Source organism: Macrotis lagotis, chromosome 1 (genome assembly GCF_037893015.1).
Source record: "Macrotis lagotis isolate mMagLag1 chromosome 1, bilby.v1.9.chrom.fasta, whole genome shotgun sequence".
Lineage (NCBI taxonomy): Eukaryota > Metazoa > Chordata > Mammalia > Peramelemorphia > Peramelidae > Macrotis > Macrotis lagotis.
Genome location: NC_133658.1, coordinates 534956849 through 535028937, shown reverse-complemented (window position 1 = coordinate 535028937; position 72089 = coordinate 534956849). Strand labels below are relative to the sequence as shown.

Genomic DNA, 72089 nt, shown 5'->3' with positions numbered 1-72089 from the left:
ACTGTGAAGTCTTTTAGAACAGAGACTGCTTTCATCTTTATTTGTATTCCTAGAGCTTAACACTAAAATAGTAGGTACTTTAAAAATGCTAAATGCTAAATCTGGCTCCTGTATCCTGGTAGAGGGGTGGAAGGGGTGGAAGCTGGTGGTAACATAAACACTTTATCCTGCTGATTATTGGATGTTTTTTCAACAATGTTGAATATCATCATCCTGAATGATGTCCCAATTTATGTAACAGATTAATATATGGCTTTTCATTATTTTATTCAGTATTGTAATTATTACAGGACCCATTAGAATTGAAGTTGGACTGTGTAGGACAGAAGCAAGTTTTAGAGAAGAAAAGAGTCAGCAGTAACTTTTCTAAATGGGATACTATAAGAAGAAATATTGTTTGTAAGTCTGAAAACACACACACACACAATTGCAAGATGAGTGTATAGCAGGGCATGGTAAAATTTAAACCATAGTGCAGTATTTTACAGCCAGGATACCTTCTTCTCCCAACAAAGGCTGATAAAATACAAATGCCATTTAGGCATTGGATTTACAGTTACTTCAGTGTATGCCCTGAAAACACACTTATCATCAGGGGATAGTATAGTTCACGGAGAAAACAAGTTAGCGCTGAGAAGTTCAATTACTCTCCTAAAATATCAATAATGTAGCTGTAAGAAAGCAAAAACAACAGGCCCTTTCCTATATTAGATGTAGTCTCAAGACATCTATAAAGTCTTGCTACAAACAGCTAGAAAGTAATAGCTATAAATGGAGCTCAGTGGGAAAATAGTAATAGGGACTCCCCTGACCCCTTCACCAGTTTGGCAATTTTCCTGATACCCCACCACCTCTTGGCATGAACTTTGCCACTGTATACTTGTATTTTCTTTCCTTTTTATTACTACTCTTTTTACTGGGCATAGACAACAATCATTTATGAGAACCCAAGATCATTTTCATAGGAATTGACTTCTGCTTTTTTCTGGTTCCTCCAATGATTTGACTAAATTCATTTTATAATCCCTTTTCTGATTATAGACTTAGTTTCAAGCATATGCAGCCTTGCCAGTTGATGACTGAAGCATGTGTGTGTGTGTGTGTGTGTGTGTGTGTGTGTGTGTGTGTGTGTGTGTGTGTGTGTGTGTGTGTGTGTGTGTGTGTGTGTGTGTTTATATTTACAGTTTTCATCACAGAGGCACAGAATCATGAAGTTTGAAAGTTGGAGGCAACATCAGCAGCCACCTAATTCAATCTGTACATGAGGGAATTCTCACTATTACCTAATTGACAAGTATTTTTCCAGGTTCTGCTTGATTCCCTCCAAGGAAGGGTAACTCAGTACCTTTTGAGATAGTCATTCAATTCTTAGCTCACTCACATTGGTAGGAAGTCCCCATCCCCCAATAACCAGTCATACCTTTGCATCTTTGCAGCTTCCATCCATTGTTTTTGGCTCTGACTACAAGGAATAGACTTGTACTGGAGTGCTGAGTCTTCTCATTTCCAAGCTAAACAGACCTAGTTCCTTCAATCAATTCTCCCTCATGGTAAGCTGAAGTACACTAGCCCTGGAGTCAGAAAGACCTGAGTTCAAATGTGGCCTCAGACACTTAAAGTTATGTAACCCTGGGCAAGCCACTTCACCCCAATTACCTCTAAAAGAAAAAAAATTAAATTAAAATAAACTGAAGGTCTTTCACTGTAATTATTATCTTCCTCTAAATACTCTCCAACTTACCAATGTACACTTTAAGTTATTTAATGAATAGATTTTTCAGCTATTTCAATTCTATGAAGGTGCTTTGTTTCTTTGCTAGGGAACTTTATTACAAAATCAGAGAGTATTGAGACTATATAGAAGTCTTAAATATCTGTAGAATTAGATAGAAGCTCACTTCAAGCTCTTAGAACACAATTTTTGAAATACTTTGAATCTCTCTTTGGTTATTAAATGTGGTTGATGCCTTCAGGTAAGAGAAATAGATTTATAAGAAGCTACTTTTATACTTGAAAATGGATAAAACAGTGAAAGGCAGGCTAAACCTTCCTTGCATTTGATATTTGATGACATTAGACTCTAAAATTTAATAGAAAACCTCAAGCCAATGGGAACATTTTCTTTTAATGGTAACTCCATTCTATACTATACCTAATGGAAATATTAATGTATTAAATTGTAATGTATATCAATCAATTGTAGTACAGTTTGAGGCTGTTCTTCTCCCTTTAGAAGCTTATGGATTATATGGCACCTTGAGTTTAAAGATGTTTTAAAAGGAAAGAATGCGCTGAATCCTTGAAAAGGATTGAGGCAAAAGTACTTCAATAAATGAGACTTTGTATTTTTCTTCTCTGGTTCTTTAGATGGGACTGAAATCTTCAGGTCTCCTATTCCCTAAAAAGAAAAATTCCCTTTCCTCAGACTCACTTTTATAAAAAGAAAGTTAAGATGAACAACTAACTAAATGCACCTGATCCCTCTGTTAACTACCTTTCCCGATTTCCCCCCTCCCCAACTTGTGAGAGTAAGGAAAAGAGATGTGATCTCCTAATGGAGCATCACTTCCAGATTTAATCTGCCTGGTGCTTTCCTGTGTGCTTAAGTCATGTTATCTTATAGAGAGACAGAAACCAGTCTGAGTACCATGTGTTTTTGAATCAGACCAACTAATTGGACATTGACCCTCTGCGAGATTTTGCCACAAGTAGGGAAAATTCCATGGTGGGTACCTTTGTAAATATTCAAGGGAGCAGCTGGCAGGAGGAACCGAACTTCTAGGTTTGGGGTTTGCCTGTTGCAAATAGGGTGATTGCCTGATCTTGAGAGAATTAATAAGTAAGGTAGTTCTCTGAGTCCTTTAATTTTGGTGCCATTCAATTCTAATATTTTAATTAAAGAATCATATGTGATCACATCTTATTAAATTATCTCAATTGAAGCACAAGCCGAGGGATCTTATTTACCCAAGTAGGTGGGAGTATTGGAAGCTAAGAAACAAATTGTATAAACCTGTAGACTAAAAGAAAGAATATGAGTCAAAGGATGAATCCTGAGACTACAGCAGAGGTCCAAAGAAACCCTCGGACCTATGTTTGATATCTCAGAGTTCCCTTTGGTGATTCAGGTACCAAAAATTTCTTAAAAGATATACTCTTCCCCATACTTTCTCTCCCCTAAATCCAGTTTTAGTTTTTGTTTCCCCAATTAAATTTCAAGTTTTTTGTAGATAGGATTGTATGTTGGACTTCTGTTACCAAGCACACTACTGAGCATATAAGTAGGCTTTCATTTTATATGCTCAGTAGTGTGCTTGGTAACAGAAGTCCAACATACAATCCTATCTACAAAAAACTTGAAATTTAATTGGGGAAACAAAAACTAGGAATAGAAATTGAAAAACAATTAAAGGCTAATCTTGGTGGTACTGATTAAAAGTCCAAATAATTGCTACAGAGATGTCTCAAAATAGGGAGAATTAGGAAGAATTTGGATGGAGTGAAGGAAGAGGGAAGGTGTTCTAAGTGGACATGATGTAACATGAGCAAAGACAATAGAAGTGGGCATGCATCTATTATAATATGAAGCCCTAGAGGGCAGGAACTGTCTTTTGCCTTTTTTTTTTTAAATAGATTTCCCAGTGCTTAGCAGTGTCTGGAATAAAGGAAGTACTTAATAAATGTTTACTTAATGAGCACAGGATATGTAAGGAATGAGTGAGTGTGATTTTGGAAAGTAACATGTTGAAAAATGGTGGGAAATAATTTTGTATTATTAAAATTCTAAGACAGAGGGGTTTAGATTTGAGGTCACAGTCAATTGAGAACAGTGGATTTCTGAATAGAAAATTATATGATAAAAGTAGTGTTTTAGGAGTATCTATCGGCCAGTTGTATGGAAAAATACATTAGAGTAAGTGAAGTTCCTTAAAAAATCCAGGACATGAGTGATAAGGACCTAGAATAGGATAATGGACTAGATATCTACATTGACATTTTCTATTTTGAAGTATGCTTAGAACAGTGTCTGGCATATAGTGGTTCCTTAATAAAGATTTACTGAGTGGTTGATTCATTTGATTTCAGTTTTAATGTACTATCTGTGTGTTAAGATAGTAAAAATATAATATATTTTGGGGCCAGTTTTACAAATTTTTAAAGTACAACTTGTTTCTGAAGTCCTTTGATAATGCAGTTGGAAGATGCAAGCTGTCATCTCCTATAATTTTTCTATATTTTGATATGTCAAAGAGTCAAGAAAGATTGTAAGACTCAGGATTATTGTATTTTTTATTTTTATTTTTTTTCAGGTACACACAAAGATACATTCATCCTTTGGCAAGCTTTTGAATTTCACATTTTTTACCATTTCCCTCCTTTCCCCACTCCCTAGGACAGCATGCACACTTATATAGATTATACATATATTATTATGTTTGACATTTCATATTAGTCATGTGAAAGAGGAAATAGAACTAATGGTGAAAATAACCATGAGAAAGAAAGAAAAACCACAAAAGTAGTTTTAAAAAGTGAGCATTTTATGCTTTGCCCTACGTTTAGACTCCTTAGTTTTTTCCCCTAGATGTGGATGACATTTTACGTTACCAGTCTTTCAGTATTGTCCTTGATCATTGAACTACTGAGAGGAACTGACCATCTCATAATGTTGCTGATAATCTGTACCATGTTTTCCTGGTTCTGCTCATTTCACTCAACATCAGTTCATGCAAGTCTTCTCAGGATTTTCTAGTCTGGTCGCTCATGATTTCTTATAGAATAATAGTTCTTTATAATATTCATATACCATAACTTAATCAACCATTGCATGATTGATGGCATCCCCTCAATTTGCAATTCTTTGCCACTATTCAAATAGCTGCTATTAATATTTTGAGCATGTGAGTCTTTTCCCTTTTTATGATTTCTTTGGGATATAGACATTATAGTGATTTTGCTGAATCACAGGATATGCACAGTTTCCTTACCCTTAGTTCCAAATTGCTTTCTAGAATGTTTGGATCAGTTCACAACTCCATCTATAATTCATTAGTGTCCCAGTTTTCCCAAATTCTCTCCAACATTAATCATTTTCTTTTTTTTTAAGCCAATCTGATAGATGTGAGGTGATACCTTAGAGTTGCTTTAATTTAATCAATGATTGGAGTATTTTTTTCGTATGACTATAAATAGCTTTAATTTCTTTATCTGAAAACTTTCTGTTCATATCCTTTGATCATTTTCAAGTAGAGAATGATTTATATTCTTGTAAATTTGACTCATTTTCTATATAGTTTAGAAATGAGTCCTTTATTAGAAAGACTAACTGTGAAAATTGTTTCCTAGTTTTCTGCCTTTCTTCTAATCTTGGATTCATTGGTTTTTAGTTGTGCAAAACCTTTTTAATTTAATGTAATCAAAATTTCAATGTTACTGTAAAGGACAATTAGGAGAGATACTAGAGTCATATATAGCACAGGTTTTCAAATGGATAGTTCTATAGTTTTGGTAATTTCTTTGGACCTGCACCCTTATTGGTCAGTGTTATATTGTATGGGTAATGATGATGATTGCCTTTTAGACTAGGGAGATATCAATGAGACTAGTATTGAGAATGGGAGTAGTTAAGAGTTTTCTGTCTTATATAAAGGTAGGATATCCCTGAAATTTTCCACCTTATTTTGTCATGCTGTGTCATACATTTATATCCAGACTTGAAGGACTTCTGGGATGAGTGCCCCCAGATGAAGGCTGAGTCTCCCCTAAGGATCAGGTTTTAATTGTGGCTCTTTGAGGTGACATTTTGCCTGAGTCATAGTAGCTAGAAAGGGGATCATGACAAATATAGATGGGCAAGTAGAAACCAGCAACAAGGTCACATTTACTAGGTGACCCTCAGATATTCTGTAGAACAATCCAAGTTTCCTTCAGGAGATTTTGAAGAAGACTACTGTGGGAAGGATCGTCTTTGCTTAGGTGGTTGGCTAGTTGTCTTTGCTTAGTTGTGATGGCTAATTAGGATGAGTGTATTTTGAGAAAAGATAAATTCTTGGGATTCAGTACCTTTAATGGCACTTGTGGCAACTTCTATGATAGCTCTTCCAGGATGGAGTAAGACCAAATCCTGAAGGAAACTTGGTTTGTTCTCATGTAGTTAATATTGACATGAGATCCCTGGGTGCAGGGGGAGGAGCAGTGAAACACTTTTTCTCCTTTGTGATCTAGATTATTTCATTTATAAACTCTTCTGTTTGTGGTCAATGAAGAGAATTATAGAGAGCTTAATAAAATTGTCATGCCAATTGCTCTAGTTGGCTCTGAATTTATCAGTATGATAGACTAGGGAACCTAGAACCAAGGTGAGTGGTTTGAGATTGTTTTTTGTCTTTTTTCTGTATTCCTGTTGATGAGATGTAAGGTATAGTTTTGTTTTTACCTAGAAGAACTTCAGTATAATTTCATTATCCTTCCTTAGAATTACCTGAATTCTTCTTTATATCAATACAGTTGGTGGGTATAAACCTGTGTGAGGTCCTATTTCCTGACAAACCTGATTTCCTGATTTCCATCTCCAGAATTATTATGTAATATGACTTGATTGAATGAGGTCAAAATGGCAGTGACTCTAGATTAGATGGTAGCTAATAAGATAGAAAATGGATTAAAGATATTAAACTTAAGAAAATTCAGGGTCTTACCTGCTCAGTTTATTTTTATTTTTTTGTTCTTAATTCTTTTTTGAAATTCTTTTTCAAGTGGGGCCCAGAATAGGTTACATCCTAGGACATTTAAACATCTCTCACCTTGGGTCTTTATGACTTGATGAAGTTTATATTTTTGAATTCTGGTTTATAAGAACCAAGTTGAATGATGCCTTTGGCAGGAGCCAGTTTAAATTAAACCAATATTAAATAATTATTAGACTTCTGGAGTGCTAAGCTTCCCAAAGTGAACCTTTATTATACCATTTATGAAAATCCTTTGCTCACTAAGTTCTGGACTTTAGCTGCTATTGAATGGATGATGCAGAGCAATGTCACCAGTTTTTTGGTTCGGAATTTCCCAGTATGTGTTTATTTGATATAAACTTCTCCAACTAGATAGGCAGAGTATAGGAGGCTCAAATTATTAAATGAAAATGCCATAATCAAGAAATACTTGTTTAGGTCCCTTGAATATTTGGGCAGTTAGGAATATATGGTGAGTAAAAGGAAGCAAAAGTTTGAGCTTTCAAGCACATCAATTTATTAAGCATACATGGCAATTACCCAATACCCAGGTCTCTTACTCAGCTTAGAGCTGAGATAGGAGAGCATTAATACAAAAGAAAACAGATTTTTATACATGAAAAATTATTAATCAATTGAGGTCAATTAATTAAGAGGAAAAATACAATATTAAGTTAATCTGATTTCTAGTTAGATGAAATATTAGGGACTTTCCAAGTTGGAAGGGGGGAAGAGTAAATGGGTACTATCCCCTGAATTCAGAAAAAGGAGTGTCCTACTCCCTCCCCCCAAGGATAATCAAACAAACATGGAACAATAACTGATTCATCAGTGATTGATCAGTATGGGGCAAGTTTCCAGATAAGACATATGAATTACTTGAGATATACAACTGTGAGAAATTCCTTGTATCAGACTTTGGATTTGACTGAGTTTTGGATCACTGTAACCTGGGTCCTTGGTTAAGGATCTCTATGTAGCAGATAAAGGTGGTCCAGTTTCTTAGTCATGTAAGACTAGGTTGATAAATAAAGCTTTCTCTCAATTCCCCCAATTGAATAAAGTTTTCTCCCAAAATGGAATTAGGACTAAACCATAATTTAAATAGAAAAAGGAACTCAGTTAGTTCCAGAATTGAGTCACAAGATGGAGTCAGTGTGATTTACTCAGTTCCCACAGTTAATCATCTGCTGCCCTGAATCCCTCAATTTTCTCAACTAGGGTCCCCATCTACAGGTACTTTCTGTATTAGAGATGCATACACTATTGGATCTTGGTGGTCACTAATCTGACAATAGTGAATACCCTGAAAAATTGGGGTCCTGGCAATTCTTTCAAGTAAGGCAGTCTTCAAGACTTGTGACTGGTAAGTGAGAGAAGTTTAAGGGACAGGGCAGTTAAATTAATCTATAATTATTCCTGGACAGTGGCCATGGGTTTGACAGAGTGGCCTGAGATCCAGAGAAAACAGACTTGGATGATCAGAGGTTCTCATATTTGTGGTTGGGACAAATGGCAGAATTTTACTGATTCTTTCTGCTGCTTACTGATAAGTGTAAAACTCCATCAAAGATATCATATACCCTAAGTTGAGCTTATTAATTAAACTGATTACAAGAACAACAGAGAATGAGGACTAGGTCCATCAGCAACCTGGACATGGGACTATGATGAGATTATGTTGTTATAGGAACCCTTGAATTAAAGAGGAGACAGTTGAACTTTTGTTCAACAATGTTTCTGGTGTCAATTCAAGTGTTCATTTTTGAGAAATAACTATGACAGGTTCCTATGTGAATGTAGACACTGTTTTCATTTATTTATTTATTTATTTGTTTGTTTGTTTGTTTGTCTATTTATCTTTAGACTGTCAGGATTAAGTGACTTGCCCAGGATCACAAAACTCTTAAGTGTCCAGGCTGAATTTGAACTAAAATCCTCTTGACTCCAGGTCTGTTGTTCTTTTCATTATATCCTCTTACTACTCAATGGACTTTCTTCTGACTGATAAGTTTTCTCTTATTTAATTGATTCTTATTAAGGATATGACATTGTAATGTAAAGCAAAAATGTCACCATGGTAATAACAACCTATGCTCTTCTACAACATATCTTTTATTTTTAATATGTCATTATATAATTTACCTCTGATCAGGTCATACATTTTAATGTGAAGGAATCCCAAGACTGGTTTTTCTATCTTCTTTTTGATTCTTAGGAAACTTGTACTTTTGAATTCTGAAGTGGACTCTTAAAACAATATTTTTGATAGCCTACCCCTGATTATCAGCATTTGGTGTCCCATCTCCAAGAAGTTGTGGCTGTGAAAAATAAATGTTACCTAGGATGTAGGAAGGCTCTCCAATCTGAGTTTCTTTGAGTTGATCTCCAGGAAGACTTAACTGATAAGGAGAGACTTTTTTTTAGACTTTGTCTTGGTTTACTTTCTCCATCTTTTTTTAATTTCATATGCATCTCAGACACTATCTCTTCCTCAATGCCTTTGCTGTTCTTCTCAATTACTAGCACTCTTTACCTTTTAAAATAACCATGTCACTTTTTAATATTCTTTGCATTTATTTACTTGTGAACATATCAGTTCTCCAGTAGATTATAAGACTCTTAGAACAAAGACTTTTCATGTTTATCTGTTTCCAGAAACTAGCAATGTATCTTGCATAAAACAGATACCTATTAATTGTTTGTTGAGTTGAATTGGAAGCAAAATGGTAGTACTGAAGAAATATGATTTTGCATTTTAAACTACATGACTATTTTCTGTTTTTTTAATTTAAAAAATTCCAAAGCTGATTGAAAGATTTGAATATCCGTTGGGTGCCAGTTTTTAGCTTCTCAGTCATTGATTTGTCAAAGATTTGGTAAACAAATTTCAAAACATTGTCCTGAGCTTATTCAGTAATGGAAAAACTTAATGTAGTGCCCATGAAGGCTATTGTCTATAGTGTTACAACGATCTCAGTATGATTTTTTTAACTTTTAGTCTTGACATCTGTAACTGAGAAAGAAATGCTATTGATCATTGTCACACTGGAGTATCTGAAAGTAGCAATATCTACTTTCCCTGGTGAGCAGACTTGGCATTCAGATTCCCTTGGAAACATATTCCAAATGTCAAATTGAAATGCTGAGATGTTCTTGTAAGTTAATTCATTTTTCACAGGTAATGTGTCCTTCAACAATAAGGCAAAAACACATTTAACTAAAACTCAGCCCTCCTTACTTTATTCCTTGCAAGATGTTTATGATTAGAGGTTATGAATAGGGTTGTGTTTTATATATATAAATTTTGAATGCTTTTGATTTTACTGAAAAAGAGCCCTGAAGGCAGCATTTTATCCTATTGAAACAAGTGCTTTTTCAGATTCAACAAGCTACAAGTACAATGGAATTTTATATTCCCAACATTTTTTTAGTGAACTGGAATTTCCTTTTCCTTTTAAAAACAATGCCATTGATTCTTGACAAATGATAGGTGAGTAGACATATTAAAAAAAGAATGTATCACTGACTTCACATAATAAAAGTATGAAGGAACGTTTAAATGTAAAGAGTTAGTTGTTAAGCACAGGGCAAGCATTAGTTATTAAAAACTGAACCAGTTGATAGTTGCATTCAGGATACAGTATCTACTATCCCTTAATAGCAAAGTTTAATCGACATCCCAGTCACTGCAACCAAAATGAGGTGAGGGGTGCAGTAGGAAAGTGAATCTGACTGAGATGGATCTTCTGGGGCGATCTCTCTGAGATAATTTTTAACTTTAGATACAAGATGCTGTACCAGTTTAGGAATGACTTGAATAGCTAACATAAGTATATACATGACTTGAGGTTTTGTCCCCTCCCCAGTTTTACAACTCTGATGATCCAGGTGAGTAATCCTCATTCTTTTTTGATCTTAAGACAATCACTTTACACACTTGGAAAATTAGAGTAGTTCAAAAAATTTTTGATTATGTGAGCTATATCTATAGTTATTTACATATTAGAAATTAAAGTTGATAATCTTAAAAATATTTTAATTCATTAAAATAACAATGGTTTATACCCATTATATATCCTAAGATGAATAACATTTTATGAAAAATACCAAACTTTCTGAAACAAAAACGAATGAGAAGACTGCAATTGTTTTATCTACTTTATTTTGCAGATCTCTTCCATGTTTGATTTATTGAATTTAGTGATTCTAAACACAAGGCTCCTCCCTTGACTTGTTATGATGTCACTGGACACAATAGAATGGGTAGCTGGGTTTGGCCCCAGAAGATCCAGGTTTGATTTTGATTGTAATGCTATTTAGATGTATGGCCATGGGCAAGTCCTTGACCCCTCAGAACATTTCCTTATCTACAAAAAGTCTTTTATTTTGTATTTCAAGGCTTTACAAAGCACTGTCCTTAAACTGACTCTTTGAGAATGATGGCTCAGATATCCTTAGTCCCATTTTACAGATGGGAACTGTCAAGCTATGACTAGACACAGTGCTTTCTGTTTAGTGTCCTAACTCCTAAATTCTTATTCCATCACTTCACTAGTCACTGTGTGCAGAACCCTATGCTCTGTGAAGTAACAAAAATTATGCTGATATTTCATACTAGCCTATTACTTTAACTGCCTTTTTTTCTCCCTGAAAACCTTTTCACTCTTATCTCAGCAGAAATCAGGAGCCATTTAGTGAATTTCTAGAAATTTCATTGAAGAACAGACACAGAATAGTTGCTATCAATAGGGAAAACAACCTTTTAGCTGTTAATTCCTGCTATAGTAACTCCATGAAGTATTCTATGAGAAAGAGGTCATAGTAAGAAACCTTACTTTCTAGTGCTCTTTGACTAATGGCTTCTGTATGCAAAAACTTTCTGCCGTGATTGACGTAGAAATATCATCTTGGACTAACAGACTAGTTGGCAGACTTTGAAAAGATAAGATAAAAGTATGGAAAGGATGAGAACCCCTCATAGATAGGGCATGACTATTTTTGGATGCCTGTGGGCATGTGGGTAACAGCAGAGTTCTCTTATGTGGTTTGTCCTTGCTCAATGCTTGAAGGAAATTCCTGAAAAAGCCCTCTCTTCCTTATCCCCCTCTTGATTTTTTAGAAATTGGATCAGTGAATTAAGGAGGATTCCCTTGGTATGCCTTTTTAGCCCAGGATAATGACTGATCTAATCTAACCAACATTTATTAAGTTCTTATTTTGTTCTGGTAGAATTCAGAGAGGTAGAAGGGTATATGCCATTGGAGTCATGAAAATTTGGATTCAAATTCTGAATCTGAGAAGTATTAACAATGAGAAATAGAGTAAACCACAACTTCTCGGTGTACCAGGACACTTCATAAAATGATGCTATGAACATTTACTTGTCTATATTGGTGGAGAGAATTGTTTAGACCAATAAAATCACTGCTCTCCCTCCAACTTCAAATAGAAGAGAGCTTCAGTATCAGAGTTATGATGATAAAATGAAAAAAAATGTTCCTTGATATTAAGAAGGTTGGGAGGGAATACAAAGGTTAAGTCAAGTCAACTGGAGTAAAGTTATTTATGTAAAACACTACAATTTGAAATAGGTAGTTTGTAAATCCCAAAATGGAATAAGTATTTAAAATGGCTTTGAGATGCATGTGCACGAACTGGAATAGGGATAAGACCCAGGAAAGAGTGCATTCAAAAATCTTTGAAAAATGATACCTTAGAATAGGAGGAAATAGATTAGCAGTGAAATCACATGGACAAGTCTCAGAGTTCTTGATCTAGATTGCATGACTTGTCTGTCAGATGGGAGTAGTTTGCCTTGAAAGTAATGTGATAACTCTTTGGCCCCTCTTAATAGTTACTTTTGCTCCAGTCTAAATGAAAGATTGACTTTTCTGGAGACTGCAGCACAATATCTGTAAGTCTTTTATGTTTAAAATGATATTTCTTTTTTATGAGTAGATTTTTATTGAAATCTTTGTTTTCAAGTTGCCTAGATTTTTCTATTTGATTTCAAAAAACATTCCTTATAAGGAAGCAATTTTTAAAAAAAGAAAAAAGAGGGAAAAGAAAAAAACAAATTCAATAAACATTTAAAAATTTTGATATTATAAAAATATTTTGCATCTTCTGAATCCCTCCACCTTTACAAAATATGTGGGGAGAGGCATCTTTTCTTTGGGGTCAACCTAATTCTTTGTAATTTCTAAATATTAATTTTTTATTTGTTTTGTAAATGTTCTTTCTTCTTGACTTGTTGTAGGTATTGTATACATTATTTTACTGGTTCCAGTTATTTTACTTTATATGAATTCATGCAAGTCTTTCTAGGTTTCTCATTTTATCATGCTAATCCTTTCTTTGCTAAAAACTGAAAATTTTAAATCGTGAACCTGACCATATCTCCTGTCTCTAGAAAGTTCGGTGGTTATCATATTGTCTTTAGGATAAAAAAATGAAAATTTTTGTTGATATATTTTCATTGATATATTTTGTCATTCTATCATTTATATTTCCTGATGTACTTTCCACTCTCCCCTTCCAAGAAAACATCTTTAAAAAAACATCTTTTATAACAAAGAATAACATAGAAAAATCAGCAAAATTAATGACTACTTAAGGGAAATATGGAATTATAGACAGTATTTCAAAACCATGGTCCTTCATCTTTGCAAAGAAGTTATCATAATAACCCTTTGTAGTCAAGTTTCATCCTATTTTTGAAAAGTAAAGGCTTTCATATTCTGTATCCAACCTCTATTTCCAATCTGGTTACATATCTTAGTCAAATTGGAATACTTGATATTTCCGGAATAAGGTACTTCATATCTTTTGCTTGTGTCTGCCTGAAATAAATGCTTCTCCTTTTCTTTGACTCTCAGCATTCCTACTTTCCTTTGAGACTTGGTGTTAACTACAATCTTCTTTAAGAAACTGGTCCTGATTCCTAAAATGTTTGCTATCTTTCTTTTAAAAAAAGTGTTATTTTATATTGTTATTAATTTTCTTTTATTTTGTATGTATATCATGAATGAACATGCAGTTTTCAAAAGAAGAGATCAAGCTATCGAATTTATGAAAATGTCTTAAATTACTAGTGATTAGAGAAATTCAAATTAAAACAACTCTGAGGTTCTACCTTACACCCATTTTATTGTTTAGATCAGCACAAAAAATATCAATTTTAGGAAGCCTGTGAGAAAAATGGGCACTGTGATATACCATTCTATTACTATGAATATTGTTAAAATAGCTACTCTGGAAATCAAATGGAAACTATGCCTTAAATTTCACTAAGCAATATCTACCATATGACTTAGCTCTGCTAGGCTTAAATTGTAAGGAGATGAAAGCAAGCGGAAAAGAAGCCATATATATATATATATATATATATATATATATATATATATATATATATATATATATATATATATATACTTATAGCAGTTCTTTCTATAGTGACAAAGAATTAGAAACTAAGACAATGTCTATCAGTTGGAGAAGTGTTAAAAATTGTAGTATATTAATATAATGCAGTATAAAAATGGTGAAAAAGATCATTTCAGGGAAACCCTGTGAATGATATAAAGTGAAGTGAGCAGAAGCAGGAGAATAATTCATACCCAATATTATAATAAAATCAACTTTGAAAGAGTACAGAATCTAGTGTACTAGCAAATTACAATTACAGAAGACTGATGATGAAGCATGTCACTTATCTTTTGATAAAGAGGTGAGAAATTTAAGGTACAGAATGGAGTATACATTTTATATGTAGCCAATTGAATTTGTTTGACTTGACTATGTATATTTGTCATAAGGGTTTGGTTTTTATTTTTCCAAGGGTGCTATAGGAAAAAAAATAGGCTTGTTGGGGGGGGGGGACCCACAACAACAAAATCGAATCTAAGAGATTAAGAAAAAGAAAAGGAAAAAATAATAAGGCATTGACCTAGTAAAAAAACTAAGCAAAACATATTATCATAGTAAAAATGTCTAATACATTGTGATTATTTATATTACTTCAAAGTTTTCTATTACTTCATAGTACTTCAAAAACAGCTATATTTTCCCTTTTGTTTTTAATCTCTTGATATTATACAAAGGTAATTTTTCTTCTATATTCTGCACTTTTATCTTCACAAAGAGTGGTCTACTTGGGATGTGACAGTGAAGTTTCTAAGAGAGAAGGGTAAAACTTTTCTTTGGCATTGATTCCTTTATGTATAATGTAAATGTTTTACTGTCTTTCATAAATGTTCGAATATACTGAAATTGACTCCATATTTCTTTCTCCGGATGTGAATAACATTTTCCATCACAAGTCTTTTAGAATTGTTTTTGATCACTGTATTGCTGAGAAGAGCTATGTTTATTAAAGTTGATCATCATACAATATTGTTGTTTTTGTTACAATGTTCTCCTGGTTCATATATCTTAATAGTGTACCTGGCACTGTGAATAATCCCCAAATATTTGCTGGTGGATGGAATTAACTTCTCTTTTCCTTCTTGCAGTTTTTAAAGCATGCTTCATGAACTCCATCCATCTTCCTTATCATCTTCAAGGTCTTTCTACTTGGATTCTGTCCCTGTAACCCATATCATCAGTGAGCTTTGCCTAGGCTTTCACATCTTGGGTCATTTTCAAAGCACCTCTCTGTGTGAGTACCTACCTCTACCTCATCCTTCCCTAGGTCCACTTAGGTATTATTTTTTTCCCCTATTAGAATGTAAGCTTGTTGCATGAAATAGCACCTACTTAATAAACACTATTTCATCCATTCATTGATGTATCCATTCATTCATTCTCCCCATTTTTCTCTTACAATAAACTCATTTTTGGTATAAATAATTTCATTCCTAGTTGTATGTGTTGAAGGGTTAATTCCCTCTGAGTGGTATCAATGATGCTGTAATATAAGATTAAAATGTTAGCAAGAGTCTGAAAAACTTTGAGCAGTAATTATGAATTTTTCTGTTATTGTGATTGAGAGAAGAAATTATTTAAATGGGTTCTTAAGGCTTTGAGATGTATAGTTGGTGTCTAATAATCAGATGTACATATGATTTTATGCAGAACTAACTTCAGCATGCCAGTTTCTGTGTTTGTCACTTCCTCCTCCCCTTGTTAGTGGTCCTTACCCATACTGTTCACATCTTGGGGAAAAGAAATATTGAAAGACATATGGTTGGATTCACATACTGATTTAGTAAAGTTAGATGAAAACTCAAATGAATGTTTCTATGCTGTTAGTCTTTTAGGGTTGCCAAGCCATCTGCCTCATTCAGCACTGGTCTCATTATTTTTTGAGTCTATTCGGCATTTTGCTGAGAGGTTGGTTTTGATGGATTTTTTTTAAAGGAGTTGTTTTCCAGTCTCTCTTTTTAAAAAAAAAACATGCCATACAATATAGAAAACATTCTGTGATGGTTGCTCCTTTCTTCTGCTGATGTTAGTGGGGAATTAGATCAGTTGGGAGAAGGATATGGGGGAATTCTGATGGGGAAATTTTAGGTAGAGTAACTTTTTTAAGGAAGAAGTTTGATTCTTTGTTGAGTTAAGAAATTATTATTTTTTTCTTAAATAGCCATACCAGAACTGAAAATAGTTTCCTGAGAATCTCTATCTATTTAACTCTGGTGAATATTCTATTAGCTGGGAAGTTCCATTCTACAAAAGACATTGTTTACTTATAGTAGTATATTAATTTTTTTTCAGGTCCTGGTTCCTCTTGTGGTATAAGAATAAATATAACAGTCAAAATTATTAGTTTCCTCCCTCTTGAGTGTTAGAATCAGGACTAAGACTTAAAGTAGTATACTTTAAAAACTTGGAATTTTTTTTTAAATCATTGAACCCAAAGTATAAGGGGAATATAGTTTTGGCTAGATGGCGTGTATCCATGGATAGAGCATAAGGACTGAAGTTGACATGTGTTAACTGAATTTCATAAACAAGGAACTTTAAATACAAAATAGTGTTATGAAATTAATACCTTTATTGAAAAATCTTCACAATTTAGGGAAAGGATATGAGATATAGGTGGTTGGAATGAAGGACCAAGAAAGTGGCAGGATAACTCCAAAGAGAACTTTCACCATTTTTTAGTTTTCTCTTTCATTCAGGATGCTGGTGAGGAAATGTTTTTTTTGGTAAGGGGATCTTAGAGGCAGGGAAGTCCTTCTTCCCAGAGCTTAATTGTCTTTACCTGGAATGATAAGGTACTGCTAAATCCTATATTCATTACATACTTACATCCTTCAGGGATTTAGAATTTAGAATTTTTAATGAAAATATACCTTGGGAAGGCAAGATAGTCCAAACAATGAATTATTTGGTTACTTTTATCAAATGGTTCATAATAGTCATTTTGAGAGGGAAATGAACTAATGAATCAATTAGACAAGCATCTAATAAACAATAGACAAATAAATACCCACTCTGGAACAGCCACAGCACATGGGAATCAAAGATAAAAATGAAAAAATTTCCTGCTTTTTAAGATTTTAAGTTCTAATTGTATTACAATGTAAATACAAATGAATTTTGTGAGGACAGTGGGGATGTGGTATCAGAAAGACACGTTTACAAAATATCGACTGAAGGAAGTTAGAGATGCTAAAAGGATATGTTAGAGAGAATTCATGGGGGACAGTCATTGTAAAGACCCAAAGTTGGGAGATTGAATGTTGTAAATGAAGAATGACAATTAGGTCAGTTTGATTGTAACAGAACATGTGAAGAGAAAATATAAAATAAGTTCATAGGGCAGATCAGAGCCAGGTTGTAGTGTTTGTATTTTATCCTGAAATCAGTAGGGAACCACTGGAGCTTTTTGAGCAGTGGGTGGTGTAATAAGAACTGTGCTTTAGGAAATATCTTTGACTTGTAGGGATTGGAGTGGAGAGAAGAGAGACTTTGAGTAGGGAAAACAATTAGGAGGGTAATTGTAATTGTTCAGGAGAAAGGTGATAAATACCTGATCTAGGGTATGGCAACTTTAATGGAGAGGAGGAAATAGATGGCAGAGATATAAGGATATAACTGAAATACTTGTCAACTGAATGAATATATGAGATGGAGGGAAGTGAGAGATGATAGAGGATAAACTCAGGGTTATAGACCTGGATGACTAGAAATATGAGGGTCTCCTCAACAGAAATAGGGAAATGTGAAAGAAAGGTGACTTTGGGTAGAAAGATAGTGAATTCTCCTTTTGGACATGCTGAATTTGAGATTATGAATCCAGTCTGAAATATCTAAGAATCAGGAGAAAAGTAAGAGCAGGATATATAGATCTGAGACTTTGGCATTAAGAGAGATGATATGGAGTAAAAGAGAACCCAGGACTTAGCCTTGGGCTATATTCACAGTATGGGGATGGGAAATAGATGATAATTCAACAGAGAATAAAGGAGACTCAGGAACACAGACTGGTAGGAGGAGCATTGAAAGAAATCAGTACCACAGAGCTTAGAAGAGAGAGATGCTCAATTTCAGATTCTACTGAGATATCAAGCAAGTTGAGGAATGAGGAAAAGACATTGAATGATGTAATTCTGGAAGAAAAGGAAAAGGTCATTTAGAGGAAGGGCAATCCACAGGGAAACCATAGAGGAGAGTTTTTGATATTTAGAGGGAAGTATAAGAATCATGAGTGCCTGGGAAAGATAACATTTTTAGTTACTTTCCAATTTTGTCCAAGATACTGGTGATTTACCAAACCCACTGAAACATAGCTCTCTAAAGTCTTTGAAATATTATAAATTGTCAATCTTGGTCCATTTGTGTCAAGGGTGGATTTTTGGCCATATATATATATATATATATATATATATATATATATATATATTTCAGGAAACAATTCTATATATATATATATATATATATATATATATATATATATATATATATATATATATATATATATATATACAGGAAACAATTCCAAATCCTGTAAGTAGGGATCTAACTTATCTGCTTGGAATAGGGATAAAAAAATCCCTGAACAGGAATGATCTTAAATAATCTGCATGTACATGTTCTCTTTCCTACTTCTTGATTTTGGAGTCTAAATTGACCTGCCTAATGTATTTCTGTTTCTAACATTATTCTTCCAAAATAACATCTCAACTTCTAATGGATGAAGAATTGCTGTTAATGTTTGTCTTAAAATGAATAGCATAAGCCATTTTGGCCTTTTCTGCTATATACCACTTAATTCTTCCTAAGAAATATTCCAATGTACTCTGAGCCCTGAAAACATTCAGTGTGGGAAGCAGCTGTATTTTTGTCTTGTTAGTCGGCAACATTAGGACTGCTTTCAGTGTAGTTTTATATAGTTATAAGCACAACAGGTGTAAAGTTGCTTAAGGCGGTGCTTTTTGGCCTTCTTCAATTCTGTTTTTCTGTCTTGAGTATTACTGAATGATTTTCATCTTGATTGCTTTTGGAAAAAGATACAGAGACAAGATATTCTAAATTATAAGAAAATGATAAAATGAGTTACTTGGTGGTTATTGGAGAAAAAAGCAAAAGTAAACTAAACAAAACCAATCACTTAACTGAAAAGACCTAAGCAATCCCCTGAGGTCATGTAGGAGCATGTGACTATCATTCTCTAAGTCACTCAGTTTAAAAATAATAGCAATTATATAGTGCTTTAAGTTTTGCAAAGTCTTGTTTTATAAATAGTTTATCCTCATAACAGACATGGGGAAAGGGTGTTATTATTGCTCCCATTTTTCAGATGGAAAAACTGAGACTGAGAGGTTAGTTGTCCAGGGTCTTAGAGCTAGTAAGTATCTGAGGTTGTATTTGTACTTTTGACTTCTTGATTCTAAATCTAACACTCTATTGTAACATCTAGCTGCTAATCTACAACATAATTTGAATTATAAAACTTGTATTTTCTTCCACCTAAGTGAATAGACAAATGTCAGAATATAAACCAGACTCTGAGGCCAACTGACTACTCAGTTGGGAGAGAAAAAAACCAACAAACTTCCAGTGTATATTACATGGATTTCTGGGAATTGTAGTTCAAATATATAAGTTTATCCTACCTATGAGCTTCAGGAATGAAAAGCTCACTGTAGCAAATTTAAAGAGGTAACTTAAGAGAGGATGGAAAGCTGAATGGTGCAGTAGACAGAGAAACAGGGCTGAAATCAGGAGGACTCATTTTCCTGCGTTCAAATCCAGCCTTAGACACTTATTAGGTTCTGTATCTAGAAAATGAATTGGAAGAGGAAATGACAAATTACTCCAATATCTTTACTAGAGTTGACCTCTAATAACAAAAGTGAATCTCTTCACTGTATCGATGTTAACTGCATGGCACTAACATTCTGCAGGGAAAAGATTCACATTCTTTATGAAGGTTTTTAGCATAATTAATAAGGACTCTCCTTTTAATGGAATGGCTGATTAACAGAGCTCTCTTGCCCCATCCTTAGTTCAGGGCTACTCTCTCATTGTATAAGCCAGGAGTAGTTTTTTTTTTTTTTAGCTCCTACCTTCCAGTATTGGAATTGTATAAGAACCTCTCTCCAAAATTCTTGGTGGTCTGATTTTCTAACTGGGCTCCCCATGCATGCTTGAATAATTAGCAAGCTTAGAGTAATTTTAATAAATGTGTATGTTGACCTAATTCTGGTTTGTTCTTTCTTGAGACTAAACTCAGGAGGCTGATGATTGTCCATTATAGGACAAAATCTAAAAGCTGACTCCATGTTTAATTTAATTCTTTACTAAATGGATAACTCATGGAGGTTTCACCAGGCAAACCTCAAATGGGGATCACCAAGAGTTAGACATAGTTGAAAGAATTGAAGAGTATTAACTATAAAATTTAGAGATGATGGTGCTGAAAGCTGTTGGGTTGCTGGGGGAGGGACCCAGAAATGTTCTAAGGAACCCTCCCTCCTTGTTAGAAGATGATTTTCAGGGAACTAAAGTAGACAGGAATGTTTATTGTTCAAGCTTTTATTTTCCTGAAAGCATGTGAGTCAAGCAGTTTGAATCAGAACTAGTTGAGTGACTTTTGGGCAAATGGGAGAGATTTTTAAAGAGACATCTTAAACCTCAGTCAAGTACCCATAGGCTAGGGAATTTTCCATTTGGAAAGTTCCTAAGACAGAGTTCTTAGGAAGTGAAGGGGGAGCAGGATCATATACAAAATGCTCTATTGGGCATTCAAAACTTTTTAGAAATAAGGTCATTGCTCCTTTTCTGGTCTTCTTACACCTGACTCCCTGACATATCCTCTTAAATTCAATGACACTGGACTCCTGGTTATTCCATATGTTAAAGGAAAAATATTGAAGAAATATAAACTAAGCAACCTATCCCCCTACCCCTATATCATTGGTCTGACTCTTACTTAGCCTTTCAGGATGTATGTCTGATTCCAGTAATGTCCATATAGGTCACTCCTCCCCACCCCACTCCTCCCAGCACAGGTGGTGGGCTAGGTTTCCTATAAGAATTCTGCCCCCCCCCCCCCGCCCCCATGCTGGATCCACAACTCTCTAAGCCCAGCTACTTGTTTGTTGACAGTTGACTTTTTCCCTTTCTTTATTGGTTCTGCTGTTCTTCCCATTCTAAGTTGTAGATGTCTTCTTTGCATAAACTTATCTTCTTAAAAACTCACCTTCTCTACCCTGTTAAAGAACTTAACGTGTGATTTTTTTATAGGAACTTTTGAACTTTTAGTATTATCCTGTGAATTAAAATGTAAGCTTTTTAATTACCCTTCTGAGTCAGTCTGGTGATTTCATCACCTGAACCAAAAACAAATCGATCCTTAAAATCTTCCCTGCATCCTCCCCATCTTTCTAGCATAACAAGGATCACTGAATACTCTATTCATACTGGATATTCCTGGATACTCCATCTCTCAGCTCTGAGCATTCTCTCTGGCTGTTTTCCATATTAGTGAAGTTTTTCCAACTACTGTGCCTACCTTTCTTAAAGTCCTAACCAAAATTCCTTCTATAAGATTTACATCATCTACAGGAAACCTTTTATAATCCTTCTTATTTCTAGTAGCTTTCCTCTGTTGATTATTTAGTATTTATTCTATAAATAGCTTGCTTTGTATATATATATATATATATATATATATATATATATATATATAATTAGTTTGCATGGTGTCTTTTCCATTAGATTGCAAGTTTCTTGAGGACAGGGATTACCATTTACCTATTTTTGCTTCCCCAATGTTTAGCATGGTACATAGTAGATGCTTAACAGTTATTTATTGATTGATAATTTTGGAGATTTCAAAGAGAATTTTCTTTTGTTAAAGATCTTGAAAGATACCATGAAATGTCCATGGATACTTTAATAGGTAATATTGAATTGAATCAGATTAAAGAAAGAAATTCAAATTATAAGAATAAAATATTTTATGGGACAATAGGAATTATCAAATTTATAAAGTACTTTGCACGTATTATAGCATTTGATTCTAATGACTCTATAAAGTGGGCACCTGAAGTTGAGAGGTTCAGTAATGTCCAGGGTCATCCAGTTGGTATACACATAAAGCAAGATTTAAACTCAGATATTCTTTATTCCAGATCAGGAACTGAATTAGACTGTCTAGTTGCTACTGTCTCAAGACTAGGACTTTTCCATTCAATATAATTCCATTCTCTCTAAGAAAGAGAGTTCAAATTCCTGGAAGTTCTGTTCCTGCAAAAGCATTTTCATTCATACACTTAGAACCATTTAAATGACATTATTTATGAATATAGGAACCACAGGACTCCCTGTGTCTCTCTTAAAAGTCACAGTTGACCCCAGCTGGGAAGTAGGAGAGTTGACTCTGTTTCTCCACTGCACTATCAGCAACTTCACTTTCCCCTCATTTGGCTGGAGATCAAATGGTGTATTGATTTAATTGATTAGTAGAGGAAAATAGTATTATTTGGTTTTCATCATAATCATTCCAAAGGCATACAGAGGATGAGTAATTGGCTTCTGCCTGATATCACATTGCTAACATTACTTATCTTCTCTGTCATTGATACTTCTCCACTGTTTAGGTCTTTTCTTTTTAAAAATTACCCTCCTTTCAGTAGCAACCTGCAAGGGAACACTGAGGCTCAGCCTAGTTTTAGTATGTCACCACTGGGTAAGATTCAACTGCTAAATTGTCCTGGTTTAGAAAAAAAAATTGGCAAACATCTTCCTGGTTTTCTTATCCTCAGAAATTGCCATAGGCATTTTTCCAACATCTCTCCACTCCTATCCTCTTCCCCCAACCAATTCAGTTTTACTCACTGAAGGGTCAGTGCTGTCTCCCTGAGGAGGATCTACTTCTTAGATTAGTAAGGAAAAAAAGAATAAAACACACCAGATGATTGTGAAGTACATTTAAAAAAGCAGAGGTCTTTATTTATCTACTTAGTTTTAGATGCTCCTTGATAAGGAGGATGGCAAAACACTAATTTTAATGACTTAGGCCTATAGTAAGAAAATGATCTGAAGTAGAATGAGGAAATGGGAAAGGAAGGTTAGACTCTTCTCCCTTATCCCTTTTTCAATGGAGTTTTGGGAGGGAGATAGACTTGAACAAATTTCCAGGTGCTTGGAATTCATTCAGAGTTCAACTTATTTGTCTCTTCTACAGCTTGAAGATTTTGATCTTCAAGCCTATTGATTTTGCTATTGTCAAGCTAGGTGGCCAGAAAAATGAGAAGTGCATGTTAAAAACAAACCTCCCATCTCCATTTCCCTAGTGCTGTCACTGTGAGTTGCGGAGGTGGCAGCTAAGGAGGAGATGTGAATAATTGATTTTTCAGCTTGCTCCCCAGAGTCAGTCATTTCCATCAGTCAGCAGGTGAGTGAAATTTACTTCAATCTGGATCGAGCTCAAAGCATTTGATAGCATTGCTTAAAATGGACTGGCTTGACTTGACTGTTAATTGGCCACATTTAGAAGGTGAGGTTTCCTGGGTCTCTCCTTCTTGTTACCCCATGCATCACTCATCCCATTTCAGAGTTCATTTCTGCTCTGCTGGATAGTCCTTGAATTGTTTTACTATGTGAAGTACTCTGGCATTCTATTGTCTGCAAAGATCTCTCTGTCTCTTCATCCTAGATTTTCTTCTGAGTTCCTGTCCCATATTACCAACTGCCTGTTGAACATTTTGAGATGGATGTTCTTTAGGTTTATCAAACTCAACATATCCAAAGTAGGATTCATTATCTTTACCCCCTAAACCCTCCTTACTTCTATTGAGTATATCATGGTTTACATATTGCCTTAGAGTCATGCTAGAGTACTCACTGCCCCTCTCCCCATATAAATAATCAATTGTTACAACTTGTCATTTTTTCCCCCTATTGCATTTCTTTTATATGACCCTTTTTCTCTACTCTTCTAGTCACTACCTTTTACAGATTTTCATCACCTTTAATATGGAAAATATTATAATACTTTCCCAACTCCTTGCCTCAAACCTCTAATTGGATTCATCCTCCACACACTTCCACAATGATTTTCTTTGACTATGTCATTCTCCTCCTCAATAAATTCCAGGGGATCCCTTTTACTTCTAGAATCAAATGCAAACTTAACCTGTTTCAGATTTCAAAGTCTTGATACCTTCTTCCTGTCCTAACTTTCTAGCTTCCATAAATATAATTCTCTTCCATGAAACTCTATAGTCTAGAAAAATGGTTTTCTTACTGTTTTTCACAGCTGCCTCTCCACTCTTTTTGCCTTTTTCCTGGCTGTCTCACTTGCCAAAAAGGAATTTCATCCTTGCACCTATGTGTTAGAATCTGTGAGTTCCTTTAAACTCAGCATAAGTATCACATTCTTATTGAGATCATTTCCTTCAGTTGCTACTGTCTCCCCTCCACCCCATTAAAGTTACTTTGAACCTATTCTGTACATGTTTTTCACAACCTATTCATGTGCATGCTGTCTTTTTCATTCAAATATAAATGCATGAAGGCAGAATTTATTTTGCTTTTGCTTTTGTAGCCTCAGCATCTGTTACTATATCTGGACCATAATAAGTAGCACTTAATAGATGCTTGTAGATTTTTTTGATGCTATCTCCAGTCATCCTGATTCATATCTGGTCATTGGAACCAGAGATGACTCTGGAAGAGAGAAAGTGAGGCTGGGTAACTTAGGATAGCACTTCCTCACTAACATTCAATTCATTTGCATCATCTCCTCTGATGTCATGGTCTTCTTTGAAGATGAAGGAGAAATACCATAGAAAGTACAAGTTAAAAAAGTGTTTTGCTATCTTGAATTTTTTTTTCTCAGATGACTGATGATGGTATAAATTTTAAGAAAGATGAGGAGTTGGGCAGTCTTTTTAAAATTTATACCATTGGACAGATGTGCTGAGAAAGATCCTAGTTTCTTTATAGTTTTCAGAGAGTGAATGAGTGACTTCTCTTTGCCCCAGTTATAGCTCTTTTTGGGTAACCAAACTGAGAGGTAAGTCTAAGGGATATTCCTTCTCTTCCCTGCACTTGCTAGGCTTTACTGAGCCCTGGTCACAGAACGTGGGACCTGGTGACAATGCAGTAATTTTCAAACTTTCTGAAGTATTATTCCTTTTTTACAAAGAAAAAATGTCATTCTACCTTTTCACTTTTATAAATAATTTTAAAATTATTTGATTTTAATTAATTTTTGAAAATTTCAAATTATTATCTAAAAGTATTCTTAAATTATTTTTATTTGAAACTTTAGTCTTCTAAGCTGGGCTTGGAATTTTACTGCTGGTCTGCATACTGCTGGCTTGTTGAGCTTGAATCTGAGCTGAACTGTGGTTAACAGTCTCCTGCTGATTTTCCAACTGTCCTACCTATACTGGGCTATACTCAGTGGTAGGATTCAAACGGGAAAACCAATACCTCATTTTATGTTGAATTTATGAAACCAGCTGATAATTTATTTTAATTCCACTACTGGCTATATTCTCCTTTTACCCACTCATGACAGACCTTTACTAAAGTCCCTCTAGGATAGCTGGAATTGAGAACTTGTTTTCTCTGTTTTTATTTTGTGGGTTCTGACACTTTAGGGTATGTTTAGAGGCTTCATTAAAAGTTGTTTTGGGAAAAGAAAGCTCCAGAAAGCTTTCTAGCTTTGCACTGCCATCTTAGTTCCACCCTTGGGAAGTCTTGGAAGGAATGATACTGGCAAAAGGAAGGACCATACCTTGTTGAAATTTTATATCTCCTTATAATTTTATATCTCCTTATAATCCCCAACCCAGTGCTCTTCTTATAAGCACTTAATATTTATCAAATAAAATTTGACAACATTGATAATCTAGATTGTATGTGATATGCAGTTCTTATGCAGAATTATACTAGTAAAGGATCTAGTAGAGTCAGTTTGAAACTTTTGTTGCTGTTGTCATTCTGGTTATTATCTCTTAGAATTATCAGTTCTCTGATAATTGGGATACTTGGAGAGGGTTAATAGAATCAACTGCTCTTTATGGCTTCTAATATAGCTTTTTGTTAATAAAGATTGTTTTCCCCTTTGGATGTGAACAAAAGAGATCTCACAACTTTCTTCCTAAAATAAATTTAATATTTCAGTATTGAAGAATATTTTGTAGCATTCCATTATGTGGCATTCCCATATGGGACCAGCAAAACCTTTCCATGTTTTGAACCTGCCCAATGCTTTTAAAACCACCCAGCAAACAATGATATTATAATGATTAACAATCCTTTATTTTTCTCAAATCCTCCTATACATTTTTCTTATACTTTTTTTGACTACAGCCACTATCACTATCACTCTTGCCTTTATTGGATTTCGTCATTTCTATTGTTAGCTGTTATTAGATTTTTGAAATCCCTGATTGTTCAAATAAATAAATAAATAGATAAATATTTATTGATACCTTTTGTATTCCAGGCTCTGAACTAACTATTAGGAATATAGAGTTAAAAGTAAAACAGTTTCAGTCCTCAAGGAACTTGCATTCTATAACTTAAGATAAATCTGTTAACATAGAAGTATACCGAAGATGGGAGGAAATGGAGTTCAAAAAAGGGGGCTTAAAAATCAGGTTCATTTTGGGGGGAAGAACTCTAAATCTCTGACTCAGGGTGGTCATGGGTTACTACATAAAGTTCACAGGTGACTACAAAAAGGTTGTAGTCACAGGTGACCACAAAAAAGGTCACAGATTAAGTTCTTTGGAGAAGCAGCAAGATAGTGAATTTATTAAAGGACTGGATAATCAGCAGAAGTTAAGGTTTAAAAGGTTAAAGTGCTTAAAAGGAAATAAGGAAAGAAAAGAAACTTAGATCAACATAAATCCAAGCAGATGGAGCTGGGAAACAAGTGATCAATTTAAATAGGAAAAGGGAAAAAAGAAGAAGCTTAGAGGAGAGAAGACAGAAACAAATGGCAGGAAGCCCAGGAGAGAAAAGGAGAGAAGCTCAGACCAACATAGATCCAGCTGCATGGAACTGGGACCATATTGTTCCAGCAGCATGACCAGACTATGTGGATCAAGCTTAGAGAGAGAACAGAAGCAAGTGACTGCTGGGAGTCAGGAGAGAAAGAGATAACTTGCACTTTAACACCTTTCTGGTAAGCAGAACAAAGGTGGTGCTTGAGGAGTGGTTTAGCACTCCAGGTAGTCTCCCCTGTGGCACATGCCACAGGGACAATCCTCAAGAAGTGGCTAAGAGTAGCACTCACTCTCACTGCACATGAATAATGTTCTATGTATTACATGCTATGCCTTCTCCTGACCCCCCCCCCCAAAGGCATGACCAAAAATTAATGGTGAACATCTCTATGTCCAAGAGTCCCCCGTTACAATACTAAGTATACAAAAATAATAATTTTTTTTGGAAGAGAAGGACAGATGGATGCTGGGATTTATCCTTGACAACTACATAATTATTCATTTTGATCATTTATTAGGTGCTATAGATACAAAGACAAAAATGACCCTGTCCTTATGCTCTTAGAGTTTACATTCTCTTCGAGAGGGAAAGGAAATAAAATTAGAGGATATAATTAAAATTATAGGATATGCCAAATATTATGCTAATTCCTTTACAGATACTATTTCATTTGACAATGATGGATCATGGGTATTCAACATATACACAGAGAAACAAATTCAAATTAATTTGAAGTGAGAAAAAGCACAAATAAGTGGGAGGATCAGAGGAGGATTCTCAAAAGAGTTGGCTTCTAAGCTGAGAATTCTATTTGGAGGAGCCAGGCATGGGGAGTGGTTTGTGCTTGTGTACGGATATGGGAGATGAAAGGTTGAATAGTTCACCATTTAAGTCTTAGATAAAGTAATTAACATAAAGCATAGGACTAATCCTTACAGAAAAATTCTTGCTTGCTACTCAATCTTTCCCCTTCCTCCTTCACTCTCTTCCCCTCTATTTCTCATAGACAATCTGCCTCCTCCTGTTTAGTAGAAACAAAGGAGGAGGAGAAAGAAAAGGAGGAGGAAGCTAAAATGGGCTTAAAAATAAAGGAAATCTTTAAAGCATTTAATTTAGTTTTGTTTTGTCTTTTAATTGTAGTCATTGAACTGAAGAATTGATATTCATGGTTTAGGCCAAATTGGAAATTTTCAGTACAAGTGGTGCTTCCTAGGCATTTTGAGGCAGATGAAAAAGATGCTTTAAAAGAGACACCAGAGGGATTCTGTGTAGATCAAACTATATAGTGTTGGCCTTTAATAACAAATCAATGGTCACTGGATATTGCTGACTTCCTGGAGAGGGAAGATTCATATTGCTTTATGGAGGTATTTAGCATAATTGATAAGACTCTCCTTTTAATGAAATGTCTGATATCAAGTCAGACCCACCTACCCCAGCATTATGAATTGTCTCCCCATCTCTATTGTTTCTATATTTAAGTGGCAAAACATTCTATCCCCCTCATTTCTATATTTCTTTGTATATGGAAATTACCAGTTTCTGTGAATTTCTACTTTGGAAATCATCACTTGTCATAGTATGTACTAACTATGCTTTAATTGGGGCAGCTAGGTTGTATAGAGTGCTGGGCCTGGAGTCAGGAAAACCCATATTCAAAAATTCAAATCTGGTCTCAGACACTTATTAGCTATGTGATCCTAGGCAAGTAACAATCTTGTAAGCCTCAGTTTCTCATCTATAAAATAAGCTGGAGAAGGAAATGGCAAACCACTCAATTAGGTATGCCAAGAAAACTACAAATGGGGTCATGTAGAAATGGACATGACTGAAATGACTCAGTAACAGTGAAGTCCTATATTAAAGATGATGATATATAAAAAAGCTTATTGAAAATATAAAACACTGTGAATGACTTAAAGAAGGCAGGTCAGTGTTTTTCTTCTTATTTTAGTGCTGTTTACAATCACTTAGTCTATGAAAGTTGCTCATGAGAAATCCATGTTAGTCAACTAGTTCAAGGAAATCTGTTAAAAACATGATATAGAAATCTTGATTTAGCCTTAGAGATCTATGAAAAATCGATGCTATTGACCCAGAATTTTTCTTTTTTAACTAGGTGGTTCACAGGTAGTAGGCAGACATACAATATTCACCCTGTTTCCTACCCACATATTATTATCTGTGACTAATTCTAAGCTGATGGAAGAGAGTCTATTCTCAAAGCAATCCTTGGGGAGCCAAATATGATATATCCTTTGATTCATTGACTTCCCTGAATTCTTTATTTTTTGGCTCATTATGGTAATCCTCCTAATAGATTTGAAATGGTATTTTCCTGAATATTTCTCACCCGTCTTCATGAATTTCAGGACTATATGGACATATTACAGGCTTTTGAAAAAGGCCACTACAGCAGTTGTTCATGTGCATCACTGTAGCATACCTTTTTAGTTGACTTTTTTATTATTTTCCCTTTTATTGTCTCTTGGTAGGGACAGTATTGGAGAAAATCAGCAGATGAATGGACCACTGCTGATGTGGTGGGGCTTTTGTCTGAGTCTGTGTGGTAGTGTAAACATGAACCAGTATTTCATTGACCCCCCATTGCTCATTATTTGAGGCCATTTCCTCAGCATGTTATCACAGAATACTAAAGTAAAGTTGAGATTACTATTACTTGAGAATGAAATGGAGAATAAAAGAAACTTCTTTGTGGAAAGAAAATTAGACCATACCCACATTGAAGGAAATCACCACAAATAGGCCATACATTTTATCTAAGCAGTCCTATTTACTGGAATATAATATGTACTCAATCCTTATTTCTCCCTCTCCCAAATTTTTTACTCCCCCTCCTGTCCCAATCTGGGTCAAAGTCTATTTCTGTTTTCTTTGGTTTTCAATGATTTCTTGTAACATATTTTTTGTGACTGTGAAAATCTTAGACAGTTGTTTCTTTTTTGTATGGTTTAATTAAAACACTTTAGGCACTACATACTAACCCAGAAGTTTCATCTCTTTTTCATTTTATCCCAGGTTCTACTACTGGTGGCCCTATGGGAATGTGCTAGGATTAAAATGAATAATTTATGGTACTCTAGACAAACTGTTTTTATCTACTGGGAGCTGATAGTCTCCTGTTTTATAAAGTTCTTCCTTAGTTGAAAAAACAAAATTTTGAGGGACAATTAACGTGTCCTCCATTCTTCTTAAATAAGTAAATTCTACAACAGAGGATACTCTGTATGTCCAATGAAAACTTTTAATGATTAGAAAAATCATATTCACCTTTAAAATGAAGAGTAATGACCTGTGCTATAGTTTTATGAGCACTATGAACTAAAGATAGATATTGACTTGAGTAAAAAAGCTGTGAGTATTAAAAAGTTCTCATATAAAAGTCAACTACAATTACCCCAAGGAAAATGATAGCTGTATCATTGTATTGGATATAATCCCTCTTAAGGATACTTTAGTTTTATAATTGAAAAATAAAAGGGTGGGCTAGATGGTTTCTAAGATCACAGAATCGTATTCAAAGGGACCTTAGTGGCCATGAGCCCAACACTCCTATTTTACAAATGAGAAAACTGAGATGCAGATGTTAAATGATTTGCCCAAGGTCATAGAATTAGATATATCCAAGGTAAGATTTAAATTCATTTCTTTCTGATTTGAAATCCTGCACCCTGTTCACCCTGTTACTTGTCCCTTCTAGCTATAATATGCCATGCCTTCTGGGCTCATCTGTGCTAAATCTTAACCTCAATTTTTCCAAGAATGAGTAATATCATCTGTATAGCATTAATATAGTACAATAACACTTTAAAATGCTTTATGTATAGTATCTCATCTGATTATAGATCATAATCCTTTCCAGATATAAGTAGATAGTTTGAGCTACAAGTATACTTTTTGTTTTCAGTTCCTCAAACTCCCTACTCTTCAGAAACTATCTAGTGAATTACTCTCACTTTAAGAGTATCTCTGAGTTTTGCTAGGCTAGGTCTCAGGTGACAGATACAGTGTCCCTAAGCCTATATTCAAAACTTTTTTTAGTCTAGTAGTACTTGTCCAAGGAAGCCTGAATTCCATTGTTATAGTGTTGGAAAACCCATGATTTATCTCCACCCCAAGAAGCATTGGAGTGGAACCTTAGTGGAAGAATATAGTGTATTAATAAAGTATATATAATAAATTAGCACAATTATAATGAGAATGTTATACAGAAAAGTACTCCCCTTTTTCCTGAGTCCCCTGGATTTTCTTTGAGTTCAGTTTTATCACCAGATGATTTCCTGTAGAAAATAACAAAGGAGGGAAGAGAAACATAAGTGCTTCTGTCATTGGTATTCTATATGGTTTCTCTGCTGATTTCACTCCTATTTTAGAATATTACATTAATTACCTGTCAAGTGTATATCTTAACTTTCTCAAGGCAGGAGGGTCAGTCTAATTAGTGTTGTTATTTTTTATATTAGTTTTCTAACTATATTGCATTTCAGTTTGTCCTTAACTATTGCAGTTTAAATTACAACTTCCTTGCAGTAAATCCTTTAACCTCAACAGACTCTGAAGTAAATGAACTTGCTTTTATAGACAAACATGAGAAGAAGCAAGTGCTCTCATGAGTAGTGGTATTTGACCCTCTTCATTTATCTTTCAGGGGAAACAAATTTCATCTTATAATTACTGAGAGCTTGTTAATAGTGGTGAATAGGATATGGAATATCTAGGCAAACTTCTTTCAGAAGACTGAAGGACACAGGCAGACTTTGGATTTTTTTTTTGTTTTTTTTTATGTCCTGTAATTTCACCTATTCCCCATTCCACTGATAATCATGTTCCATTCTGTGGTCCATATCTCTTCAGGTATTTGGTTGGAGAGGTCTTTGAACAGTCTGATCCAGGTGATTAAAGCATGCCAGTGAGGTCAAAGGAAAACATTAGTTTTAGGAATCAGTTGGGACTGGTGACCCTGGAAGCAAAAGTTATTTCCAAATTGTCACCTGATACTGTCAGTTATTCAAACTGAAGCAGATAAGTGGAATAGCAATTAACCTCTTTCAAGATCAATTTCCAAATTTATAAAATGGGTAAAATAATAAGAGCTATCTTATGGGGCTGTTGTGAGGATCAAAAGTGCTTTGCAAAACTTAAAGTAATATAAATGTTAGTTATTATTATTATTATTATTTAAGACTTTAAAGAAGTTTGAGCATATGACCAGCTCTCAGCATCTAGAGTTTATCAAGAAGAGACAGATGCAGTCCCTAGGTTTTTGTATAAGCTGCAAGATGCGAAGCTGTCTGCATTATGTTTGATGACTTCATTACTTTAATCTTTTCTTTTTCTAAATAAGGGGTTTCTATTTCATTGCTGGAAATTTATTGTCCTCTCATCTGTAGAATTCTCCAAGCACACTCTTCAAAATTTTCCCAAACCAAATGCCAGTTACTTCTGTGAATTCTTTGAATGAGCCTCGGGAATAGGTCCAGACACATGGTAGCATTTATCACTCTTTTAATTATTGCAATACAAGTGAACATATTTACAAGATTTTGAATACAGCTTCCTCTTGGTAAGGCTTCATGTCAAGTTTCTTTTTCCTTTTTTTAATTTGTGAAAATTTCATCTTAGTTTAATTGCCTGTTTGGTGGCTTTGATAAGCAAATTTTCCCCAGGGTCATGAATAACACCTTACATTTATATATCATCTGAAGGATTGGCTCATGCCTTCAAGTATATTAAATAAATTAGTCCACACACAAATTTTGTGAAGTTGGTGGGGCAGGTGTAATTAAGTCCATTTTGCTGATGAGAAAAATGAGACCCAGTCAGGTTAAAGGACTTGCAAGGTTAAGTGACAAATTGGGGATTGGGACTCAGCTATTGCCCTAAATGACAAAGATTTCTTCAAGTTCCTCTGTGACTGTACTGGATGATACTTTTATCAGATTTAAGACTTACCAATGTACTCCTTCAATTAGTTCTTTCAATGACCCTTTATCTGAGAAGGATTTTTGAACCTTATTGGACAAGCTTAAAGAAAAATAAGGAATTGCTTCATGAACATTTAAAAAAATCAATATTTCTAAGAATGTCTATTCTCAGAATAAGTGTTATTTCTTAGGTTTAAAGGTCTTGTAAAGTTATTGTGGTAGACACTGATTTTCCACTCATTTGATAGATGAATTCTTTATTCCTCTGAATAAGGAATACACCAGTAAGCTGAATCTTGAAATGTTGGAGTTTTATTTGTAATGTAAATTTCAGAATATTAATTTAATTTCCTCATTGCTATTTTCCTATTTTCCTCATTCCTCCTATGCTATACTAGTAAATCTTAGTAGTATAGTACTTTAAAATGAAAAGAAATTCACAAAAGACAGTGCCAAACCCCCTTCTTTTTGCTTCTCCCCCCAACATTGCCATGACTTCATTATGTTATAATCAACATAAGATCATAGAACTATATTTGAGGGAGGGACATTGAAAATAATAGTTGGATACACTCATTTTACAGATGAGGAAACAGAGACTTAGAGATGTAAAGTGACTTTTATAAAGTCAAGGAGACTGTAAGGAATGGAGTCAGTTTTAGAAGTCAGATCTTGTTGACTCCAAGTCTATCCTGTCTTTCCTTATGCTAGGTAAGCAAGCTCCAAATAGAAATTAAATGCACTTAATTGCAACCAAAATCCAACCCTAGGCAACCTCTGAAGTAATTTTCGAGTTTGGAGCTGTGGGAAGCCAAGAGCAGAGTAAGTAAGTAAGTAAGTAAGTAAGTAAGTAAGTAAGTAAGTAAGTAAGTAAGTAAGCAAGCAAGTAAGTTAAAAAGGATTTCGCCAGTGTTTGCAGTGGGGAACTTAACAAGCTAGAGGTTAACTCTGGGATCTTAGGGTTTAAAATTCTATAAGGTTTTGGCTTTAAAGTGGTTGGGTGGGAACTTTGCCAATGAAAAATGATAAGCACACTTGAAAAGGGAAATTTCTAAAATATCTTAGTGAGTGAAAAAAAAGTTTGGAAGGTAGATTGGATAAAGTAACATAAGAAACTAAAGTTCAATTTGACCTATCAATAGGGTTAATATGTGATGGCAGTAACAGTACAGTTATCCAATTAGTTTTATATATATATATATATATATATATATATATATATATATATGTATATACATATATACTATATGGAATAGAAAGGGGGGATGTCAGAGCAGGATGCTAAATGTAGCTCTAACATGAGAGCTTTGGGAATGTATATTGGGAAGTGATTATCATTTTATATACAATCTACTTCTGAATATTGTATATAAATGTGTAGATGCTAATTCTGTTATCCAGCTCTAAATTATGTAATATTGGTGGGTTTAATGTTTAAGACGCAAATGAAGATTGTATTATAGCTCTTGTTAATTGTAAAGTCCATACTGATCTCTGGAGATGATTGTGTTGGGAAAATAAAGCATAATGATTGCTAAATATTGGGTATGGAGAGAGAGATAGTTGGAGTAGCTGTGCACTTGAGTCTCTGGGTAAACAGTTGTGAATTATACCAAGATACAGGACTTAAAAGGGCCTTAGGAAACAGCCTCCAAGCTTGCATTGGGCAGAAAAAGGAAGCCTGTAGACTGAGTTATCCTGTTGCTATTAGAGCAAATGAGTCAGTGTGTGGAGTAAGAGCATAGTACAGGAGTGACATTTTGATGTAAGAAGAGCTTACTGTTTGCTGCTGAACAGTGATTCAGGATTGTGATTTTGAAAGTGAAGGGTGGGCATTGCAGAAGGTACCTAATGTGACCCAACTGGATATGGAAAGAAATTTTTAGAATTTCTATTTTTAATTTAAAAAGAAAAAAAGGAAATTAAGCTTTCTTAATATTGTAACCCCAATCTCAAAGCTCATTAATAGGGAACTCTCTCCTCATTGTCAGTGATCAATTCCCTGCTCTTTGTGGGGGTGGAGTTGACTGAGAGAAGGAAAACTCCAGTTTGCTGAGTGCTTTCTTCATACTTCATACTCTTTGGATGCTTCTGGCTCTCACCTTCCAGAGGGAAGATGAAAGAAACTTACCCTCCTTCAATTTGCTGAAGACTCTAGGGACACAATGAGAGTATCTGTCAGTCTCTGTAATGTACCTTTCCCCAGTTTAATAATCCAGAGACTTCAGTGAATTTCCCCTTGGGTAAAATCTAGGACCCTCTCTTGTATGAGCTGAATTACCTGCTCCCAATGGAAGAGCTTTGTATTCACTCATTTATTCTCCAATGTATCTGTTCTCTGACTTCTGTTTGCTACTGATTTGTATAATTGAGTTCTTTGATTGCTATGTGTAGTTATTGCAGAACTGGTTTTTGGTGGGAAAGGAGTCGAGCCTTTGGATTAGTTTGAATCTGATGATATTCCCTAGTCTAGCAACAGTTAAAGGAGCAGATAGATATAATTATAACCTCATCACCTCTTCTATTTCTAGGGAGAGCAGAGTGGTGCCTTTCAAACTTAACTTTTTCTTCTATTCTTGTCAGGAATTAGTCTCCCTTGGAGAAAGGTAGGGAGAGAAGAGATGAGCTATTTCATATTTCTTTCTTCCAGTCTCACAATGATACCTTCATGCTACATGTGAGCGACAGGCCTCACTACAAGTGGGACTTTATAATATATAATATAGAGATTGACACTAATGGTCTCAATGAGATCAGTATGTCAGAAAATATCAATTATTTTTCTAAATGCTTATATGAAAATACAAATGTTTCTATTCTCAAGGCATCCTTAGAAAATATTAAGAGTTTCCAATATGGAGAGATTGATAGTGATATTCCTTCAATAGTACATTTGATGTCAGTATATTGTGACATATTGCTGATTATATATGTATAGTTTTCGATTTATATATTGATTTTTTTTACTGGAACTATGTTTTCATTAGTTTAAAAACATCTTGGTAAGGAATTTCCTCTTCTAATGTAGATGGGTATCATCTATAAATTGTAGTCTTAGAGAGTTACCTGGGTTCATTAAGAAGTTAAGTGACTTGCCCAAAGTTATATAGCTGGTATATATGTCAGAGACAGAACTTGAAACAAAATCTTCCTAACTTCAAGACTAGTTCCATAGTTATTATCCCTCAGAAAATGAACCTGCCTTATGGATATCAGTGCTAAGATATCACAATTTAAAAATAAAACAATGATGTAATCATATTTGACAAAAAGGCCATCATAAGTTTGAAATTATCAAGATAATTTGAAAAATAGATTTATTATCAACAGTAAGCTTTGCCAAAGAGCATACTGTGCTTTGAGATATTAACTAAAAATACAAAATAATCATGAAAAGCAAAATATTATAAAACTAAGCATCCAAAATATGAAAACAAACATCTACTTTTTTCAGTGATTTAAAATTAGCCAACATTCAACCCAATGTTTGCAAAAATTCACTTAATTCCTTAACTATATAATGAGGATGTTGGATTAGACAGCCTCTAAACATCTTTCCATTTCTAAACCTATGCTCTTATGATCTTGTGAATCTATGTAAAGAAAATTCTTTTGAGACAGAATTAATGAAAGTCAACTGCTTATTCATATCAATTGACCATTTATCTATTGAGAAATGGCTCTTTTCCATTCCCAAGCCCTACAGAACTGAATCAATTACTTGTATATCTTGGAAATAAAACCTTTGAAAAGTTTTTGTCCAAGACCCCTAATAGTTAAAACAAAAAAAGTAGCTAAAATTAATAGGGAAACAGTTAACTTGGGAAAAATTGCAGTAAACTTTTTTAAATTAAAGGTCTTTTATCTAAGGAATATAAAGATTCAATTTAACTTTATGAGGAGCCATTTCCCAAGAAATAAACAGACAATATAAATAGACAATTCTCAAAGGAAGAAATCCAAGCTATTAACAACCATATGAAAAATTCTCTAAATCACTTATAAAGAAATGAAAATCAAAACAATTCTGAGACTTCTCTTTTATACCTATCAGATTGACAAAGATGAGAAAAATAGGAAAAGGCAAATGTTTAAATATCTATAGGAAAGTAGTCACAATAAAACACTATTTGTAGAGCAATGAAATGGTATAGCCATTATAGAAAGTAGTTTAAAACTTGAAACAAAAATTCACTAAACTGTAAATATATATCTTTTGATCCAATGATAGTATTATTCTGCCTGGGATATCCCAAAGAGATTTTTAAGAAAAAGGAAAATATCTTATATTTACAAAAATATTATAGTCATTTTTTTCACAGTAGCAAAAAAAGAGACAAAAACAACCAATAACTGGAAAATAAAAGGGCGGGGGATGCCTGCCTATTGGGGAGTAGCTAAACAAATTATAGTAGGTAAATGTAATATATGACTATTTTCCATGCCTGGAATACTTTTCCCCCCTCATTTCTACCTCCTGGCCTCCATGGAAGTTCTTTCAAATTCTAAATAAAATTCCATAGGAAGTTTTTTTCCAATTCCTCTTAGTTCTAGTTTCCTCCCTCTGTTACTTATTTCCTATTCATCCTGTACCTAGATAACTTGTTTGTATGTTTTCATTTGACTTTTGTGTCAACCCAGGTAATGAGGTTTAACAATGAATAAGAAAATAACACTTTTTTGAAATAATTCATGTTATGGAGAATACTTTGAAATGGATATTTGGATATTTCAATGTCATGTGTTTTGTTGCTGAAAATAACATATGTGTCATACTCATCCGCACATTTAAATTTGGCAACAATATTCTAACAAAAATATCTAACAATGTGTCATCTTCTGAACCTTGTTAAAAATGCAGTATCTTCTGACTAGAATGTCACCAGAAGTCAGTGACAGCAAAAAAAATGGACATTAACAGACTATTTCCAATGAAAACATTTGTATAAATGGTAGATTGGATTGAACAAATGAATATTATGTTTTAGGAAGAGGACGTCATAGACACATTTCTTTCATTTGGATCTACAACTTTTGGTGAGGTGTCTTTTCCAGGTATTACATCCATTGAAACCAAGTTAAAAAGAGAAACAACTTGAAACAACTTTTAATCTCTGTTACAAATGATTAAATGAAGATTAAAAAATGAAACATTCAATCAAATTGCTCTTGCTAAAATATCTATATTATTAACTTTTAAAACATTATGTATTTTATCTTTAGTTGTTTATAGATTTCTGTTTTGTATATGTTATAATGTACATAATGTCTTACTAAAATGGTACAGGCATATTTTGTAAACTAAACATTTTTCCGGTTGACCACTGAATGGTAGCAGAAGGGACAGGGAGAAGCTCAAGGCCACACAGCTAGGTAATTATTAAGTGTCTGAGACTGGATTTGAACCCAGGTACTCCTGACTCCAAGGCCGGTGCTTTATCCACTGTGCCACCTAGCCGCCCCTATAATGAGTTTCAATAATAATGTTTTAGTATTGTTGCTAAAATTGTTAAAAGATAATTTCCTTATTTTATTAAATTATCATGATTAATTACATATGTTATTAGACATGACATAATTATTGGATAATAATTAATAAATTTAATAATCATCAGCAATAATACAACTATTGGTATTGATATCTAGCATTAATAGAACCATTTAAGTTTTACAAGGCATTTTACAAATATTATCTCATTTACTCCTCCAAACAAGCCAAAGAAGGATCATCCTCATTTAACATATGAGGAAACAGAGGTGCAAAGCAGTTAAATAGCTTGTCCATAATGTCTGTACTTATATCTAAATTCCTGTCTTCAGTCTCCAAATTTAGTGTTCTATCTACTAAGGTCTCTACCTGAATTATTTGAGGACTCTAATTATTCAGGACCCTAATTGCTTTTCTGTACTATTTCAGACTCAAGCAGAACTGGATCCCTATGGGTTGCATATTGACTTAGAAAATCACAATTTAACATTACCTATATTACATTGCATTTTTAATTGTTTTTTATATATTTCCCAATTACATTTTAAATTGGTTCAGTCCATTAACCTTAAGCTAGACACTTTTACTAAAAGTTCTAGGATAGCATGGAAAAACAGGATAAAGGACTGTTAGCAAAGGAAGAGATATAAATTGATCTAGATTACAAAACGTTCTTGAGAGTGAGAGAAAATCCTAAACCAGAACAAAAGCTTTTGTCAAGACTATTTTCATTAGTCAAGAATGAAATTCAGCAGTTTGAAGATGATCAGATACCTTCTTAGTTCCATCTATAAATGATGCAAGTACTAACCGGTGGTTTTATTCCTATGACCCATGGGGCAACTAAAAGCTTCAGGGTTGGGTGGGTGGGGGGAGCTTGGTTACAAATCTAAGAGGAAAGGTTATACTGACCATTAGTCCTTTGAGAGACAGATTTGGATTAGCCCAGCATTGCTGAAATATCTCAGTGCCTTGTATATCAACTGTCATCAGATACTACATACTGGTGCTTTGCCCAGAATTGGTGGAATGCCCAGGTGTCCCCCTGATAAGGGGGGAATTTATATTCAAGGACCAAGAAGTGGCACTGTTTCCATAGTATTACCAAAAGTCCTATTTCCTATCAAATCAGGTCATGGGGTTAAATGGAAAAGGCAAGTGAGAAGGCTTTCTTTGCATAACATATTGCTCACTTTAATAAATAAAATATGTAAGTCATGCCACTATTAACTTGGTTGGTGTAGTCTTCTTCGAATCAAAGAACAACTACTATTAATGTTATTTTAAATCAATTAAGAAGTATTTATTAGGCATTTTTCAGGTGCAGGGAATACAAATTCAAAGACTGAAAAAAAATCTCTTTACTCAAAGAGTTTACCATTTATTCATTTCTTGGGGGGAGAACCAGATCTATATCTATATCTATACATATTTATTCATTTTTTTGGGGAAGAACCATATTTATATCTATACATACATATACAAATATATATGCATATATATATATATATATATATAAAGATAAAAGTAACTCTTTGTAAAAGATGATACATGAATTATATCTAAGAGGAAGATGAGAGGAGGCAGTACCTTTCAGGCATGGGGAAAAGCCAGAACAGACAAGGAGACAGAGGCTTGATTGTTCTGTGGAAATAACAGTGAGAAGATCTGTGTTTTTGAATTGTAGACTGTGGAGAGGAAACATGTTAGATGAAGCTGGATATAGGGACCAGATTCTGAAGGACTGTAAAAAACTAAGCAAATGAGTTTACATTTTACATTTTATCATAAAGACAGTGTTGGGGGGAGGAGCCTGGACTTGATTGAGGAGAGGAGACACATTGTCAAAAGAAATTAATTTAGGGAAAATTTATGGTATCTATGTGGTGGATGAAGGAGAAGGTAAGAAGAGAAGGCAGGGAAGAGCAATTAGAAAGCTCTTGCAATAGTTTAGAGAGGAGGGGATGAATGCTTGAACTGAGAGCCATTGTATTATTAGAAATGGTAAGATTTGGCAACTGGCAGGAATGACATAGTACAAGGAGCTTAGACTAATTCTGATGCCATAAGCCTAGAGGGTGAGGAAAATAAGAAGTGGGGAGGAGAGGAGGAGAGGGAGAAGGACAGAGGGAGAGAGGGAGTAGGAGAGAAGAGAAGAGAAGGGGGGAGAGAGAGGAGAGAAGAAAAGGGAGGGGGGAGAGAGAGAAAAGAAGAGGAGAGAGGGAGGGAGGGAGGGAGGGAGAGAGAATGAATGTAGAGAGCACTTTAGTAGTAGAGCAAATTAGGAAAGATTTCATGCAGATAATACTTGAGTTAAACTTTGGAGAAAGAAGGGATTTTAGAAGGTAGATGTGAGGAAGTAGGATATTCCAAACATGGGGAAAGTCAGTACATATGTTATAAAGAACAAAAAAATCTAACAGGATCAATACTCATCAGAGAAATCACATAATATAGGTCAGCAGAAATTAAAGCTCAAAAGCCATCATGAGATACCCACTAACCCAAGAGAAATTACCAGTCACTATGAGACTGATTGAACATATCCATACACACATATTTATAAATACATACACATATACACACATATGTACAATATAATGTGATAAAAAGTCTTTTAGATCTGGGATCAAAGGACATGAGTTTGAATCTTGGCTCTCTTAAGTGCTGTCATTATCTTGATCAATAAAGTCTCTGGTCCTCAATTTATTCATTAAAAACAAGGGGATTGAAATATATATGATCTTTTAGTTTCTTTATATCCCTTAGTCTATGAAGTATGAGCTTGAACCAAGCTTTATAATATTTAAGGGGAAGCTAGGTGATGCAGTGGATAGAGCACTGGTCCTGGAGTCAGGAATACTTTAGTTCAAATCTGATCTCAGACACTTAATAATTACCTAGCTGTGTGGCCTTGGCCAAGCTACTTAACCCCATTGCCTTGCAAAAATAAAAACAAAAGAGCCATTGAAGTTCTGAGGGCACTCTGAAACAATAAAAAAAATCAATTCCATGGAACTTGAAGTTCATCTATGGTTCATCACATGAATTGAGTCCCATTGCTAAGATTGAAGTCAGATATTCTTCTTTATGTATTACTCTTCTTTTGTGTATCCCAAGTTGACACAACAATAATTTGTAGGTGTATATCCTGAAGGCATTATTTTTTTTTGCCCATATATCAATTCAACTGTGATCAGGAGAAAAAAAATGGAGATTTTTAGAAAAGAGTAAATGTTGAAAAAAAAGATCCAAATAAAGTTCTTAAAATATATTCTTCCTTAAAAAACTATAGAAAGGATGTTAGAGGTTATACTATCTAAATCTTCCAATTTATAGTTGAAGAATCAGAGAAGGATCAGAGAAGCTGTGACTGAAAAAATGACATGACTAATAAGTAGCCTAGAACTTGGACTGAGGGCTCTTGACTCTTTTGGGGTCCTTTCAATCTAAGTGTGATTTTTAGTCATATGGAATCTATCTTGTTTTTCTTGCCTCAGTCTGTATATGGCCCGACAAATGCTAACAGTAACTGGGAAAGAAATAGTGTACTCCTGAGAGCTCATATTTAAGGGTTTATCCTCCAGGCATACAATTTTAACCATATATTCTTCCTCCCCCCCTTGTTTATTTCAAGAATCTTTCTATTTCTTATTTCTTTTCCAGACTGTACTGTCAGAAAGCTCTGATTTAGAGTATTTTTCATGTCACAATAACATTAGGAGAAATAAAGCACAAACAACACCCTCAGGCTGATTAATTTTCTCTGAATGTGCTAGAAAATTTTTCAGGTTGATTGAATCAGTCTTGGTACATATATTGGAAGTAGTTAGATAACCACATAGATAAAGCCTCTTGCTGGCTTTTAGACAAATTGATAACACCCATCATTTTGTCCTTTCTGTGTCTGTGAGTCAAATTTACTCTCTTTTATCAAGATTATCAATAGAATGTGGAGGCAAGTAACAGATATGTCCAATCAAATCTCCTTGCCTTAAGGCTTATTACAAACACTCCATAGTTGTGTAATCACACCTGGTAACTTGGTAAGTTCAAACCATTGATTTCAAAACCCTTAACCTTTTGCAGTCAAAATTGGTTTTTTTCAAACAAAAAGTTAAAGATTTGTACCATTTTTTGCTATTTCTCCACAGTATAATCCCCACCCTTTCAAGTTTTCCATTATCTGCTCAGATATTTTAGACACAGGGTCTATGTTGAAGTCCTTGATTTTACCACATATGTTGGAATTTCAGTGGGTGGTAGTTAATTTTATCAGTAACAGCAGGGGAAACCCAGCCCTTTCTTCCCCCACTCCCCACCAAAGCTAAAGAACCCATAAAAATTAGCCTATACTCATCTTGCTTAAAAGTGAAAGATTTCTTCTTTATGCAATAATGTTTATTTTTTTGCTAATTATGTCCACTGAATAGTTAAAAACAGAATGGCAGATTCAAATGACTTTAATGGAGAGATGAGATTATGTCTTCCTTGAAAGAAAAGTGCAAAACATGAACTCTTTTTGGGATCATGGACCTTCAAAAATGTTTTCTGTGGAGACTGAGGGTCCAGTGATTTTAAGCGAGGGTTTTGAATAAATTGAAAATGAATTTAAAATTTGTCTTCAATACTTGTAGCTGATCCTCATATGGTGGTGGTGATGTAAGGAATATGGTTATTTCCCAGTTTATAGTCCCCCCAAATCCCTATTGAAGTTACAGTTCCATAAGGAAGGAAGAATAAAGTATGTATGGGCATCTTGTATTTAGTAGATAGTCAATATTTTAGCATCTGATATATCTGGCAAGTTCATTCAAAAAGCAGTTTAAGGCATTTAGTATTTGCCAGACACTGTGCTAGACTCCAGGAAGAGAAATTAGAGTTATGCTTATAAATGTTTTAACAATGGCCTCTTCAGAAAAAAAAGTAGAAAAATTTTAAGTTTAGTCTGAATTATTAACATTTTTCTGTAACAAGTTGAGAATCAATTAAAAAAAAATAATTCAAACTCTGCTCTGTAGCATTTACCAAGTTCTGAGATTGAATGTTCCTATTGAAGATTTAACAATTGTTCTTTGTGGAACTGAGTTGGTTTGAGCTGGTTCCAGCACATAGCCATCTAGATAGGAGAAAAAAAAACCCAGACTCTCAATAAGCTTAAATTCTACAGGGGAGAAATAATTTGTCCACAGATAAATAAACAAGAAAAAATAGTTCTCCATTGGAGTGGTTAGAATGGAAGGGAGGACTAGTTTAATAGGAGGGATTAGCCTATATCTGGGGGGGGGACCTTTATTTCCCCCCAATTTTTAGACTTTTTTATTTAAAGTTTTGCATTCCAAATCCTATTCCTTACTCCCTGAAATGGTATATAGGTTATACCTATGCAATTTCCACATTAGTCATTTTGCACAAGACTCAAATAGAAGGAAAAATGAAAGTGAAAAATAGTGTGCTTTAGTCTATATTCAAACAATATTATTTCTTTCTTTGGAAGCAGATAGTCTGCTTCATCAGGAGTCCTTTGGGATTGTCTTGAATCATAAAGTTGTTCATTGAGCGATACTGCTCTTGGAGTGTGTAGCATTATTCTGATTCTTTCACTTTGCTATTCATCAGTTCATATAAGTCTTTTCTGAAATCATCCTGATCATAATTTCTTATAGCACAATAATATTCCATTACAATCATATACAACATCTTGCTTAGTCTTTATCTATTTAATAGGCATCCCTTTGATTTCTAATTCTTAGCCACTAAAAAGAGAACTGCTATAAGTATACTTGTTCAAATTTTCCCATTTTGTGATGTCTTTGGGATATAGACCACCTAGCAGTGGTATTGCAGAGGTATGCACTTTTATAGCCCTTTGGGCATAGTTTTGAATTGCTCTCCAGAATGATTGGATCAGTTCACAACTCCACCAACAATGTGTAATGTCTCAGTTTTTCCACATCTACCCTAGCATCCAACACTTTCCTTTTCTATCATATTAGGCAATCTGATAGGAATGAGGTGTTTTAATTTGCATTTCTTTAGTCAATAGCTATTTAAAGAATTTTTATATGTCTATAAATAACTTTAATTTCTTTGTCTGAAACCTACATCTTCATATCTTTTGACCATTTAAAATTAGGGAATGACTTATACTTTGATATATTTGACTTAGTTCTCTATATATTTGAGAAATGAGACCTTTATCAAAGATTCTCATTCCAAATCCCCCCCCCCCCCGCCCGTTTTCTGCTTTCCTTATATATTTGCTTGCTCCTAAACTCAGTGTGTACTATGTAACAATAATTTCTCTTGGTGCTCCAGTTTGAATCAGCTTAGTATGATGTTCCTCTGCTGAATTATTTAGGGGATATTATTCCAACAGTCCAAGGGAAAAGCAGATGTAAATACAATGTTTGAATATTTCCAAGTTGAGGGAATGATCAAAGACCATTTATCTCAAAGAGCCCTCTGCCCTTAACTGGGTGCAGGAAAGGGACTGTCTGAATTCACAACCCACATCCTCCCAAGCAGTAATCACAGCTGCCTCACATCACTTGCCTCAAAAAGATTTGGGCTGTAGATGAGCAGGAGCCAAATTTCTCAATATGATAAGACACTTAAAAAACCAAGCAGCCAGGGGAATGGGAAAGAAGGAGACAATTGAGTGGGAGCAGAGGGATTATGCTGGGGGAGTAGGGTTGAAGTAACTCCATTGTCACAGCAGTAGTACACAAACTGCTTTAAGATGCCAAGTTTTACCAAGTGTGAAATTAATATTTCTACATCATAATGTGTGTGCTTTTCCCCCTAAGGAGGATTTAAAAAAAAACAAATAAAAAAGAAAAGCAAATGAAAAACAAAATCTCAAGCTCCATATGGGACAAACTTTTTGGCAGTTTTTAGTTTTTTTTTTTTTTCAGGCAGGTTTTTGGCTTCTTGTATGATAAGAATTCCTGAAAGTTCCAGGTGTTTGGCCTTTCAAAGTAGTGATTGAGCCTAGGCTAGATTTCTTTTCTAACCTTTAAACTCATTGGATAGAACAATGTCATTGATTTTCCACAATGTGAGGCTTTTGCCAACAAATGTGTAGGTTCTCTCTTCCAGGTCTAAATAATCTATCAGTAACTAAATGTAATTCTGAAACCTGAAGTATACTGTAATTATTCTTACCTTACAAATATGGTAACTTCCAAGTGTTAATCAAGTAGGTAAATTATGTTGCCCCAGTTTGTCTAATCTAGATTATCAGGGAAGATTCAATTTACATACTTTAAGTTTTGTTTTGATGCTAAAGGACTTTAATATTTGACCTTTCATACTAATCTATAATAAAAGTACTTCCAAGGTCGAAAGTTAATACCAGTGATGCCAAGAAAAAAGTAATTCATTCATAGTACTAATGACCACCAATATATTGGAAGTCCTGACATTTGGCCAGTTGAACATTTCTAAGAATTAATTAGAAAATCTTTCTGTTTTTTACTAAAGAATGGATATTAAATGTTTTATAATTTTTGTGCTATCATAGATTGGGTGCAAAGATAATGTTGACCCATTGACATTAGTATACATGCTCACAATTTTTCTAGTATAGGTTATTGATTATTTGGATTTATCCCCATGCCTATTAGCTTCCACAAATATGTTACTCCTCTTCTTAAAAATTTACATATTGATTATAGTTTAGTTTAAACACTTGGTTCTGGTAGTCTAGACTGTCTTGCTTCAGTTTATCTACCTAAATTTGTCACATTTATTACCTTGTACCTATTTTATTTTTCCAGTCAAATTGGACTTTGCTCAATCCTCATTTCATCCCCAGTACCATTCTTGGAATAGATGCTCTCATTATTCATACGCCTTTTTTATGTCTCTCTCCAAATCCTTATTTTTAGATGCCTCCTCTTCCATGATCAACTCAGGTAAAAGATATTTTCCTCATAATTCTCAAAATTCTTTACCTAACTCTCCTTTATCTCTGAATTATGCTGATTTGTGTACAGTTTGGATTCTTCTTGTGAGGTGAAACTTCCTCAAAGTCAGGGATAATGTTTTCTTTGACCTTTGTATCCTAGCACCTAGTCCAGTGCTAAGGAAGGCATTTAGTAAATGCTTCTTAAATTAAATAGCTGTGAAATTCACACTCCCTTGGCAACTACCATTGTTCTATATCTTTGATTTGTGTGGAATTTGACACTTGGCTATCAATTGATTAGTAGATATCCATTCAATGCCTACAATGCAGTTTATGACTGTTGAAGATAGAGCAATCTTCTCTTTTTGTTGACTTGATTTCAGTAGTGATAAAAGTGTAAATCAAATATTACAAACAATGGTAATGATATTTTGTGTGATTCTCTTCATTATCTTTTAAGTTCACAGGGAGTCTATGCAATATGTTATAAGCTTTCCTTAACTTTTTTTGACAGTACTCAGAGTGTCAATCAGTTATCCCTTGCTCTCAACACATGACCACTTTATTTTCTTTTTCAATCATTTGTTTCTTTGATATCTTCCTTTACTTTGCTTTTTAATTGTTCCTTTATTTGTTATATGTGATTCTGCCCTTTCCCACTATAAGCCTCTCTGTGGCCCTATGAAGCTTGTCTCTCAGTGTATATATCATGGATATACATGGAAAATGAACTTTGAGTTGGGTTCAGAATTAGACAGCAGAAAGAAAATTGGATAGATTGGGAAATGATTAAGTTCCTTTAATGACCCTGAACTTTCTTCTGAAAGAAATGGAATATTTTAAGTAGCAAGATTCTTCTAGTAGTATAGGATTGTGAGTCATGGAACACTACTGTCTCCAAAGAATTAAAAACTGCTATCAGATGATATTAGAAAGATATATGGTACCTATGAATATTTTGCAAGAATAGTGACTTAATATGAATGTAATATTTACATTTTGGTTTAAGACTGTTAGAGTATCAGTATAAGACTGATGCTTCTAAAAATGGAAATTTACAGTTGGTGGCACTAATAATTACTATAATTTTAGTTATGTTTTCATATATGTATATAAAAATTTAAGACTTGATCTTACTTGTCTATCAATTGAGAAACAAATTATGGTATATAATTTAATAGAATATTATAGCAAATATGGACATATGACAGATATGGAATCGGAGAGACTTGGAAATCCTTGAAGAAATGATATAGTATGAAGGGAGCAGAAGCAAGAAATAATTTATGTGCAATGACCACAATAATATAAAGAAAACAACTTTGAAAAATTACAAAACTCTGACCAATGAAATAGCAATTGTGGCTTTGGAAGAGTGATGGTAAACTTGATGAAGTGATAAACTTGAAGTGGAGAATGACCTATGTATTTTCATTTAGTGATGTGTTGAAGCACTTAACTTTACTATCCTTATTCATTAAAAAAAAGAGATTCTTCTACTGGTGGTGGAGTTGGGATGAGGAACTGATAAGTAGTAGTAGTAATAATGTAACAATAAAAGAAAGAAAAGACCATTTATAAAGTTTAGAACTATAAGTAATCAAGTAGGACAGTTATGATATTATATTAAATTTAGTATTCAATTAAAAAAGAAACTATATAACTGAAATTTCCAGTTTAGTATACAATACTCTTCTCTGTTTTCTGAATTTTACGATGTTCATGGTTTAAACATTTATAATAGGAAAGAAAATTTTTAAAAATTTGTTCTTATACCTGTTTTTCCATGCCAACTGTGAAGGAGTGTTTATCTTATTTCTTCCATCTATGCTAACTCCTAAACAACTTAATCTATTTATAGATCCTCCTTGTCTCCCTCTTTCCTCAATTAAACTATGATTTAAGGCTAAGCCAAGACCCCTCTCTAATAAGGTAAAAGGAATGTTGACTTTGAATCAGCAATATATTAATGACTTAGTTGTGTTTTCTCTATTTGTGTAGTTGAGTTAGGAAAAATAACCATAGTAATAACAATAGCATCTATGCTTAGAAAATTTTTAAGTATATTTTTAAAACGTGTATACAGGAAGATTTCATGTTGAAACATTACTTGTCTGAAAGAGGCAATCAGGAACAAGAGTTGATTGATGCTTAGAAATTGCAGGCATGAATTCTCATCTGCTTGCAGATAAATCATTTCATCTGCTTTTGGAAATAGGGAATAATTTAAAATCTCTACTTGAATGATTTTTATTTTTCTTGCCTAGTTTTTCCTAATGATTATTTAGCTTATACATAGTAATATCAATTTATATAGTACTTCACAGTTTACATTTTCCTCAAAGCAATCCTGCAAAGCATATATTATTACCCTTATTTTACAAGTGAAGAAACTGAGGCACAGAAAGATAGAATGGTTTGTTCAAAGTCACAAGCTAAAGGGTAAAAGACCTAAGCCTTAAACCCAGGCCATCTGATTATTATTCTAGTGCTCTTTCCATTATGTCACATGGCATCTCTTAGTGATCAGAGTAAATTTTGTGATAAAATAGCTGCTAACAATTTACTTTTGTATTTTTCTTTGGCTGGGATATCAGTTGAAAACTCAAGAGGTGTGTTAACCTTTGAAGGTTAGTCGTATGCTATCCTTCACCTTCACGTCCATATTTTCCTCTAATAGAATATATAAACACAAGATATAAAGTAAAGGAAAACTAAGGAGAAAGGGTAAAAAGACTGTAAATAGACAAGTTTGTATTGTCTGCCTCCACAACAGCAAATATTTCTACCTGATGCATTTAAATTTCCCAGAAAAATTTTCTTAGGATTTTCTTAATAACTCAAATACTTAACTGAGAGATCACCGTCACAATAATTCCTACCTCCCAAAGTAATGCAGGGTCTGAACCCTGATCTCAAACCAGCTAGTTCTCTTTTTGAGTCAGCCTGAGATATGGTGTGGGAGAGCACTGAATCACTTTTTAAAGGGTTTTTTTTTTGGCAAGGCAATGAGGTTAAGTGGCTTGCCCAAGGCCACACAGCTAGGTAATTATTAAGTGTCTGAGGTCAGATTTGAACTGACTCCAGGGCCGGTGCTCTATCCACTGGGCCCACCTAGTGCCCCAACTGAATCACTTTCAAAAGTTTAGGAATCTATTCATCACATTCCCATTTCCCCCAAGTTTCTGCTGTGGATCTATCATCTATTAATTGAATCTAACCCTTTCTTGAACCTTTTTATATTTCCAGACTGATTTGCCTTTGGGATACTGAATTCCTGAAATTTGCTACCTGCTAGATAAAGTAGTGCTTTGCTTTTTCCTAAAATGTTCTCTTCTATGCATTATAGAAGATCCCTGTTGTATTGGACATTAATAAACAAAGGAAGAGCAGGTTTTCAACAGACTGAATGTCACTGTTGCTTACCTACTCTAAAATTGTTGAAGCAGACAGTTGCAGAAATTCAAAAAGTGCAAAAAATTTAAAGATGGATAGAATAACAGCCCCAGATATTTAACTGCTCTTTAGTTTTGGCATTCCAGAATCACAGGAACAGGTAGTTGATCATACAAATACAGTCTCTGCAGGATTTGTTAGATTTTTTATGATGATCCTCTCAGCCTTTGTCCTTATAGACCAAGTCCTAATTCTTTTTTAGTCTTTTTTTCCTTTTCATTTGACCTAAGAATATCATTACTACAGCAGAAATGGAATGGAAAGAGCACTGTCAGCAAATAGCTGAGCTCAAATTCAGGCTCTGATACTTACTAGCTTTGTAAAGATGAACAAAGAATGTTATCCAATCTTGAACTTCAGTTTCCTTTTGTGTGAAATGGAGATAATCCTTGTAGTATCTTCCTTACAAGATTGTTATATGGATCAAATGGAATGATAGGTGCTAAGTACCTTGTATTTTAGAAAGTGCAATATCAGTGTCTTGGGGAAAGTCTAAAGGCACACTAATATCTTGCTGCTCAATAGAATGGGAACAATATGAAATATAATTCTAAGATACATGGGAAGAGCCTACATTGGGAGAAAGAAAATACACATGGAAATAGATAACTTGGGTTTGAATCATGGCTTTGCTTTTTATTTCCTTGGGGAAGTCCCTAACATCTCTCAGATCTAATTTCCTCATCAGTAAAATGATAGACCTGAATTAGATTATCTGCAAGGTCTCTTATTGATCTAAGTCTTATGATCTGAAAGCAATTAGAGATACGAGTATCCTACCTGTCCTGACTTCTAAAATCCAGGATAAAGTACAACTTTTATGAAATATAACTGAAATCTCACAGCCATGTGTACCCCTTGCCAGAAAAGTGAGTTAATCTGGCTCTCTTGTACCCTTTTGATTGTGGAATTTAGGAGAAACTCATAGTAGCTTTCTTCTTCACTTTCATTTTTCCTACTGTTTTCTTAACTCTCCCCAGAAATATGTCCATCTTACTTCTAGTAACATCTTACTTTTCTCCGCAAGACCTTACCTTGTTTCTTTGTTTTCTTGGATATTCAATAGCCTCTGAGTCACTGAATGATTTTGAATCAAGTCTATTTCTCACCAGATCCCAACTCTTTAATCCTTAACTAAAGTCATGTCTGAATCCAGTCTGTCAAGATCCCTTCCATACAGGGAGTAACTTTTGGGAGCCTGGAGTGGCTCCACAGTGGCTAAGGAGACAGAAGGACCAAACCAAGGTTATGCTACGTAGACAGAAAGTTATTTGTGTTCACTTGCATCTCTATTATGATTTATCTCTAATTATCATACAGATAAGTAATTGATAGACATGTCATTAAATGCAGGATGGATTTAACTTTGCAAATTCAGTTGGATGACAATTCTAAACATTATTTAACTATGATTTATTTTCTTAGCATTCACATATAATATGTCTATTAGCTCATGACAGAGGATTATAGACATAATTTAAAATAAGTTAGAATGATTTCCCTTGTTTTTGACTCTTCTTTGGACTTTAACCAATTGCCTTGAAATCATTCAATCAATCAACCAATCAATCAGAAAGAGTTGATAAGGCACCTATGTGTCTGACATTGTGCTGGGTGCTGGGGATACCAGGACAAAGAATAAAACAATCCTTCCAATCAAAAGAGGTAATATTTGCAAAATGCCTGGTAAAAAGAAGGTGCCTAATAAATACATGGTTTTTTTGTTCTTCTTTCCAAACTTCTAAGGAGCTTACATTCTAATGGAGAAGATAATAAATACATATATAAATATAAACAGAATATACATAAAGAGAAAATTCCATTACTATATAGGCACGATTTGCCTTGTTTTTCTCCTTGGATGCCTACATTGACATTTTTCTACCCACTCATTTGATCTTGGGAGATTTTCCAGAAGTGTATCCCCACTAACTTGGCATTTCCCTACTTAGAAGAATTTGTTTTATGCACACACAGGGATATTTTGCTTTGTGCTTCTTCTTCTTACAGATTATTTTCAAGAATGTTAAAATAAAGCCAGTCCTTGCACTGATCCCTGGGGATTTCACTGTTAACTAAAGCTAAGTAAGTATCTGTTTATCACTGTCTATTATTTAATTAATTCAGTTCTATATATATGCCGAAACATTTGAAATGTTAGGTGAACTAGGTCCTCTTTTTCCCTCTTATCCACATGCTTATTTATCCCTTCAAAGAATACTTGATCAATGAGGCATGATTACCCCTTAGAGAAATCACATTACCTTTCCTCTAATAAGCTATACTTGCTAATGTTTTCAATGACTCTACCCCTTATTAAAGTTTCTGTAAGCTTGATAAGAATGGAAATGAGATTTGTGGTCTTTGGTTCACAGGGTCTTCTCTATAACTCTCTTTATAGCTGGGATTGTATTACTAGAAAACAGCTTTAAAAAAAAGATTGCTGCAATTGTTAAGATTAAATCAAATGTTTTAATTAGAACTCAGAGGCCATCGATTAGTTTGCAAAAACCTTTTCATTTACTATGAAGACTCAGAATCCATTGGCCAACTAGTGAGAAAAAATCCATGATATTTCTTTTGTATGTTTAATGAATAATTAGGTTTCAGAATTTCTTTATTATAACTACAGTTCTCCAGGAAACTATTTGATTGTACACTTGTTTTTTTTTTTTTTTGAGTTAAAAGGCCAATCAATGAATGCATAAATGAATAAATAAATACTTATTTATGCCAGTCACTGTCCTAAGCCTTGGAATGCAAAATCTCTTTCCCTTACATCAAAGAACTTAATGTTTGACAACATATACAGGCTTGGTAGCCAGAGAGAGAGAGAGAGAGAGAGACATGCATTTTGATCTGGTGAGTGGAATCATAGCAAACTAATTGACCAGTTCTTCTCAGTAATAGTGATGTTGATTTCATTACTTTTCCTAGTGTTAGAGGAGGAAAATATGCTTGGGAGGGTGGGGAATTATCAATTAGCATAAAAATGGTCAAAGAGCAAGCAGTATTTAATGGATCTGGATCTGGGCTACACTACTCTCCCAAGTAAGTAGCCCAGGGTCTGGGGTGACAACTGGTATGGCAGGTTGGAGATGGAGGCTAGAGATTGGAGGTATGGCATAAGGATAGATAGATATATGCTAGATACAATTCTTATCAATAAGGATACTCTTCTCTCTGCACAAACTTTGTTTGACCTTGTCTTTTCATAAAATGGTCACAAAGATTTCATAGAGTAATCACTGACCATAATAAAATCCTCTTAAAATATTTTTACAGCTATGAGTGCAACAGTCATTTGTCAATATTTGATTGACTTAACTCATTTTGTAATTATACATGTCCTTATTTCTTTTATGTCATTTGTATTCAATTTACTTTATCTTATCAGTGAAATCCAGAGTCAGCCAACAACCAAACCAAACCAGAAGAAGGCAGCTTACTCATTCACATAGAAAAACTGTGATGCAAAATGGGAAAGACAACTCATTGAGCCAGTCCATCAGTATGCATATCTTGGATAGTTGCTGCCATGTACAATTGAGTAGGAAGAGAGAGGCATGTTACATTGTAATTGGGAAACTTTTTGAAATGCTTGTTTATTTTCCCTAATTACAGATTAAACAATTAAAGCATTTAAAACAAAATATTAAAATAATTTTTAAAAAATGTAAAATTTTTTTCCAAATTTTATTCCATCTTATTAACTTCCCTTCTCCCTTATCCCCCCTTTGAGATGGTAAGCAATCCAATAGAGTTTATACATGTGAAGTCATGTAATACATTTTCATATTAGTCATTTTGTAAAAGAAGACTCAAATAAGAATCAAAGGAAAAAAAAGAAAAAAATTTAAAAAATAGTATCCTTCAGTCTGAATTTAGACAGTATTAGCACTTTCTTTAGAGGCAGATAGCATGCTTCATCATGAGTCCTTAGAATTATCTTGGATCATTGAGTTGCTGAGAATAGCTAAGTCACTCACAATTTTTCATTTTACAATATTGCTATTAGTGTGTAAACATTCTCCTGGTCCTTCTCACCTCACTTTGTAACAGTTCATGTAAGTCTTTCCAGGGTTTTCTGAAATCATCTTACTCATTAGTTCTTAGTAGCATAATAAACTTCCATACAAGTGTGTAACACAATTTGTTTAGCTTTCCCCCATTGATGGGTATCCTTTTGATTTCCAACTCTTAGCTACCACAAAAAGATCTGCTTTAAATATTTTTGTACAAATAGTCCCTTTTCTCTTTTATGTTATATCTTTTATGTGATGTCTTTGATATGTGGTATTATTGGATCAAAAAGATATGCACAGTTTTATAAGCCTTTGGGACACAGTTTCAAATTGTTCTCCAGGATGATTGGATCAGTTCACAACTCCACTATATTTGGGAAACTTGAAAATGTCTAGGTTTTCTGACACAAAAGTTTATCTTTTCAGAGTGAATAATTTCCTTTATGGCTACAAATTCTAGAATAACATAATTTCAGAAGAATAACATCTGCAGGTAATTGAAAGGGCTGGGAGAAGATGGATGTAGTTATACATTTGTGTATACCACAATTGATTGTCTCTATTTTCAAGAGATTTCTATTATCAAAGAAAAATCTGTGAATGCAATTGGTCAAAGTACATCAAGGCCAATGTTTTGAAATCGAAGGAAGTAGGAGAAACTTTTTTTCTTTTTTGCTGTGATAAAGTAGATTGAGACTTGGGCTTGAGGTTGCGAAAGAATAAGTTCCAATTGCCTCAACTAGTTAGTAGCTTTATGATTCTGGACTAGTCACTTAATCTCTCAGTACTTCTGTTTTCTCATGTATAAAATGAAATTAGACTAGATAACTTCTATAATATTTTCTATCTTTAAGTATATGATATGATGACTTGGGGTCAAGACCTGACTTGGATATAAACTACCTGACATAAACTAACCCTGGGTAAGTAATTTGACTTTCAGTGCTCTAGATAATTGTCTCATCTTATTGATTGGATGTCAATATATATCTTTAGATGGATATTTCTCACTAGGAAATTTCCTATACTATTAAAATTATGTCTGTATTTTGAGGAAGCATGAAACCAACAAGTTAGAGGACTAAACATTTTCGTGAATTTTTTTATCCTCTCAGAAAAAATAGGAATTATCCACAAGAGATAAAGAAATTTCACCTGTGTCTGTAGTGTCATGTTAAGAACCTTAAAGAGCTAATAACATGTATAATAGTAGAGAAAGCAACTTTCTATGCTCAATTTTTTCTAGCTTCCACACTTTAGAAAGATTACACAATCCAACAAATGAGTTTGCATATAACTCAGTCCTGACCTTGCTCCTTTAATCTGCACTTCAGAATATTTTAACCTTGCTATACCTCAGATGATAGCATGTTAGTGGGTTGAACTGCAAATGAGAGAACTGAGAAACAGAGGCAACTTGTCAGAGCGCCACCAAGGGTAAAAGAAAGATGACTGACTAGTATTCAGTTGAGACCAATTCTATTTCCATAGAAGTTTCTTGGGGTAGAGTCTGAAGGTAGTAAAAACTGCATTTCCCAGTTTGAGAGGAGGTAGATTTCAGATCAAGCCTTCTGTGAAAGTATCAAGAAGGAAGAGTCCAAAAGTGAGCAGTTAAGGATATAAGGGAAAAAGAAGACTGAAATTACCAAAGATTTTGGTAGGAAATAAACTCAATTAAAGGCCTTGAGCACAACTAGATAACCAAGAGAATATAGTTTCAAGGTCATCTAAATGATGTTCAAACATTACTGAATATATATTTTGCAAGTAAAAGGAAAATGAATCAATATCTGATGATACAGAGGACCCTGGATTCCTAAGACAGCATGAAACTATAACAGGATACTTCTAAGTTTCTCAAAAGAGAAATAAAATAAAACAATAAAAAAAAATAGAATCTATTGTCCTCCCACCCGATCTCTTCTGGAAAGAGATCTAAGAAACCACCCCCCCCAACTCCCAGGAATATTATAGCTAAGTTCTAAATTCTCAAGTCAAAGAGAAAATATTACAAACAGCCAGAAGGACAAAATTCAAATATCATGGAGTTACAATCAGGATTGTCCAGGACTTAACAGCATCTGCATTAAGGGCTACTAGGGCTTGGCTGTAATATTCTGGAAGGCAAAAGAGCTTGGAATGCAACCAAGAATCAACTACCTAGAAATACTTAACATCCTCTTCCAGGGGAAAAGATGGACTTTCAATGAGATGGAGGAATTTCAGATGTTCCTGTTGAAATGGCCAGAACTGAACAGAAAGTTTGGTCTTCAAGTACAGGACTCAGGTGAAGCATAGAGAGAATGGACAAGAAGAGTAAATTATGAGGGATTTGATGATGAACTGCATGTATTCCTGCATGGAAAGATGATTCTGATAGTAATCATATGAACCTTTTCATTTATTAGAGTAGTTAGAAGGACCCTTTATAGATGAGGCACAGGAGAGAGCTGAATTTGAAGGTATAATATATTGTAAAAATGGAGTCAATGGGGGAAAGAGAAATGTACTGGAGTAAGAGAAAGGAGAGGTAGAATAGGCTAAGATATTCATGTAGCTTTTGCAATGGCATTGAAAGGGGGAAAGGTGAGGGGGAATGAGGGAGCCTTCATTCTCATTGGAAATGGCTCAGAGAAGAAACAGCATACTCACTCAATAGGGCATAGATATCTAGAAGAAAAAGGAGAGAAGGGGGGACAAGGGAAGGGGAGGGAGGATAGTCAAATATAACACATTTTCTTTTTTACTTTTTTGCAAGGTGGTGGGATTGGGTGGCCTGTCTGAGACTGTGGGTCCAGGTGTTTGCTGGGAATCTGGGGTGGGATGTAGACTTGGGGCCTCTTAGCCCCAGGACCAGTGCTCTGTCTACTGTGCCACTCAGCTGGCCCACAGCACATTTTTGAAGAGGGACAGAGTGAAAGAAGAGAGAAAATATAATAGATGGTAGAGGGGAGGAAAGGATGGAGGGAAAAACAATCAACAACAGCAACTGCAGAAAATTATGATAATAACTTTTATGATGGACTTGTGATAAAGAATATGATCCACCTGAGACAGAGCTGATCATGTCAGAACACAGACTGAAACATTTTTTTCTTTTTCTTTAACTTTATTTCTCATGAGTTTTAATATTTTTTGGGGGTATTATGTTTACTTTTAAACAAGAATATTTTAGTAATGTGCAAATAAATTAAAGAAAAATTTAAAAATACCAAAAAAAAGAGAATCTATTGTCCTACATGGAAGAATTAATTGACAGAATAGAAAAACTTAAAAATTTTACCAAAAAATCAAAAGAGAACACCTGATTGGCAATGCAAAAACATAGAAGTAAAATATAATTTGGAAGAAGAGAAAAAAAAGCATTAAATTGAGACATGGTCCCTAAAAAATATTGGATACAGAAAGCAGAGACAATTCAATGATAACAGATTTCATAGCTGAACACAAGTTAAAAAAACCTGCACACCAAAATGCAAGAAATAATACAAGAAATTTTCCTAAAACTTCTGAATACAGAAAACAAAGTGTTACTAGAAAGAATAAAGAGATCCTTTCACTAATCATTGATCTAATCTGAAATTTTCCCCAAGGAAAAATATGCACATGTTTCATTGGATGCACTATACCTGATATTTTGAAAATATGAAATTTAACAGACTAGTTTCATTAGAAGCTTTTTGTGGATATTTTCAAATGCCCTGCATATTATCTCAGTTATATTTCTGGTAGAGAATGGGAGTGCTACTGAAACAATGGTTTTTTTGTTTCATGGCTTCAAAAGGCATCACTTCTAGATCTCTCATGGTGATGATCTTCTTCTGGTTATATCTAGTTTTTCCATGTCCTTTTAACATAAGAACATTCAGAAATAAACCTAAAATTCCAAATAAATTCTAAAAAAATTCTAAATGTGGTCTAACCAATGAAAGAGTATACTGTTACTGCTACCTACCTTGACCTAAACACTATATTTATATTAATGCCACCAAAAGTTAAATCAGTAGTCAACAAAGGGAGTATTTGTGGTGAAAATGTAAATATCCCCACCTATTATTCAGATGTTATGTATAAAGCCATCAAAGCATTTTAGTGTAGATTATCTCTCCCTATAATTTGTTCTTGCACCTGTTACAATCTTTGTGATTATTATTATTAGAACATCTATTTCTTACAATTAAGGCCTTGAAAAACTGACATGAAAGACTAATTGGACAATTCATGATTACTATTCTGTTTACATTTCCATTGTGAAAGTGTACATCTGGTAGTTCAAAGATCATCTTATACCTTAATTGTAGGTGTTATTGATTGACATGGAGCCTCTGTCATAAAACATTTCTTCTAATTCATATATCAAAAATTATCAAAATTTTTCTTTATTTCAAATTCTCTTTCATAGAACTTTACCTACTTCTTTACTTAGAAGTTAACATATAAAGTTAATTACTGTTTAATAAGGATTTATCTTGTGCCAGGCAAAGTGTTAAGCACTGAGAATTCAAAGAGAGTTAGAACCTATTTATACCCTTGAGAAGATTGCAATCTTATTTGGAGATAATATGCAAATAATTATGGACAAATGAAATATATATATATACCTAAAAATTGGAAGTAATCTCCAGGAAGAAGCATTAAAAAAGATCAAGAAAGACTTATTGCCGAAGGTGGGGTCTTAAATGAGTCTTGAAAAAGGCTTGAAAAGGGGCAGAAATGAGAATAGTGAGAGTTTCAGGCATAGGAAATGTCGAGATGCCCAGAGAGGTAGGATATGGAGTATACCATTAGAGGTCAATTCCATTGGTTCACAGAGTATATGGATGATTGTTTAATCATTCCTAAATTGTTGGGCACCTATTTGTTTCCATTTTTTGCTATTATTGCAAGTGATGCCATGAATATTTTCAAAAACTTTCTTTTGGTGGTGGATGGTGGCTTGAAGGTAAGAATTTCTAGGAGGTCTTTTCCAAAATAATCTAAAATTCTTAAATATATACTTAAATAAAATTTTAGAGAGACAGAACCAACAGAAAGACCAAGTCAATCAATTCAAGGTAACTTGGAAGATCTGTGGGAATGCTTTGTTTCACTGGGGTCAGAGACAGCTGGGGGCAAGACAACTAAGGTCACACTGTGCCAGAAAGATCTAGAAGAGAAAATTTAAAAATTATTGGGCTACCTGAAAGTCATGACCAGGAAAAGAACCTTGACTTAAATTTTAAAGAATTTATACAGTAAAATTGCCCTGAAATCCCAGAAACAGAGGATAAAAATAGAAATTGAGGAAATCCACTGATCACCTCCTAAAAGAGATCTAAAAAAATAGCTCCCAGGAATGTTATAGTCAAATTCCAGAACCCCAAAATCAAAGAGAAAATATTACAACCAACCAGGAAGAAACAATTCATATATCATGATGCTGTAGTCAGGATTACACAGGATTTAGCAGTGTCTTCATTAAAGGCTCAGAGAATGATATTCCATAAAACAAAAGCACTTAGACTATAACTGAGAATCAACTACTCAGTAAAACTGAACATCCTCTTCCAGAGGAAATGGGCATTCAGTGAAATATGGGAATTTCAAACTTTCCTGTTGAAATGACCAGAACTGAAAAGAAAGACTGATCTCCAAGTACAGGATTCAAGCAAAGCATAGAGAGGGTGGATAAGAAGTGCAAATTATGAGAGATTTAATGATGTTGAACTGCTTTGTATTCCTGCATGGGAAGATGTTACTGATAACTCAAATGAACAATCTAAATTAATAGAGCAGTTAGAAGGAACATATATAGACAAGCCCAGGATGAAGAATGCGATTCATCCCAAAGACAAAGCTGATGGTATCTGAACACAGACTGAAGTACAATTTTTTTTCTCTCTCAAGACTATTTTAGTAATGTGTAAATAAATACATAAATAAAACTTTAAAATAACAACAAAGTACCTTTCTTTTGGCCTCTTACCATTTTAGAGTATATGCCCAGAGAGATCCCTTGGTCAAAAGATATGGAAAATCAATCAGAACTGCTATAAATATTTTAGCTGTGATTTATTTTCATGCCTTTTGATGCTGCATGATGAAATAGATAGTGAAGTGAGCAGAATCAAGGGAATAATGTATACAGTAACAATATTGTTTTAAGAATAGCTTTTAGTTACTAATTTTAGCTATTGTAAATATCCAAATTAACTACAACACATAAAAAAGATGCTATCCACATCCAGAAAAAGAACTGATAAATATAAGTATGTATAGAATGATTTTATGTATGTGTATGTAAAATCATTCTAAATTTATATATATGAAGAAAAAATGAAAAATACATGATAATGATTATATATAAGTTGTACATAATGGATTTAAGGTAAAATCAGCTTTTTATTATACTATGTTATGGAAATTCTTGTTTTATCCACAAATTAAAATAAAATAAAACAATTTAAAAATAATTTAAAAAATCAGAAATTATACATATGAAATATTGGATTCATGTGAAATGATGCAAAGCTAATTAAAGTAGATACAAGAGAATAGCATATATATAAACAACAAAACAAGAAATTAACTAAAATGTTTTCATAGTATAAGGAAATATAACAAGCAATCTTGGTCATGATGTACTTATAAAATAAGGATTCCTGCTTTCACTGGAGAGATGGACACTATGGGCATAGAATTTAGTATGCATTGTCAGATGTAGTTGCTTTTGTTAGTTTTGTTTAATTAACTTTGTTTAATTTTTTTTAAGGAAAGGGTCACTGAAATGGGGTGGTTTAAGGAGAAATTACATGTAATAATGAAAGACATCATGATGGAAGAAATTCCTTTTTTTGACAATTTCAGTGTTGATATCTAAACTGGAAAGAGTCAAAATAGAGAAAGAAAATTATAGTTGAATTTCCATAAGGAATATTGATGCAAAAAATTTAAATAAATTATTAGCAAAGAGATTACAGCAATTTATCACTATCAGGGGTGAAACATGGATGCCCATTTTCACCACTATTATTTAATATTTTCCTAGAAATATAAACTCTAACAATAAGAGCAAAAATGGAAGGAATTAGAATAGATAATGAGGATACATGACTATTACTCTTTACAGATCCTTTGATGTTATACTTAGAGAATACTAGAGAATCAACTAAAAAGATCATGTGAAACAATTAACAATTTTAGTAAAGTTGTATGATATAAAATCAACTCATATAAATCATCAGTATTGCCAAATGTTACCAAGAAATCCCAGCAGCAATAGATGAAGAGAAATTTCCCTTGAAATAACTATAGACAATATTAAATATTTGGCAGTTTCCTTGCCAAGAAAACCCAGGAATTATATGAACACAATTACAAAATATTTTTTGCACAAATAAAGACAGATCCAAATAAATGGAAAATATCAATTGCTCATGGGTAGGCTGAAAAAAATGTAATAATGCAAATTCTAGATAAAGTCAAAATGGGTTCATGATTTAGACATACAGGGAGATAGCATAAATTAGGAAAGGAAGGAATATTCATCTCTCAGACCTAATGAAACAAAAAATAAAGAACATTATTAAATAAAAATGGATAATTTTGACTGCATTAAATTTAAGATTTTACACAAGCAAAACCAATGCAGTCAATATTAGGAGGAAAACAGGAAGCTGGGAAATGATTTTTATAGTCAGTGAGTCTGATAAAGACCTTGTTTCTAAAATATATATAGAGAACTGAGTCAAATTTATAATAATACAAGTTATTCTCCAGTTGATAAGTGGTCAAAGTAAATAAACAGGCAATTTTCAGATGAAGAAATTAAAGTTTTAAGGGGTGTTTAGGTGGCATAATGGATAAAACCCTGGAGTCAGGAGTGCTTGTTCAAATCTGGCCTCAGACACTTAATAATTACCTAGCTGTGTGGCCTTGGGCAAGCAACTTAACACTATTTGCCTTGAAAAAAACCTAAAAAAAAATTAAAGTTTTCTACAGTCACATGAAAAATGCTCTAAATTACAATTGATTAGAGAAATGAAAATTAAAACAATTCTAAAGTGCCTATCAGATGGGCTAATGTGACAAAAAAAGGAAAATGATACATTTTGGAGAAGATGTGGGGAAAATGTAATACTTCTTCATTGTTAGTGGAATTGTGAACTGATACAACCATTCTGGAGAGCAGTTTGGAACTATGCAACCAAAAGACAACAAAATCATGCCTACCTATTGATCTAGCAATACCTGTATTAGATCTATAGTCCAAAAAGATACAAAAAAATGGAAAAGGGACCACATGTTCAAAAAATATCTATAGAATCTCTTTGTAGTGGTAAAGAATTGGAAATTGAGGGGATGCCTATCAAATGGGAAATGACTGAACAATTTGTGCTTATGAGTGTAATAAAATACTAATGCTCTATAAGAAATGATGAACAAGGGAAATTAAAGAAAAATCTAAAAAGACTTCCATGAACTGATGATGAGTGAAATGAGCAGAACCAGAACATTTTTCACAGTAGCAAGAACTATTGCAATCGATCAACTAAGACAGACAATTCTTCTTAGCAATATAATGATTCAATACAATTACAAAAGATTCATTTTTGAAATGCTATCCTTATCCAGAGAAAGAACATGGAATCACAACATTTTCATTTTTTTTCTTTCTTGTGGTTTTTCCCTTTTGTTCACAACATGACTAATGTAGAAATATATTTCACTTATACATGTAAAATCTAAAAAAAGAGTGCAAAAGGATCATTTAAAATATTGGAGGTGATCTGCAACTTCCCTTCTTCCCTCTTCTCTGTTCTTTCAGGAATCATGTTCAAAATTGCTATTCCTGGTTTTGGTGACTATGTATATAATTATGAGCATGTTTCTGATCATATAATGGCCCAGTACTTGGAGAACTTTGCAATTTGCCATGACATGATAAACCTTGTTTTTTTCTTGGTTGTTTTCTTTGCACCTTTAATGTATAAGGCATTGTTAAATTACAAATATTATTTTATTTGATTCTCAAAAAATTCTGTAGGTTCTGTCATCCCTATTTCACATTTGAGGAAACTGAAGCAAAGAGGTTAAGTGTTTTGACCATAGTGCAACATTGTCAATATGTTTCTGAGGTGAAACTTGAATTCTTCCTGACTTTAGGTCTAGCACTTTATCCACCTTGCTACCTAGCTGCCATGGGGAGTAGTACATGGGAATCCCATATTTTAAAAACTAAACTGAAGATATTTTATTGCAAGCCTGTCTACCTCGTATTTACTACATTGGATTATCTTATAGTTTCAATAAACAATTTGTCATTATGACCCCTGGGAGGTCATCCTAGGAGGTTTCAGTTAGGTTTCACAAAACTTTGTGATATAGCAAATAAGAAAAGAAAATTCTCACAAGAGTCACAATATAAAGAAAAGAACTTTTTTTGGTTTTTTTTTTGCAAGGCAAATGGGGTTAACTGACTTGCCCAAGGCCACATGGCTATGTGAATTATCAAGTGTCTGAGGCTGGATTTGAACCCAGGTACTCCTGACTCCAAGGCTGGTGCTCTATCCACTGCGCCACCTAGACACCCCAGAAAAGAACTTTTAATTAGAAATCAGAAATGGTGAGTTCTCATTTTGACTAATTAATAATGAATTAATCATTTCATCTCTTTGTGTCTTACTTTTCTCATTGATAAAATAGTGTATTAGAGTTGCCCAACTTATAGTGGTAAGATTTCCCCTTTTAAGTTTAAAAAAATTCATGAATATCCACATGATAATTCTTGTACAATTAGTAATTTTTGGTTAATAAAATACATGAGTGAAATTAGTATTAATGTGAAAATGCTTTGAAAATGAATTTTTGTTTTATTAATTACAGTAGCATCTATTTACACTTGAGAAATAGGGATATACACATGTATATGTTTTTTATATACTCATTCAGTCAATAAACCTCTCCTTCATTATGTAATACTTAGGATTGAAGAGCTTTATCTTTATATTGCAAACAAATTTATCCTTACATAGAATTTTAGTCCAGAAGGAAACTTGTTTAGATAGTCATGAATAAGTGAAAATAGGAGTTTATAATACCAGCACCACTGCAATTTTAATTATAGGGTTTCCTCTTCTAAGCACTATCATTACATTGCTGTGTGGTTTGGACAAGCAGAGATACAACCTGCTGTAGAGGCCCAAACAGTTTCAAAAACAAGCACAGCCTTCAAACTTGTTTCAGGCTGTTGTAGCTTCCGTGTGGGTAGATACTGAATGGATGCATCCCACACCATGATGATGGTTCTTTTACTCTGCCTCTAAGTGTGGAAAGATTTTTTTTTTTTAGCATATGATTTTATCCTTGCAGACATGTTTTGTATTTGCTTTCAAATAATTGTCCTGTTTTGCCTCTGACAAATAGATGTCAAGGGCTGGGACTTCTATTCTGAGTTAACTGTGCAGTGTTATATGAAGACTTGAAGGAGTTCAGTTCAGGTTCCAGATCTTCACCATGTTGCCTGAGTGACCTTGGACAAGTCACTTCATTTTTCTAAATCTCACATTGTGCATTGTAAATGAGTGGACTACATTATCAAGGTATTGCCTTGGAAAGGTTTTTGAGAGCTATGAGGGATACAAAAGAAGTAATACAATATTACTAGTCCTCTAGAAATATAGATTCTTCTGTAGATGAGATTTATTTATTTATTTTACTTGCTCTAAACCTGTCATTTTTTGCAATGCAATGGGGTTAAGTAACTTGCCCAAGGTCACACAGCTAAGTAATTATCAAGTGTCTGAGGTCGAATTAGAACTTGGGTCCTCCTGATTCTAGGACTGGTGTTCTATCCACTGTGCCACTAGTTGCCCCCTAAGCCTGTCATTTCAATGGAGTAAAGATTTGCTACTTTGCAACTTATAACTTTAGGGATTTTTCTACAGTTACTGAGATATGTGATGTCACCAAAATCCTATAGCTGTTATATGTCAGAAATGGGTCTTCAACCCAGGTTGTCCTGACTCCAAAACCAGCTCATTATTCCTAAAATCTCTATATTGTCACTTATATACAAATTTCACATTTCAATGTACTAAAAAAGGTCCTGAATTAGTCTTTAGTAGAAGCAATGCCACCTTTCATTGCAATACTTCTGGGAACATACCATAATTAGCCTTTATGTTTCTGATCAAAGATTTGGCTTCAGTTGTGACTAAAAATAAGTCACAAAGACAAAGACACAATAACTATAGAAATACAATAATTATTTAAAATGGCAAAATGATGTTTTGTATTCTCATTCCAAAATCATATTCCAAGGTTGCTCATAGAATCATGGACCCTTAGAAGTCAAAAGGACCTTTTGGATCATGATATCTAAAGAAATCTATTTATGATTCTTTTTGGAAGTGCTTTAATTTAGTTTAATCAAGTAAATTGGGGTTCAAAGTAGGGTGATTCTTTAAAAAAGTTATCTTTAACTTTTTACTTGGTGACAAGTGAGCAGGTTAATTGAAAAAATCTGAGGGCAATTCCTGCAGGATAAAAAAAGGAAGTCAAGAGTCACTTGAGGAAATCTCAGAAGCAGAGAAGGAGGGCAGTTAATGGAAACTTGAGAGGGACTTGCAGGGAGCAGGGATTGATTTGGAAATGAAAACCACAAGATTTTGTTTCAGGAACAGAGTTACTCCATGCTATTCTGAAGGAAGTAATAGAGTAGGAACATTTAAAACTTTGAAACTTTTCCCAGCAAAATGAAGCAGAAGGTAAGGTTAATTGGAATTATTAAGAGAAAAGCCATAAAAGCTTATAAATAAACATGAGACCAATTCAATTTAGGGTGGAGTGAGGAAGGTGGAAATGTAGGGAGAGTACATTTAGACTGACTAGCTGTTGGATAGTTAGTCAAAAAGCATTTATTTGGCTCTTATTATGTGTGAAATTCTGACATGGGGCCTTCCCTCAAGAAAAGCATTCTTCTGGAAGAGACAACATACAATTAGATATGTCAAAAATATATCAGTGTAAATGGGAAGTAATCTAAGAGGGAAAGTATTGCAATAGGTTTGGGGAGAAACAGGAGAAGAATGAAGGAAATGGGACTAGAGCTAAATCATGTAAGAAACAAGAGAAGGTAGGAGGTTGAGGTGAGATGGGAATGGAGAGGTCTTCCAGGGATGGAGAACAGAGAAAAGAGTTTGACTTGAGAGATGCAATTCTCCATGGTTAAGAAGGCCAGTATAATTGAATTACAGAGTAAATGAATGTACAAACAATTGTTTTGGGAAGGACAAGTCAGACCCCCTCAGTGTACTATTTTTGATCTCATGAGGGAGTAAAAGTGACCTTAGGAAAAAGTACCATGGGGACTCCTCAGGATCTTATGGGTGTCAACCTAGAGTGGTTGTGTTGCAAGTCATTAGAGAATATGAGGTATGGGCTGGGGATAGTAGTCGCAGAATAAGGAAATACAGTAAACTCACCTGACTGCAATAGATATCAACACCCTGTGAAAAAGCCCAATTCATTCTGCATTCATTATGCTCCATGATGGATATGTTGACTTCTTTAAAATAACCAAGAATAGAAAGAGAGGGTGGGGTATAAAAGAAGACAATTATGCTTCTTTATACCTGTTTTTTCTTCTTTGTCTATATTTTGGGAGTTTGGCTTAAATTTCATAAAAGGAATTTGGTTAAAATATTTCTAGTTTTTGTGACTATATGTTAGATACTGAGAATTTGAAGGCAAAAAATTGTCCCCATCTTCCAAAATTTTCATACCACTGAGGTCTACAACATACATGTAGATAACTAAATGCAAGCAAATTGGATGAAGAAAAGAACAAGAATGACTGGGAGAGGGATATTAGGGAGAGAGGTGACCCCTGACCAGGGTTTTAGAGAAAGGTAAAATTCTGAAAGGTGGAACTGAGGTGGCAGCACATTCCAGACATGGAATCCTAGACAAACACATTGGCCAAGAGATAGAATTGCCATTTGATTATCCCTGTCCTATCTTCTACTTGTTGGGAGCAAGAAGGTAAATAATGCTGTTCAGCATGGATGCAATGAAAAGAAAAGATTTTAAGAGAAGGCAGAACCACTCAATTAAAACTGAGTATTTCTGTTTTCCCTCCCAAGGGAATTGTCTTTGGATTAGGAAAAATAGACTAATAATGGTTAATATGGAATTATAAAAGGAAATTATAAAAGAGCACTTGACTGCCCTCAATGAATTGAAGATAGACTCAGAAAAACTATATTTTTGAGTACTTAACTAGTAGGTATAATTGTTAAGTCACTGTAATTCTTGGGAAAATAACATGGGAAATAGAAGAAGTGTTCTGGGATTGGAAATTAGGTAAATGTTCTGATTTTCACAATTAGGGAACAGTAAGAATTAAAAAATGCATTTTTCCTTAAGGTTTGTAAAGAACTTTATATTCATTAACTAATTTAATCCTCTCTATGGTCCTATGGAGAAGGTATCTCTACTCTCATTTTATGGATAAAGAGTTTGGTGGTTTTATGAGACTGAGAATCCAATGAGTCAACAGTGTGTACAATGCCTAAAAAAGCAACCAAGATTCAATATTTCAATGTATCTGTGAGTATATTGAAGGATGTAGTCAACTGTTCATATCTTATCATATGTAACTCTTCTTCATGTTGTCCTACTCAATGGGCACCTTTTTCAAGGTTTCTTAAAACAAGGGTGTTGGCAAACAAACAAATAAAAACCTGCCCATCTGTTTCAGCTATAGAATCAGTTCGTCCATTTTCCCTATCATACATATCTTTTATAATATCTTCTACACACTTAAGTGTAACATTATTGATAATAAGCTATAATTCTTAACACTCTCCCTCCCTCCCCTGTGATTTTTACATTGCCCTTTGCAGATTCTTTTTAAAGAATCTGCTTCTTTGGAAATTGTGATATTACAAGATTTGCATCTCCTGAGGAATATTAATGGGTATATGAAATTCAAACACACTAATTAGAGACATAGATTTGCTTGAGGAAGAAATATTTAGGAAGACATGACCAGGGAAATCCCTTACTCAGTGAAAACATAAAATCATTTCTATATAATGAGGATTTCACCCTTAATCATTTTAAAAATACAAGGTACACAATTATTCCTGAAAGAAGGATAATGATGGACTTTGCTTTGGTTTAGTTCTGACTACTTTGATATGAGCCCAAACAAATTTTTAATTTGGAATCATCATTAAAAATGACTAATTTGAAAAATCTCAGTAATATCTCTTTCTGTTTCTCTCTGTGTCCTCCAAGTTTCATTTAGCTACAGTAAAAAGGAGTAGCAACACATTTGCACACAAATACACAGATGTGCATCTGTGCACATTGATAACTATATTTTCTAATTTCTACTGAGGACTCAGTCTATGATGAAATGTAGTAGAAACAACACTGGATTTGAAATCAGGGGATCTGGGTTCAAATCCTAGTTGTGCTGCTTATTATCTGTGTGATTTACCTTGGACAAATCACTATGCCTCTCTGGGTCTCAATTTTCTCATCTATAAGGTGAGGACATCAGTCTTAGATGGCTCTGGAGGAGAAAGTGGGGCTGGTGACTTTCCACAACTTTTCCTCACTTAAATCCAGTTCACTTGCATATCATAACATCAACTCCCTGAAGTCATGGTCTTCTTTGGAAATTAATCAGTCATCAATCGACCTCTGTTTCCTTCTGGTTCTCCATCTAAGCTCTGTTGAAATAGCCTTGTCTTATAAGTTTGGCAATGGTCATCTATGTTCAGCACATTATTTACCTTCTCAGAACACTGATTTTCATGCCTGAACAATCCTTTATTGTAAATCAAAGGTTTTCCCTTTTGTCATTGAAAAATGAATGGAGGTCTAGTACAGTACAGAGTTATGACACTAAGCCTTCCCTCCCCTCCAACCTCCATTCATTATCATGCTGAAGTAGCTTCATAGGAATTGAGGACAAGAAGGAGGATTATGCTCCAGGTAAGCACTTGTGAAAGTAAAGCCCTTGTAGTTTTATACTTGGGCTTCCTGACTGAGCAGTTAGATTTAGGCTGTTATGACTCATTTGAATAATTTTTTTAATTGGGTACAATTTTGAGTATTTGTGAGCATTACATTTTCTCTCTGCTCTTTCCTCTATGTTTCTTCATTCTGCTAAAAAGGCAAACACCTGGTTGCTCCTTCCTAGTTCTCCTAAGTATAGTAGGCTGCTTATATTTAGTCAATCTGATTATAACACTGCACCAAACATTCTGTAATTCCATTCTAAAGCATTTATTAAATGTCTATCATGTGATGGGGACTGTGCTAAGAATGGGGGATACAAAGAACATGGATTGGCACAAACACATTTCATGACTCTTGTACTTGTGATTAAGGGTTTTAAACTTCTTTCTAAAAAAAGTGAGGAAATGTACTTTCAAGGAATTGCCAATTCAAGTACTAGACAAAAATCTGTATTAAAAAATACCTTGATTTTTTTTAATGGGTTACAAGTTCTAAATGAGAAAACGGGAACAAGACAATCAAAAATGCATCTTGCATTGCAGATGATCTAGACTGAGGGAAGTGATAATGGTTCTATTATTTGTCCTGGTCAGATTACATCTAGAAAATTGTTTTCAGGACTGAACACCACATTTTAGAAAAGGATAACTATACTGAGGAGTGCAAGACTGGAGATCACTGCATATGAGGATTAATTTAAAGGATAGAGGATTTTTTTTTATCTGGAGAACAAAAGGCTTAAGAGTAAAAGATCCTCAAATATTTAGAGGCTGCCTGCTAAAAAAAATGGGTAAAAGTTAAAGAAAGTCAGATGTCATCTTGATAGAAGAAAAAACACTTACTTTCAATTAGAGCTATCCAAAAATAACATGAGTTGTCTTGGGGGACAGTGGATTCTCCCTCATCAGAAGTCTTCATGCCTATTGTTGTATGCCTATTTATCAGCAGTGTAGAAAGAATTCTTGGTCAGTACAGGTTGGAGTAGATCAATGCCTCTCAAAAGACGTGGTTTAGGATACTATTATGCCTGTAGTTCCTCAGGTCATGAATTATATGGACTTTACATTTTCAGTTAAATATACATATGTAAATCTCCTGACTCTTCCATATTTGTCAAAATTTCTCATAACAAAGAATAATATTGTGCTATGAGAAAAATCCTCTGAGATCCAATGGACTACATAATTCTCTGAAGTCTCTTTCAATTCTTAGTGACTAATAAGACACAAATTCTCCCTCACAATGTTATGGTAAAGAAAGCACTTTGTGGACTACAAAATAGTGTGTTTATACACATATATATATATATATATGTATATGTATATATATATGTATATATATATATATATATATATATATATATGTATATATGGTCACATGCCAGCATTCTTCATTGGTACCCTTGGGGTGATAATAGTATTCAAGTAAATGAAACATTTAGTATACTGCTTAAAGTGAACTTATAGGAGGACATGGACAACAGTCTCACTGGTTGGGCAGGATGGATTGCCCTTTGGATTGCTGGAGGAAATAAATCTTCATTTCCAAAATTAAAAGTCCACTAACATAAATTGGGGGGAATTGTCAAAAATTTTTTTATCTCTGAGGTCCTCAGGATTCTTATCTGTAATATGAGGCAGGTAGGTTAGTGGATGTTTACAGTCCTTTTTCAACCTAAGATTTAATGTTTCTTTTTAAGTTCAAGTAGATAGTCTAAGTGTAACAGATCTTAAAATTTATTGAACCTTTTAAAAAAATACACAAAATTCTGGAGAAAGGAAAAATGACCCTGTCATTTTGAAAGGCTTCATTTTATTTTAAAGGTTTATGTGATATTATTTTGAATCTGAAGTAAAGATTATTTTGGATTTATATAATTTATTTTATCTATTATGTCCAGTGATTTTTTTTCCTATCCCATGTCTTTTAGGCAACATTATTCTGTATGTTCTAATGTTATGGGGTATTCTCTTATACCTATATATAATGACAAAGATTTTATTATGACTTTCTTTTGGAGGGCAGGACTTTCTGTTCCTTTTTCAAGAAGTAAAAAATTTCCAGAGGACAAATAGTATAATCATTTGATATTAAAAGCTTTGTGGCCACTGTGTGGCAGCAGTGGGTATAGGATGGATACTTTCTCATCCATACTCATCCTTGAGTCTCACACTTTCCCAAGAGTTCATCATTTAACTGGAAGAGATACTCAGCATGTTTCTATGGTGCTAATTGTCAGACCTTTGGAGAGGGTGGGGAAGGCTGACTTGTTCAACATGTAGGAGATCTAGGAAATGACCTCCTCAAGATGTCTGTATAAATGAGGTGGAGGCTTCTGGACACTTTGCAGGGCTCTGGAGCAGTAGCTGAGAGTGAAATCTCTACCTGCTCTTCCACCATTTAAAAACGTCCAGTTTGCTTTCATCAGTTCACAAGATCCAGAAAGCAGAAGATGAATTAAGGACTAGTATTTTCAAGCTCAAAGTCCATTTATTAGGCGAGTTCTTGATTTCTTTCAGAATATTATTCATTTCCCAAAGTCAAGAGCTTTTAAAAAATATTTTGTTTTCCAAGAAGTTTCCACCTACCATTTTTTGAATTTTATGCCCCCCACCCCCAGAAGGCAGTCTGATAATCTTTACATTGTTTCCATGCTCTACATTGATCGAAATTTAATATACTGAGAGAGAAATCATATCCTTGAGGGGAAAATAAAATATTAGAGATAGCAAAATTATGTAGTATGTAAGACACTTTATTTTTAAATTGAAGGTAATAGACTTTGGTCTTTGTTTAAATTCCACAGTTTTTTCTCTGGATACAGATGGTGTTCTCTCTCACAGGTACTCTAAAATTGTCCCTGATTATTGAATTAATGGAATAAGCAAGTCCCTTAAGGTTGATTATTACCCTCATGTTGCTGTTAGCATGTGCAGTGTTCTAGCTCTGCTCCTCTTGTCCAACATTATTTCATGAAAGTCTTTGCAGACTTCTCTGAAATCCCATTTTTTCTTGGTTTTTAATAGAACAATAGTGTTTCATAACATACATATACCATAATTTGTTCAGCTGTTCCCCAATTGATGGATATTC

The 72089-nt window shown here is 34.1% G+C and overlaps 1 long non-coding RNA gene across 1 annotated transcript; it reads left to right on the top strand.

The window, feature by feature from the left end:
- The first annotated feature begins 15326 nt into the window (after positions 1-15326).
- On the top strand, positions 15327-53508 carry LOC141521018 (uncharacterized). The gene is made up of 3 exons (XR_012477827.1): positions 15327-15390; positions 51967-52041; positions 53354-53508. It is a non-coding gene; the product is annotated as an uncharacterized LOC141521018 (long non-coding RNA).
- Positions 53509-72089: the final 18581 nt, after the last annotated feature.